The sequence below is a fragment of the Ranitomeya variabilis genome, chromosome 6 (genome assembly GCF_051348905.1).
Source record: "Ranitomeya variabilis isolate aRanVar5 chromosome 6, aRanVar5.hap1, whole genome shotgun sequence".
NCBI classification, from domain to species: domain Eukaryota; kingdom Metazoa; phylum Chordata; class Amphibia; order Anura; family Dendrobatidae; genus Ranitomeya; species Ranitomeya variabilis.
In genome coordinates, this window is record NC_135237.1 from 517,862,475 (window position 1) to 517,934,563 (window position 72,089).

Genomic DNA, 72,089 nt, shown 5'->3' on the forward strand with positions numbered 1-72,089 from the left:
TGCCCTGTGATCTTGTGCTCTGGACTGCGGATACTGAAGTCTTCAGTAAACCAAGGTAAAGAGACTGCAACCTTGTGCCCTCATTCTTTACTGCAACTGCACTCCTCACCATCTTCCATCTACACACCGAGAGCCCTGGGGACACACTTCACCTGTGGGAAGTTATACCATCTAGCTGCCATAACATCACCCCAGAGGATCCCTTAAAGCAGCGTCGGTCACCCTGACCGATTACCACAGGTGGCATCACGAACACAAATTTTATTCCCTTTAAAGACCTTCCCCTTTTACATGACCGCCCAGGGCCACGGACCGGGTCGCAGCCACCGTGAAATCCCCCTGTGAACACCACCAGACCCCACGGCCCTGGCGGGCGACCCACCTACTTATTTGTTGGAATGTTTGTGGCTACAAACTCTTTATTACCTGACAATAGTTGTTGGCATTTGATGGCCTCACTTCATGCTTACATTGCAGGGCACCATTTCAATACTCCAGTTAGCAGGAGAGCTAGAATCTCACCAATATCGACAGATTTAGCTTACTTTAGTCTAATGTTTAAGGGGTCCTTAAAACTCAGTGGCAGCCACAAAAAATCTTAAGACAGAGTTAACGAGCACTGATGAAGAACAGACACATGTGGTTAACCTTTGTCAGAACTGTACCTGTCATTCATAAGAGAATATAATGCAGACTTCCAAGATGTGAGGCCCAGAATACGTAGAAATAAAAGCTTCACAGCTTCTTCTGAGACTTGGCCTTCTCGGACATTCCAGTGCGCATATACAGTTGCAGTGCTACAAGCTTTCCCCCATTTACAGAATATCTATCAGCACCACAAGGATTTCTCCTCACAACCCCCTACACTAGGTGCACCTCCAGCTGTCTAGATACAATGATGTAGAGTCATTGGGAACTATCTTCCTACACAAAAGGAGTCTAGACTCTCCCCATCACCATGTGCTCAGTGCTACAGCCGATAAATAATGTTTTACATAACAACAGCACAACAACCAATATGGTGGACATTATAATGAAACTGTACACTGATGCACCTCATAACATCAATCTGTGAAATTAGAGATTGCAGGTTCTTGTTAAGGTGTAAGCTCAAAGCCTCCATATTGGCGTGCAACCAACAAGAACTTTGCCAACTCTGTGTTGTAACCATTAAACTTGTGCCCTGACTGGAAGCTTGTAACAGCCATACTTGCATTCCTGCTTCAATTTCACAGTGCCATCTCAGAACAAGGAGCCATGTTTGGGCTGAAGGAGGCACACCTACGTTATGACCAACTTACAACCTCAAGCAAACCAAAGGGGTTTTTCCACACTAGTAAAGTCCAGCTCACTTACCACCAAGCGCACTGATAACACGAAAAATGAAGAAATATCCAGCTCCCACAATCCCCCCCCCCCAAAATGGATTGCATTATTGAATTAATCACAAAAAATATGAACAAGACACAGAGTGTAGATATGTAACGCGTTTCAGATCAATTATGGTCCTTCTTCATGGCAATAGGTCTCTGTTAGGAGTCGAGTTTCCTCTGCTTCACAGGGGGAATCTTGATCCGTGTCTGCTGCGGTCTCCCATTCTCCATCGGCCGCAGTGGAGCCTGCTCAGTGGAGACGTCGGTCCCAGCGTCTCACTGAGCCTGATTCTGTGCAAAGGGTTACTGCTGCCTCTCCAGGCTCTGCTATTGTATCCTGCACTGATCTACGGCGAACAGGCTTTTCTGGGACTAAGTCCTGCTTTGCTCACACTGAGCATGCCCAGGGTAAGATCTCTCAGTGGAGATCAAGGGTCACATGCTCAGGTACTGCAGCCAAATCTATTGGTCCTTCTAGGAAGATCCTGTAGGTACGCAGGCTCTGTAGCAGTCTCTCATTGGTCCTTTTTAGGAAGGTCCTGTACGTGCTGCAGCTATTTAAGGCTCGCATGGCCGCACGGCCATGCGCTAGTATCTTCCAAAGTCATGTGCTTTGCGCCACTGTGGTCATGTGCTTGAATGTGTTCAGGGACCCGGCTGAAATAAGCCCCTAGAATGCTGGCACCTCCGACGAGGAGTGTTGTGTGCATGCATGACCACTGACTGCTCTCATCTGGGTAGTTAGCCTGTGCCTCTGTGAGTCTAACAGGGCACAGAGCTTTGCTTTCTCGGCCGCTCTGTGAAGTTAACAGAGCTGGTTCATACCGCCATATTGTGCCGCCATTCACTTAGCAGCAGGATCTTTCCTGCACGTTGGATCCCGGGTTGCGAACGCACCAATCCCATCAATAAATATATTCGGTGCGTTCCGCAAACCCTAACAGTCTCTCCACATCTTACTGTTGAACTCTCTGATAGTCACATTCTACTGAGGTTCTATCTACCCAGTACTATGAATGGGAAAACTCCGTAATAAAGTTCGTGAGATAACTCACTCTTGTACTACTTATATGTAGAAGCATACCTTCACTTGTTAGGGAGCACGCTGACTCTGTTAATTGAGGCAATCAGAAAATTATGAATTGGCTTATCAAAAAAAAAAAAAGTTTTGTAGCTGTATACCTCATCTAAAACACATTATTTGGGGCATATGGCTAAATGGGAACTCACGTTTTCCATTACATTCTTGGCATCACCTGCCTTCCATCTTCACTATTCCACTCTATCGGAGTATCAAAAGTTGTGCAATGCCCTCTTTGGTGGTATGGTTATAAGTTGTGCAGTCAGTGTTGTACTTTTCAAAAAGAATGACGTACTTGCACAAAAGCATTAAAATAACATCCAGTACATGACGGTGACCTTAGATATAGAACAGCATTGAATGGAGAATTACATCTTCCTTGCAGAATAATGGAAGCTGAACTTTACATTCACAATGGAAAACACACACTAAACAAAAGTAACAGAATTCAATTTATGAGACTGAATTTGTAAACTTTAATAGGCAAAAATAAATACAGTCGGTGAAATAAATATTGAACATGTCACCAATTTTCTAAGTAAATATATTTCTAAAGGTGCTATTGAAATGAAATTCTGACCAGTTGTCGGTAACAACCCACCCAATCCACAGAGGCAAATAAATCAAACCATATACAGCTCTGGCAAAAATTGAGACCACCACATCAAAACCCTGTCATGGGCAGCCCAATCTCCAGACCTGAACCCCATTGAAAACCTCTGGAATGTAATCAAGAGGATGATGGATAGTCACAAGCCATCAAAGAAGAACTGCTTACATTTTTGTGCCAGAAGCAGTGTGAAAGACTGGTGGAAAGCATGCCAAGATGCATGAAAGCTGTGATTAAAAATCATGGTTATTCCACAAAATATTGATTTCTGAACTCTTCCTGAGTTAAAACATTAGTATTGTTGTTCCTAAATGATTATGAACTTGTTTTCTTTGCATTATTTGAGGTCTGAAAGCACTGTTGTTGTTTTTTTAATTTTGACCATTTCTCCTTTTCAGAAAAAAAATACAAAATTTATTGCTTGGAAATTCGGAGACATGTTGTCAGAAGTTTATAGAATAAATGAACAATTTACATTTTACTCAAAAATATACATATAAAGAGAAAAATCAGACAAACTGAACATTTTATGAAACAACTAATCCCATATAGGTCTATATAGGAAGACAAAAAGATCCCAAAAGTAAAAGCAATTTTTATTGTAACATAGTTAAAATATATCAAAAAAAGTACATAAAATGCCTAAAAAAGCCGTGGGGGACACCTCAAGACACCAAATGGACTATATATAAGGGAATGAATTGCTAACAAAAATCCACAAAGAAAAATAATTTAGCTCACATGGCATACAGCAGGGGTGTCAAACTGCATTCCTCCAGGGCCGCAACCAGGTCAAGTTTTCAGGATTTCCTTGTATTGCACAGGTGATAATTTAACCACCTGCACAGATAATGATTCCTGCACCTTGTGCAATGCTAAGGAAATCTTGAAAACATGCATGGTTTGAGGCCTTCGAGGAATGCAGTTTGACACCCCTGGCATACAGTGCCTAGCATGTACAGTACAGACCAAAAGTTTGGACACACCTTCTCATTTAAAGATTTTTCTGTATTTTCATGACTATGAAAATTGTAAATTCACACTGAAGGCATCAAAACTATGAATTAAAACGTGGAATTATATACTTAACAAAATAGTGTGAAACAACTGAAAATATGTCTTATAGTCTAGGTTCTTCAAAGTAGCCACCTTTTGCTTAGATGACTGCTTTGCACACACACTCTTGGCATTCTCTTGATGAGCTTCAAGAGGTAGTCACTGGAAATGGTCTTCCAACAATCTTGAAGAAGTTCCCAGAGATGCTTAGCACTTGTTGGCCCTTTGCCTTCACTCTACAGTTCAGCTCACCCCAAACCATCTTGATTGGGTTCAGGTCTGGTGACTGTGGAGGCCAGGTCATCTGGTGTAGCACCCCATCACTCTCCTTCTTGGTCAAATAGCCCTTACACAGACTGGAGGTGTGTTTATGTTCATTGTCCTGTTGAAAAATAAATGATGGTCCAACTAAACGCAAACCGGATGGAATATCATGCCGCTGCAAGATGCTGTGGTAGCCATGCTGGTTCAGTATGCCTTCAATTTTGATTAAATCCCCAACAGTGTCACCAGCAAAGCACCCCAACATCATCACACCACCTCCTCCTCCATGCTTCACGGTGGGAACCAGGCATGTAGAGTCCATCTGTTCACCTTTTCTGCGTCGCTCAAAGACACGGTGGTTGGAACCAAAGATCTCAAATTTGGACTCAACAGACCAAAGCACAGATTTCCACTGGTCTAATGTCCATTCCTTTTGTTCTTTAGCCCAAACAAGTCTCTTCTGCTTGTTGCCTGTCCTTAGCAGTGGTTTCCTAGCAGCTATTTTACCATGAAGGCCTGCTGCACAAAGTCTCCTCTTAACAGTTGTTGTAGAGATGTGTCTGCTGCTAGAACTTTGTGTGGCATTGACCTGGTCTCTAATCTGAGCTGCTGTTAACCTGTGACTTCTGAGGCTGGTGACTCGGATAAACTTATCCACAGAAGCAGATGTGACTCTTGGTCTTCCTTCCTGGGGCGGTCCTCATGTGAGCCAGTTTCTTTGTAGGGTTTGATAGATTTTGCAACTGCACTTAGGGACACTTTCAAAGTTTTCCCATTTTTTCGGACTGACTTACCTTAATTTCTTAAAGTAATGATGGCCACTCGTTTTTCTTTACTTAGCTGCTTTTTTCTTGCCATAATACAAATTCTAACAGTCTATTCAGTAGGACTATCAGCTGTGTATCCACCAGACTTCTGCACAACACAACTGATGGTCCCAACCCCATTTACAAGGCAAGAAATTCCACTTATTAAACCTGACAGGGCACACCTGTGAAGTGAAAACCTTTTCCGGTGACTACCTCTTGAAGCTCATCAAGAGAATGCCAAGAGTGTGCAAAGCAGTCATCAAAGCAAAAGGTGGCTACTTTGAAGAACCTAGAATATAAGACATATTTTCAGTTGTTTCACACTTTTTTGTTAAGTATATAATTCCACATGTGTTAATTCATAGTTTTGATGCCTTCAGTGTGAATTTACCATTTTCATAGGCATGAAAATACAGAAAAATATTTAAATGAGAAGGTGTGTCCAAACTTTTGGTCTGTACTATATGTGGGGGTAAACCACTGTTTGGGCACATGGTTGAGCTCGGAAGGGAAGGAGCACCGTTTGACTTTTTCAACGCAGAATTGGCTGGAATTGAGATCAGACGCCATGTCGAGTTTGGAGAGAGCCTGATGTGCCAAAACAGTGTAAACCCCCCACAAGTGACTCCATTTTGGAAAATAGACCACCTAAGGAACTTATCTAGATGTGTTGTGAGAACTTTGAGCCACCAAGTGATTCACTAGGGGCTCATTTCCACATGCGAGGCACACGTCCGTATCTCGCATGTGGAAACCAAGCTGTGGAGCCGGCACTCCAGAGCGGAGCGTGTGGCCGCATAGGAACACATGGAGCTGCACAGCTCCGCTCCAAAGTGCCGGCGCCAGAGCTTGGTTTCCACATGTGAGATACGGACGTGTGCCTCGCATGTGGAAGTGAGCCCTAAAGTTTATAATGCAGAGCCATAAAATAAAAAATCTTTTTTTTTCCACAAAAATGATTTTTTAGCCCCCAGTTTTGTATTTTCCCAAGGTAATAGAAGCAATTGGACCCCAAAAGTTGTTGTCCAATTTTTCCTGAGTACGCTGATACCCCATATGTGGGAGAAAACTACTGTTTGGGCACACGTCAGGGCTCGGAAGGGAAGAAGTGGCGTTTTGGAATGCAGACTTTGATGGAATGGTCTGCGGGCGTCATGTTGCATTTGCAGAGGCACTGCTGTGCCTAAACAGTGGAAACCACAAGTTACCCCATTTTGGAAACTAGACCCCAAGGAACTTATCTAGATGTGTTGTGAGAACTTTGAAACCCCAAGTGTTTCACTAAAGTTTATAACCCAGAGTCGTGAAAATAAAAAATCATATTTTTCCCTCAAAAATTATTTTTTAGCCCCCAAATTTTTATTTTCCAAAGGGTAAAATGAGAAATTGGACCACAAAAGTTGTTGTCCAATTTGTCCCAAGTACGCTGATACTCCATATGTGGGGGTAAGCCACTGTTTGGGCGCATGGCAGAGCTCAGAAGGGAAGGAACGCCGTTTTACTTTTTCAATGCAGAATTGGCTGAAATTGAGATCGGACGTCATGTTGCGTTTGCAGAGCCCCTGATGTGCCTAAACAGTGGAAACCACCCAATTCTAACTCCAACCCTAACCACACCCCTAACCCCAACACACCCCTAACCCTAATCCCAACCCTAATGATAACCCTAACCACACCCCTAACCCGAACACACCACTAACCCTAATCCCAACCCCAACACACCCCTAACCCCAACACAACCCTAATCCCAACCCTTACCATAACCCTAACCACACCCCTAACCCTGACACACCAATAAATCCACCGTAAACATAATCCAAACCCCAACTCTAGCCCCAACCTTAACCCAAACTTTAGCCCCAACCCTAACTTTAGCCCCAACCCTAACTTCAACCCCAACCCTAACCCTAACTTTAGCCCCAACCTTAACCCTAAAGGGAAAATGGAAATAAATACTTTTTTTTATTTTATTATTTTTCGCTAACTAAGGGGGTGATAAAGGGGGGTTTGATTTACTATTTATAGCGGGTTTTTATAGCAGATTTTTGTTTGGCAGCTGTCACACACTAAAAGACGCTTTTTATTGCAAAAAATAGTTTTTGCGTCACCACATTTTGAGAGCTATAACTTTTCCATATTTTGGTCCACAGAGTCATGTGAGGTCTTATTTTTTGCGGGACGAGTTTTTGTTTTTATTGGTACTGGTATTTTTGATCACTTTTTATTCCGATTTTTGTTAGGCAGAATGAACACAATCCAGCAATTCATGAATTTCTTTTGGGGGGGGGCATTTATACCGTTCTGCATTTGGTAAAATTGATAAAACAGTTTTATTCTTTGGGTGAGTATGATTATAGCGATACCTCATTTATATTTTTTTATGTTTAGGCCCTTTTATACAATAAAAACTATTTTATATAAAAAATAATTGTTTTTGCATCGCTTTATTCTGAGAGCTATAACTTTTTATTTTTTTGCTGATGATGCTATATGGTGGCTCTTTTTTGCGGGACAAGATGACGTTTTCAGTGGTGTCATGTTTATTTATATCCGACTTTTTGATCGCGTGTTATTCCACTTTTTGTTCAGCGGTATGATGAGAATGCATTGTTTTTTGCCTTGTGTTTTATATATATTTTTTTTACGGTGTTCACTGAAGGGGTTAACTAGTGGGACAGTTTTATAGGTCAGGTCGTTATGGACGCGGCGATACTAAATATGTGTACTTTTATTGTTTGTTTTTTCTTTACATAAAGAAATGCATTTATTTTTTTTCTATATTTACATTTAAAAAAAAATATTTTTACACAGTGTATTTTTTTTTATTTTTTACTTTGTCCCAATCACATCGCGTTGTTCTGAGGGTCTCAGGGAAGCACGCAGGGAGCCCCCTCCCTGTGCAATGCTTCCCTTTGCCGCCAGAACCCTGCGATCTTGTTTGATCGCAGTGTTCTGGGGGTTAATGTGCCGGGAACAGTCCGTGACCGCTCCTGGCACATAGTGCTGGATGTCAGCTGTGATAATCAGCTGACACCCGGCTGCGATCCGGGATCCCCCCGTGAGCGCGGCTGATCGCATATGACGTACTATCCCTTCGATGGTCATACGGGTCCGTGTCACCTCGACGGGATAGTACATCCAATGGCAGAAAGGGGTTAATAGAAAGTTATGCTAGGAATTTAAATTATTGCTTGAAATAAATTTTTTAATGACAATTCCAGCTCTTCCACATTTACCAACCCAGTAATAACATCTACTCCACTTAACATATCACTACACAAAAAGTTTGTGGGTTTACAATATCTACACAATTTTATATATCCTTCATATGACTTGGTCTTTGTACATGTGGCAGATGATATTAGTTAGATTATTCTGATCCTTGCTGAAGGTTGTAATGAGAAATCTCTCAGCGGGAGATCATGGAGACCTGGGTGTGATTACATCTCTTACTGTTTAATTCATGGTGTTAGGAGATATATCATATCAGATTATGCTAATACTAAGAGTAAAACATGGTGACCTTGTAATCACTGCTTGCAAAAATAAAAAACACTGTGTCCTGCATAAATATGTAAGTACTCTGTATATTAGCATTTCTGTGTAGAAATATAATATTGTCTAGTACAGCGTTCTGCTCCCAAATGGATAGTATACCCCTTGATTCCAATGGAAGCGCTATGATGATTAATTTCAGACATTAAAAGGGAATGTAATCTTAGAAAATGTCACTACTCCAATCGGTTTTTTAATTAATATAATTTTTTGCATTACTGTGTAGACTGTGACAGATTGAGCAGAGTCATGCCGTGGTTCCCATGCTGTCAAATGATAACGTGAGCCCGCAGCTATGATTAGAGGTAAAAAGTTTATCTCCTGTCACTGCCATCAGCCTAAGCCTGTTGCCGCTAAAAACAGCAAGAGCAGGCGGTGGGTGATGGGAGTATTCATAAGCTGCCTGAGCTGTAAATAAATAATAATAAAAAAAAAACATTGTGGGTTCCCCTGTTTTTTCTATAACCAGCCAGGCAAAACTGACAGCTGGGCGCTGCAACTCTCAGCTGTCAGCGTTATCAAGGCTGGTTATCAAGAATAAAGGGGTCTCCATGCTGGTTTTTAAAATGATGTAAATAAATAATTTAAAAAACCAGTGTAAGGTCCCCCCATTTTTTACAACTAGCCAAGCTAAAGCAGACAGCTGGGAGCTGGTATTCTCAGGCTAGCATGGGGCCATGGATATTGCCTCCACAGTCTAAAAATAGCAGTCCATAGTCACCCAGAAAAGGCGCATCTATTAGATGCGTCAACTCTGGCGCTTTGCCCAGCTCTTCCCACTTGCTCTATGATGGTGGCAAGTGTGGTAATATTTGTGGGGTTGATGTCACCTTTGTATTGTCTGGTGCAGACCTGGGCAAGATGCGGCCCGCGGGCCGCATCCGGCCCGCCTGATGATTTTAAACGTCCCGCCAGCTAGCTGTCACTTCTGACAACCGCCCCCGGCACCGCTTGGCCAGCCGCCAGATGCTTCTGAGGAGGACCGCTGGCGGCTGGAGTGAAGGCCCCGAGCTCATCCACACGCTGTCGGAACTGTAGGCGCTTGCAGCGCCTACAGTTCCAGGGTCAGGATGTGATTGACACAGCATCAGGAGCCATTGGCTCCCGGCTGTGTCAATCATTCTTGTGACCGGATTCTAGCATATCAGAGTCCTGGAAATTTGGAGCTCCGCCCCTGATCATGTGACCCCTCCCCATGTGACAGATCACATGACTGTGACGTCACACAGGTCCTGTCTGCACACGGCGGGGCCGCTCTGCAGGAGGAGGTATGTGTGTGTGTTTCTGTCACTCTCTTATATGGCGCCACCATAGTCCTCAGCGCTGTACAGACATTATCACAATCTAATTCTCTGTCAGTCTCTGGAATGCGGGAGGAAACATGGGGAGAACAGACAGACTCTGCACATGTTGTCTTCTCCTATTAGTGCAGATGATTTGTTTTGTATGACATGGCCTCAGTGTGGCCCTTCAGGTCTCCCTCTGCTGCCAGGACCAGGTCTGTATTGGCCACATGTCTTCAGTGTCTCCGTCACACCGGTATTCTGATTGTGTAACAACTCACAGGGGTAAATAGGTAAAACACTAGAAACTGCAACTGACCCTGCCGATGCCTGTACAGCAGAGTTAATTCTATTAGTCCGGTCCTCTAAAACCATCGCAATTTCTCATGCGGCCCCATGGCAAAATTAATTGCCCACCCCTGGTCTGGTGATATCTATCCCATGTCTTAGTAATGGAGAGGCGTCTATATAAGACACCTATCCATTACTAATCTTATTGTTATATTGTAAATAAACACACAGCTAGTATAAAGTCCTTTATTTGAAGTTAAAACAAACACATTTTTCGATTTTTATTTAAAAATAACAAGCACAGTTATGCTCACCTAATACTCATTCCATTGAAGCTCTCATCATCTGTAAAAAAAACAAAAATAAAAAACAACCATATCCCTCACCTGACCGTTGTGATGTCCCGTGCAGCCGTGCTGTAATCCATGTCTGGGATGCCAAGATGCGACCCTCCAGGCTCAGAACCACTGGGAGAATGAGCTGCTGCGAGCACAGCATCAGTGACTAGTGGTGACATCATCAAGGCTGGCTGGCTGGATGAGAGATGGATGGTTGGATGGCAGGATAAGGAATGGATGGGTGGATTAGGGATGACTGGAGGGATGGAAGTATGGCTGGACTGATGGATAGATTGATGAGGGATGGATGGTTGAAGAGCTGAGGGATGAAGGAATGGCTGGATTAGGGATGGATGGATGGGTGGATGAGGGATGGCTGGAGGGATGGAAGTATGGCTGGATGGATGGATTGATAGATGAGGGATGGATGGTTGGAGAGCTGAGGGATGAAGGAATGGCTGGAATAGGAATGGATTGATGGATGAGCGATGGATGGATGGATGGATGGGTGGATGAGGGATGGGTGGAGGGATGGAAGTATGGCTGGCTGGACGGATGGATGGATAGATGAGGGATAGATGGTTGGAGAGCTGAGGGATGAAGGAATGGCTGGATTAGGAATGGATGGATGGATGAATGATGAATGGATGGATGGATGAGGGAGGGATGGAGGGATTGATTAATGGAGGGATGGATGGAGAGGTGGCAGGACGGAGGGATGGCTGGATGAGGGATGGATGGATGGTTGAGGGATGGATGGATGAGGGATGGCTGGATGAGGGATGGCTGGATGAGGGACGGATGAAGGATGGATGGATGAAGGATGGCTGGAGGAGTGACTGGATAGAGGGATGGCTGGAATCCATAATGTCCCACGCCGTAATCCATCTGTGTGACATGTGCTCTTCAGCATGAACGCTGGCGTTATACGACCATTCATGCTCAGAAGCAAGGAAGAATTAGCTGTAGTGAGCAAGCCCCTAAAAACTAAGGTGATCACCGCTAGCACAATGAGAAAAAGTCTCACAGTGCAGCAGTGACTTCACCGCAGTTCATGGTGAGAAATTTTTCCTGGTGAACTTCTGAGTTCACACCTATCTGCTGTGTTTTATTTAAAAAAAAAAAAAAAGTAAAAGTGTATTTTTTATTTCAAATAAAAGACTTGCTTTGTGTTTATTTACCATACAACTATAGGATTAGTAATGGATAGATAGGTGTGAACTCATGGCTGCACAGAAAGACTTTTTCTCATTGTGCTAGCGGTGATCTCACTGACATCACCACAGTTCATTGGCCTAGCTGGAAACATAGCCTCAGTGACCAACAGTAACCTCGATGACGTCACCGCTAGTCACTGAGTTACAGCAGCTCATTCTCCAGTGGTTCTCAGACTGGACAATCGCATCTTGACGCTGTCCAGGTTGAAAACTATTTGTCCCCAGACATGGATTATGGCATAGGACAAAATGATGGACAGTTGAGGGATATGGCTGTTTTTTATTTATTTATTTTTTTACAGAAGTCGAGGGCTTAAATGGAATGGGCGTTAGGTGAGTATAGCTGTGTTTTATTTATTTTTTTTTAAGTAAAAGTGTATTATTTATTTCAAATAAAAGACTTGCTGTGTGTTTATTTACCATACAACTATAGGATTAGTAATGGATAGGTGTCTTATAGACGCCTCTCCATTACTAAGCCGTGGGCTTGATGTCACCAGACAGTACAAAGGTGACATAAACTCCACAAATATTTCCCCATTTGCCACCACCAGGGGGCAAGTGGGAAAAGTCTGGCAAAGAACCAGAATTGGCACATCTAATAGATGCGTCTTTTCTGACCGTCTGTGGGCTGCTAATTTTAGGCTGTGAGGCCAATATCCATGGCCCCATACCAGCCTGAGAATGCAAGTCCCCATTTGTCTGCTTTAGCTTGGCTGGTTGTCAAAAATGGTGGGGACTCCATGCCATTTTATTAAATTATTTATTTAAATATTTGATAACCAGTCTAGCTAACGCTGACTGATGAGGGTTGCAGCCCCCAGCTGTCAGTTTTGCCTGGCTGGTTTTCAAATGTACAGGGGAACCCCTGTCATTTTTTTTTCAATTATTTATTTAGAGTGAAGGTGATGCCTGATGAATCCTCTCATCTGCCGCCGTCTGCTGTCATTGTTATTAGCAGTAGCAGGCGTAGGCTGATGGGAACAGTAGTCCCATCAGCCGACACCAGTGACCGGAAGTAATCTTTTTTCCTCCGATCACAGTTACATGCTCACGCTGTCATTTGACAGCGTGGGAACCGCGGCTGTCTGACCGGCGGTGAAATGATCAGTAGCAGCGTTTGCTGTGCTGTCATACACATGACAGCATGGCAAACACTGGATGTTCAGGCCCCCCATTTAAGTGAATGGTGTCCGAGTTTGGATTAGGGTCTGGGTATTGTTCTGGTACCTGAAACCAAACATTTTTTAACTGTTCAGCCGAACCTGTCGGACCCAAACATCCAGGGGTCTGCCCATCTCTATCTATATGTTGACCTTTGAATTTATGTGTTTCATTCTTCGGTTGGTCAAGAGTCCCAAATGTTGACTCTTCTTGTAGGTTAAATTGATATTTGTAAAATCATGAATGGTTGTTTTTTATCTCTTATCAGCAACAACAGTTAATTGCACTGTTATCTTTGCAAAGCAGAAATGCAGGGTCAGTGAGCAATGTTGCAATGTTTGCTGATATGTTGATTACACATTACACCAGGCCATTCATTCTGATTTGCAAACATTTAAGGATAAACTATAAATAATCAAACAATGTGGGTTAAGTTCATCACCCCTTCCCCTTGACCTGTGGATCATGGCTTCAAGGACAACAGTTGTGAACTATAAGAAGGGGATATGCCTCTGTAACAAGACATCCAAAGATACAGAGATCTAAAGAAACAGAGACTCTTTACAAAACCACAGCCAGGAACACTCTACAGGACAGCAGCCAGGACATCATGGCTCCATCACAAGGAACACAGATTTGACATTCTACAGGATGTCAGCTTAGGGGACCATGTTCCCCTCTGAAAGAATACAGATCTGCTCCATTGGCCATTACTGAACCCATGGATACGTTTATGGAAGTCAGGATTTGGACCCACCAGCCACCTGAGCCCAGTAGCGTAGCTACTGGAGGGGCAGAGGGTGCGGGCGCCCCAGGCCCGGTGCTCTGAGGGGGCCCACCCGTAGCTGCGCTACTGTAACTGTATACAGTTACATGCTGCAGCAGAGAAGGGAGAATCGATCTCCCTGCTCTGCCGCCGGCCGCTTTGGGCCCCTGAGCAGACGGGGGGCCTGGTGCCAGCAGTGGACCCCCCGCCGTCACCGGAAGATCAGCTGTACTGGCATTTAGCCGATACAGCTGATTGCATTGATGGGAGAAGGAGCGCAACGCTCCTCCCATCATCCCCCTGTCAGTGTCGGCGTCTGACGTCGCCGACACTGACAGCAGGCGCAATGACGTCACTGCCCGGCGCCTGCTGTCAGGAGATCAGCGGGAGCAACATAAGAACCAGGAAGAAGAGTGGTGAGTATTTATTTATTCATTTTTTATGGGTGCTGCTGCCTTATTACAGGGTCTGAATATGGGGGGCTGCCTTATTACACGGTCTGACTATGGGGGCTGCCTTATTACAGGTTCTGCCTATGGGGATCTGCCGCCTTATTACAGGGTCTGCCTATGGGGGGGGCTGCCTTATTACAGGGTCTGACTATGGGGGCTGCCTTATTACAGGGTCTGACTATGGGGGTGCTGCCTCATTACAGGGTCTGCCTATAGGGGTGCTGCCTTATTACAGGGTCTGACTATGGGGGTGCTGCCTTATTACAGGGTCTGCCTATAGGGGTGCTGCCTTATTACAGGGTCTGACTATGGGGGTGCTGCCTTATTACAGGGTCTGACTATGAGTGTGCTGCCTTATTACAGGGTCTGACTATAGGGGTGCTGCTTCATTACAGGGTCTGCCTATAGGGGTACTGCCTTATTATAGGGTCTGACTATGGGGGCTGCCTTATTACAGGGTCTGTCTATAGGGGTGCTGCCTTATTACAGGGTCTGCCTATAGGGGTGCTGCCTTATTACAGGGTCTGACTATGGGGGTACTGCCTTATTACAGGGTCTGACTATAGGGGTGCTGCCTCATTACAGGGTCTGCCTATAGGGGTACTGCCTTATTATAGGGTCTGACTATGGGGGTGCTGCCTTATTACAGGGTCTGCCTATAGGGGTGCTGCCTTATTACAGGGTCTGCCTATAGGGGTGCTGCCTTATTACAGGGTCTGACTATGGGGCTGCCTTATTACAGGTTCTGCCTATGGGGATCTGCCGCCTTATTACAGGGTCTGCCTATGGGGGGGCTGCCTTATTACAGGGTCTGACTATGGGGGGCTGCCTTATTACAGGGTCTGACTATGGGGGCTGCCTTATTACAGGGTCTGACTATAGGGGTGCTGCCTCATTACAGGGTCTGACTATGGGGGTGCTGCCTTATTACAGGGTCTGACTATGGGGGTGCTGCCTTATTGCAGGGTCTGACTATGGGGGCTGCCTTATTACAGGGTCTGACTATGGGAGTGCTGCCTTATTACAGGGTCTGACTATAGGGGTGCTGCCTTATTACAGGGTTTGACTATAGGGGTGCTGCCTTATTACAGGGTCTGACTATGGGGGCTGCCTTATTACAGGGTTTGACTATAGGGGTGCTGCCTCATTACAGGGTCTGACTATGGGTGTGCTGCCTTATTACAGGGTCTGCCTATAGGGGTGCTGCCTTATTGCAGGGTCTGACTATGGGGGTGCTGCCTTATTACAGGGTCTGACTATGGGGGTGCTGCCTTATTACAGGGTGCCTATAGGGGTGCTGCCTTATTACACGGTCTGACTATGGGGGCTGCCTTATTACAGACTCCTCAGCCCCCTGAGGAAGGTAACACTACCGAAACGTGTGTCGGGGTGGACGGGTGTCCCTGGGTGACTGCTCCATCATTTACAAGGTAGTACATGAAATTTTCACGTTATATTACCACAATATTGGGGATGAGATCTGATTACATTTGCTATTGGATATTCGATATACATATATACCTCTATCCACCTTTATTTGTGTGCACTATTGTAATTTGTATATATATATATATATTATATATATCTGTATACACCTTGTACCAGGTACACACCCAACCTTTGGGCTTTTACTTGATGCTGGTGACATCATGTTATCACCTTTTAGTCCCATTTATCCGTTTGTCTGTTAAGATATGTCGTTTTTGTTATATTTAATAAAGTTTTTACTCTGTTGGATTCTATGGCTGCTTGGTGGTCTCTTGTGTATATCTTATTACAGAGTCTGACTATGGGGGTGCTGCCTTATTACAGGGTCTGCCTATGGGGGTACTGCCTTATTACAGTGTCTGCCTGTGGGGGCTGCCTTATGCTATACAGTCTGCCTATGGGGAGTGCATTATTGTGGACTATTTGGTGCATTATGCTACTGTATATGGAGGCTTTCTAGGGAGCCATCATATAGTATGGAGATTACAGTGTGGGGGTCATTATACATTGTTGGAGCCATCAAACAGTTTGGGGGCTACTAATGGGTCAGTATACTGTGTGGGTGGTACTATACAGTGAGGGGGCATTATACTGTGTATAAGAGAGCATCATACTGTGTATAGGGGAGCTGTACAGAGGGGAGACTCGGGACATTATTAAATGTAAAGTGGGCACTTATTATTATAGGTGAACTCAGGTTACTGTGACTATCAAAGGGGCACACAGGGCATTATTACTTTCTAGGGGGCAAAATATGGGCATTGTTTTCTAGGGCACTTGCACCCTGCATTACTATATTATAGAGGGGTTCTTTAGAATTTAGAGGGCACAGAGAACCACACAGCAGGTGCAGTAATAGGGACACATACGCAGCAGCGGCTCAGTATTGGGATATCAGGTGCAGTAATAGGGACACATACGGCAGCAGCGGCTCAGTATTGGGGTATCGGGCAGGAATAGGGTCACATACGGCAGCAGCGGCTCAGTATTGGGGTATCAGGTGCAGTAATAGGGACACATTCGGCAGCAGCGGCTCAGTATTAGGGTATCAAGTGCAGTAATATGGACACATGGAGCAGCAGCGCCTCAGTATTGGGGTATCAGGGGCAGTAATAGGGACACATACGGCAGCAGCGGTCAATATTGGGGTGTCAGGTGCAGTAATTAGGGACACATACGGCAGCAGTGGCTCAGTATTGAGGTATCAGGTGCAGTAATAGGGACACATACGGCAGCAGCGGCTCAGTATTGGGGTATCAGGGGCAGTAATAGGGACACATACGGCAGCAGCGGCTCAGTATTGGGGTATCAGGGGCAGTAATAGGGACACATACGGCAGCAGCGGCTCAGTATTGGGGTATCAGGGGCAGTAATAGGGACACATACGGCAGCAGCGGCTCAGTATTGGGGTATCAGGGGCAGGAATAGGGACACATGGAGCAGCAGCGGCTCAGTATTGGGGTATCAGGTGCAGTAATAGGGACAAATACGGCAGCAGCGGCTCAGTATTGGGGTATCAGGTGCAGTAATATGGGCACATGACAGCAGCGGCTCAGTATTGGGGTATCAGAGGCAGTAATAGGGACACATACGGTAGCAGCGGCTCAGTATTGGGGTATCAAGGGCAGTAATAGGGACACATACGGCAGCAGTGACTCAGTATTGGGGTATCAGGTGGAGTAATAGGGACACATGCGGCAGCAGCGGTTCAGTATTGAGGTATCAGGGGCAGTAATAGGGACACATACGACAGCAGCGGCTCAGTATTGGGGTATCAGGGGCAGTAATAGGGACACATACGGCAGCAGCGGCTCAGTATTGGGGTATCAGGGGCAGGAATAGGGACACATGGAGCAGCAGCGGCTCAGTATTGGGGTATCAGGTGCAGTAATAGGGACAAATACGGCAGCAGCGGCTCAGTATTGGGGTATCAGGTGCAGTAATATGGGCACATGACAGCAGCGGCTCAGTATTGGGGTATCAGAGGCAGTAATAGGGACACATATGGTAGCAGCGGCTCAGTATTGGGGTATCAAGGGCAGTAATAGGGACACATACGGCAGCAGTGACTCAGTATTGGGGTATCAGGTGGAGTAATAGGGACACATGCGGCAGCAGCGGTTCAGTATTGAGGTATCAGGGGCAGTAATAGGGACACATACAGCAGCAGGGGCTCAGTATTGGGGTATCAGGGGCAGTAATAGGGACACATACGACAGCAGCGGCTCAGTATTGGGGTATCAGGGGCAGTAATAGGGACACATACGGCAGCAGCGGCTCAGTATTTGGGTATCAGAAGGATGAGGAGTTTGTGCAGGTTGGGAATAGATGGTGATGGCTGGAATATGAGAAGTTAAATGTGTCTTTCTTGTAATCTCTGCAGACGAGTTGTACTGGAAGAACTTGTCATGTCGGTCTGGGACAGATGGAAAAGACGGGAAAAATGAACGACTCCATCAGAAAGAACGTCAGCGGTAAGTCCTTAACTGTAACTGTCTTTCTACCTCAATGGAATGTCAGCTTGTCATTACCTCTTCTCTTTGCATGCCACAGATGGGGTAGTCAGCCCTTGAAGCTCTGAAATCACAGCTGCTGTTATATCGGAAGGGTGAGACTATAATTAGCACCATCTTAGGTATCTTGCTAGGACTGTTCTATGTGTCATGTGCCTGTTTTGTGGTTCACTTAAGTGTTTCCACACTGTTTTACCCTCACCTCGTATTATGCCCACGGTAAAAGGAGAGTGGGTGTTCGGTGAGATGATTCCTAGTCCATGCGGTTTCAGCTAGTGGACTAGGGCACCGGTTGACCCACCATGTCTCCACAATGAGAGATTGCTGATAGGCTATTAAGTAAAGTGATGTGTTAAATATGACCCTAACACAGTGATCGTGCTGCTTGGTAGTTGAACCACCCAAGGAAATTGCAATATCGAGTATTGGTACCATGGAAAAAACCACAAGAAGTTCAATTTTGGAGAGATCCAGTATCAGATAGAGAGAGGACCTGATGTTAGACACTGCAGATCCCTCGTATTTTGTATTAACGTAGGAGTGAAGCTGAAGTTAATGACCTATTCTTAGGATAGGTGATCAGTATCAAAAGTATGGGCTACCACTTTAGCATAGCTGAACAATTGATTCAAAAAGCAGAATACAAAATTGTAAATTCATTTAATATCTTTGCAAAATTTCCAACAAAATTTGCCTTTTTTTGTCATATATTACACATGTCGAAAAAGTGCCCTGTGTACATAGAATAAATCAAAATAAATGATATGCAAATTGCCTCTACAGAGAGAAAGAGGACTTGAACTCTATAGCGCCACCTTAGTCACTTGCATGGAAGTAAAACCTGGAGATAAAACTACAATTGTACAGTTTACAGGTGGAAGTTTAGATGTGACTGGCCGCTATTACTTTTCTATCCGCAATGTCACATTTGCAGATATCCATACATATTGTTTGGTGAGGATATTACAATTTACAGTTACTGCCTATAGCCCTGATAGAGAAAATATTTTTTCAATAGTTTTGCAAAAGCACTTTTTTTTATATTGTGCGTGTGAAAAATGACAATCTCTTTTAGCTAAGAGACTAGTTGTCTTTTGTTAGGATTTCAGTCTCAGGGGGAACCGTCGCAGGTTAAGTCACCACTCTGAGTATACAGAGCGGCTGACAGTCGCTCTGCATTGGGTCTGCTGTCAGTCAATGCCAGAGACGTGCTTACAGCTGCCGCTCTATACACAGTGGTGGCTGAACCCGCGCTGGCCTCGCCACCGTGAATGAAACAAGAATGCCGTCAGGAAGAGTAAAATTAATTTTCTCCCTACAGAGTTTGACTAAGTGCAGGCTGCGAGAAGGTTAATCACGCTATTAACTTGCAGATAAACCCCATATCTGCAGGTTAATAGCGTCACTAGTTTCCTTTAAATAGAAGATCTACATTCCTTGCTATTGTACACTGTATCCTGTATTAAAGCTGTAGCAACTCAGGTCAGTATCACTGGTTCTGTGTTCTGCTGCAATAAGGATAAAAATCTTCTTCTGGCCAGATGAAAAATAAATAGAGGGAGGCAACGCCAGCTGCCTTGTGGCATACAGCCTAAGCACTAAGCATAACAGGAGCCTGTGAATCGAGATCTCTTGAGTTTACAATGGCAGCCCACAGTATGAGTGTGCCCCACGTAAGGGCAATGGGGAATTCGGCACCGGGTCCTTTGGTTCGGGGAATGTCACGGTGGCCCGACCCCGTCCGTGGCCCTTTGAGGGACGTACAATAAAAGGGGAAAGTTTGTATAATGTTTGTGACGCCACCTGTGGTATTCGGTCGGGGTGACCGACGCTGCTTAGGGGTCCACTGGGGTGATGTTATGGCAGCTAGATAGTATACCTTCCCACAGGTGAAGTGTATCCCCAGGGCTTCCCAGAGGTGTAGAGGGTGATGGTGGTTGATGTAAGGCACAGTGAATAACGAGGACACAAGGTTGCAGTCTCTTTACCTTTACTGAAGGCTTCAGCGTCCACAGTCCAGAGCACCAGATCACAGGGCAGGCAGAGTACGGCTGGTCTGAAGGCAAGTCCAGAGTCCCCTTATCCAGGTGGAATTCAATAGCCTTCCTCTAGCGCCTGTGTGTTGTAGTACCTCCCTGCTGAGCTTCACAGTATGGTCCTCACAACTATTGGAGATATTAAGTCTCTTTCTCTCTGTCCCCCTGATGGATAGGATAGGACAAAACCCGTATGACTGGTGGCCTGAGGCTTTTTTACAGGGACCCTAGAGATGCCCCGGCCCCCACGAGTTGCCACCGTGCCTCCTGGGTAAAAGGTCGGGCAGTTAAAGTGGAATTAACTGTCCTGCCAGTCTCTGAGGTAAAGCATAGAGATCCTTACTCCCTCGGTATTCTGGCCACCGGGATTCCTGCGCTTCAGAAGGAGGCAGCCTTTCACAGGGCAGTACTCCTTCTGGTTTCGTCTCCTTTTGCTATGACTTTGTTTCTCACTCACTGCAACACTCTTCCCTTCAATGTCTCTTTCTTTGGATGCTGCTGCACGTGGGGCAGGCGCAGCTCCGTGGACCCTCGTCCTCCTCAGACCGCAGTCTGGATCTGACTGGAACTCCCTCCAGCCAGCTCGATCTGGAGACCTTTCCGTCTCGGTCCCCAGCCAGGAACTCTCTAACTTTCCCTCCAACTACCAGTTTTACCTGTGAGGAGTGGCCTAGTAGATAGAACCTTTGATCCCCCTGGTGGCCTGGAGTGTGAAGTGTGTTGTGTGTGGTTGTGATACCTGGACAGAGGATCTCCTTTATTGCCATCAGACGTAACATCACTCCCCCTGGTGGAAGAACAACACCACTGCAATGACCAGGACTCTGAGGCGCCGCATCCCCCCCGTTAAATCCAGTACTCCCGGACTGGGAAAAGAAAACAATACATTAGCAAAAAGACATACAAAATTTTTGAAATGCTATAAAACAAATTAATGTAACTAAGCTTCCCTTTATGGGAGGTGAGAACACTTGAACGTTGCAAACAATAACATATTTACATTGTGCATACGACTTTAAATTAAGTAAATAACAATTATTAGTTAACTAACTATGAACGACCATCACCCATACGGGTATACTATCTACCAAGTGCAAGTACAAAAACAGTATTTTTCTTTAATCAAGTGCAAATACCCTCTAAGGGTGTACTATAAAACTTCAAAGTGCAAATCAACATCTTCTTTATTCTCTTCCACATGCAGGACTATCTATCTACCCCCGCAGGCTTACTGCATTTTTCTTCAGTCTATTCCTATAAAACCTTAATTTTATTCAAAGTACATCATTAAACATTTCTACTCTTGGCTACATACTATCAGCTATGTAAACATTACTACTATCTAACTACTCAAGGCAACATTATCACTTTTAAGGAAAGTGCAACAAACGAACATTCCCTTTAAGGGTAACTCAAGTCTCTCAATGAGGTAGTGCAAACAATCAAGATGCAAGTCAATCATCAACTGTAAAACGGCAATAACTCTCACGATGTCATCAGGGACAGTCTCTTCAAAAAGCTCTTGTAAAACCAGTAGGAAGCACCTTTAAGAAGGTGCAAACTATTTACAGGAACAGTTTATGATCATGCACAGTCCATGATTCTGCAGTTCTTTAAAAGCAATTATAACTTGTGCAAAACAGGTTTAAACTTGGAATCCTCCTGGAACTGAGGACCCCTTTAAGGCATAAACCCTAGACAGGTTTTAGCAGGAAAGAAACAGGAAAAGTTTTTAAAAGAACTATTTACATTCCTTCAGGGTTTCGAGGTTTATTTGAACCACTCTGGGGGTAGTACCAGTGGGGGTAGTCCTTTCGGATATTGGCTACCACCGGGTACTACATAGAGTGTGTCTGCACTCCTGATGGGAGTCTGTGTGCTGACAGTCCTCCATGCTACAGATGTTTGTGTGCACTTTGAACACATGGTCAGGGCCGTATTGGCCACTAGGCACTTGAGGGCACGTGCCTAGGGCGGGGACAAAGCAGGGGGCGGCACCTGAGCAAGGTTGTTTTTTTTTTAATATGTCCTGGGTCACCTCCCGACCGACCGCCCCCCCCCCAGCCAATCGCCCACCTCCCACCCACCCTCCTTGAAGACGATACTCGCCCTACTCCAGCAATGCCTGGTCTCGGCGTCTGCAGCTCGTCCTGAATGAGCGGTCACATGACCTTAATGAGCGGTATCACATGACCGCTCACGCAGGAAGAAGGTGCTGCGACGGGAGTCAGGACAAAGCCAGAGGGATGTCGGCGCCGCCGTGCAGTGTGGGACAGGTGAGTATGAGGGACAGGGGGCAGGGGAGGGGGGATGATGGAGGATGGTAAGCGGCACCATTCAAGATGGGAGTGGGGGGTAGGGTGGAGAGATGAGCCATGCATACAGGGGGGAATATGAGCCATGCATACAGCGGGGGGAATATGAGCCATGCATACAGGGGGGGGAATATGAGCCATGCATACAGGAGGGGGGAATATGAGCCATGCATACAGGGGGGGAATATGAGCCATGCATACAGGGGGAACATGAGCCATGCATACAGCGGGGGGAATATGAGCCATGCATACAGGGGGGGGATATGAGCCATGCATACAGGGGGAATATGAGCCATGCATACGGGAGGGGGGAATGTGAGCCATGCATACGGGGGGGGGGGGAATATGAGCCATGCACACAGGGGGAATATGAGCCATGCATACAGGAGGGGGGAATATGAGCCATGCATATAGGGGGGGCAATATGAGCCATGCATACAGGAGGGGGGAATATGAGCCATGCATACTGGGGGGGGAATATGAGCCATGCATACAGGGGGAATGTGAGCCATGCATACAGGAGGGGGGAATATGAGCCATGCATACAGGAGGGGGGAATATGAGCCATGCATACAGGGGGGGCAATATGAGCCATGCATACAGGAGGGGGGAATATGAGCCATGCATACGGGGGGGGGGGAATATGAGCCATGCATACAGGGGGAATATGAGCCATGCATACAGGAGGGGGGAATATGAGCCATGCATACAGGGGGGCAATATGAGCCATGCATACAGGAGGGGGGAATATGAGCCATGCATACGGGGGGGGGGGAATATGAGCCATGCATACAGGGGGAATATGAGCCATGCATACAGGAGGGGGGGAATATGAGCCATGCATACAGGGGGAATATGAGCCATGCATACAGGAGGGGGGAATATGAGCCATGCATACAGGGGGGCAATATGAGCCATGCATACAGGAGGGGGGAATATGAGCCATGCATACGGGGGGGGGGGAATATGAGCCATGCATACAGGGGGAATATGAGCCATGCATACAGGAGGGGGGGAATATGAGCCATGCATACAGGGGGGCAATATGAGCCATGCATACAGGAGGGGGGAATATGAGCCATGCATACAGGGGGAATATGAGCCATGCATACAGGAGGGGGGAATATGAGCCATGCATACAGGGGGGCCAATATGAGCCATGCATACAGGAGGGGGAAATATGAGCCATGCATACAGGAGGGGGGAATATGAGCCATGCATACAGGGGGAATGTGAGCCATGCATACAGGAGGGGGGAATATGAGCCATGCATACAGGAGGGGGGAATATGAGCCATGCATACAGGGGGGGCAATATGAGCCATGCATACAGGAGGGGGGAATATGAGCCATGCATACGGGGGGGGGGGAATATGAGCCATGCATACAGGGGGAATATGAGCCATGCATACAGGAGGGGGGAATATGAGCCATGCATACAGGAGGGGGGGAATATGAGCCATGCATACAGGGGGGGCAATATGAGCCATGCATACAGGAGGGGGGAATATGAGCCATGCATACGGGGGGGGGAATATGAGCCATGCATACAGGAGGGGGGAATATGAGCCATGCATACGGGGGGGGGAATATGAGCCATGCATACAGGGGGAATATGAGCCATGCATACAGGAGGGGGGAATATGAGCCATGCATACAGGAGCTGAAGGAAGAGGCCTGGCAGTGGGCGGGGCTTAAAGGAGGAAGAAGGTTTTCATCCGCAGCCCTGCCGAACGCTAGTGTGAAACTAGCCTAACTTAAAAATCACTTAAACATAAAAATACTAAATACATTTGCTATAACAGGTTAAAAAAAAACAAATTTTTTGAACAGTAAACCGCCGTATTCCACCTTTCAAATATTTTCAATACATTATATGGTAAGTTATTTAATGCCATGAAAAACTGCAGCTAATCCTGCAAAATAAATGTATGAATGTAAAAGTAAAATTTTCATGGCTCTCGGAAGGCAGAGATAACAATATGAAAGCAAAAAAGATAAAAAGTAATTAGCCACATATAGCATAGGGTAAAATAATGGCATACAAGAGAGCTAGTAACTGCATTATTTGGTGGTCCCAACATAGATAAATTATCCCTTTATTATGGGACTGGCCAGTTATTTCCCCTGTAACCAAGAGTAATGTAGTATCACATGGTGACTAGTGTTGAGCGATATCTTCCGATATCGGGAAATATCGGATCGGACCGATACCCCAAAAATATCGGGTATAGCCGATATAGAGTGTGGGCGGTGCGTGGGCAGAGACTGTGCGTGTCTGTGTGTGTGGGCGGGGTCTGTACGGGCCTCTTGGGGGTCTGTGCGGGCCTGCTGGGGTCTGTACGGGCCTCTCGGGGGTCTGTGCGGGCCTGCCGGGGCCTGTACGGGCTTCTCGGGGGTCTGTGCGGGCCTGCCTGGGCCTGTACGAGCCTCTCAGGGGTCTGCGGGAGCCTGCTGGGGCCTGTACGGGCCTCTCAGGGTTCTGTGCGGACCTGCCGAGGTCTGTACGGGCCTCTCGGGGGTCTGTGGGGGTCTGCTGGGACCTGTACGGACCTCTCGGGGGTCTATGCAGGGCTGCCAGGGCCTGTACAGGCCTCTCGGGGGTCTGTGCGGGCCTGCCAGGCCTGTACGGGCCTCTCAGGGGTCTGTGCGGGCCTGCCAGGGCCTGTACAGGCCTCTCAGGGGTCTGTCCGGGCCTGCCGGGGGTCTGTACGGGCCTTTCAGGGGTCTGTGTGGGCCTGCCGGGGGCCTGTACGGGCCTCTCAGGGGTCTGTCCGGGCCTGCCGGGGGTCTGTACGGGCCTTTCAGGGGTCTGTGCGGGCCTGCCAGGGCCTGCACGGGCCTCTCGGGAGCCTGTGCGGGCCTGCCGGGCCTCTCAGAGGTCTGTGCGGGCCTGCCAGGGCCTGTACAGGCCTCTCAGGGGTCTTTGCAGGCCTGCCGGGGGTCTGTACGGGACTTTCAGGGGTCTGTGCGGGCCTGCCGGGGGTCTCTACGGGCCTCTCGGGGGTCTGTGCGGGCCTCTCGGGGGTCTTTGTGTCTGTGTGCAGGCATCGTCCGATGGGACTACAAGTCCCATCGGGCTATGCCTGCTACAATGACAGTGATTGACACATTAGCCAATGATGGGACAGTAGTAGTTCCATCATTCGGCTAATGTGTGGAATGTAAAAAATAAAAAAACACAAACATACATACTACATACATACAAAGAAAAATGCAGAGATGTTTACCTGCTGAAGCCTCCAAACAAATGCACTAGCAGGTTGTGCGTTAGTAGTAGGCTGTAAACCAGATGCTCTGCATTGCCTGTGTGAACAACGCCACATACAGACTATTATCGCTTATCTTTTAGTGCACTAATGCCAAACAGCCAACACTGGATTGAAAGTGGTTGTTTCATCGGTATTTTTTGCACCTGCGTGTTTGCCATCATTAATCGGGTCCGCTGCACCCTGCTAGTGCATTTGGTTGGAGGCTTCAGCAGGTAAACATCTCTGCATTTTTCTCTGTGACTTTTTTCAAATTTTTGGAGGGTTTCTAAGTCCTCTTTTTGTGTCGGTGAGCTTTTACATACATACAACATACACACATACAACATACATACAACATACTACATACATACATACAACATACATACAGCATACCACATACATACATACATACTTTATACATACAACATACATACTACATACATACATACTACATACATACAACATACTATATACTACATACATACAACATACATACATACTACATACTTACTACATACTACATACATACTACATACACACAAAATACTACATACATACAACATACATACAACATACCACATACATACAACATACATACAACATACATACATACTACATACACACTACATACATACTACATACATACTACATACATACTATATACATACTACATACTACATACAATACATTCATACATTACATACAATACATACATATAACATACAGTACATATAACGTAGATTACATACTCACCATCACTTGTCACTTTGTTACCCGAAGCCAGTGTCATCTGTAAAAAAAATTAAAAATAACAAACAATATACTCCCTGATACACAGAAATCCATGAATGTCTCACGACGATCTCCCGTGGAGAACAGCAGCATCAGCTAATGCGACCGCTCTCTAAGGGCTCCAGGAATACAATGATGGGAGGGAGGTATCCTTCCACACTGTATTCGTCCGCCACTGAAAAAAAATAGTCCCTAGTCTCACTTTTGGCATTGCTGTGTGAGAAAGTTCCCACGCAGCTTTTGCCATAAAGTGAGACCAGTGAACTATAGTAACCTCTCAGTGATGCACTGCAGAAGCCATTGTCTCCTGTCAGTGTGTCACTGAAGGTCCTATAGAGCAGTGACATCACCCAATGTCACTGTTCTATAGGGGAGATGGTCTTGGGACACTCATTATTAACTAAATGGTCCTGCAAATTAGGTGCTCGTCGGGCCGTAATACCTGGTTTTGTTTGAAGATATTGCTTTAAAATCGGATCATTGGTAAAAATGACCTCAGGTTGGCATCCTCAATAATCAGAACCTCCCACTCCCGTCTCCAAGACTTTACACGTGCTGCGCTGATTCTTTGGTATGCATTACCTAGGTTAATATGATTAATCCCCAATCCCCACAGTATTAAGCGTGCCTTAAAAACTAATTTGTTCAGATTGGCCTACCGCCTCAACGCATTAACCTAACTATCCCTGTGTGGCCTATTAAAAAAAAAAAATATATATATATATAATCAGGTTCCTCGCATCATGTTCTCATACACTTTATGCAGTCAATAGCACTCTGTGTTTGTACTCCTACGTACTTAGGCAGTTAACTGGTTCATGCAGCTTTACATGAACACCCGAGTCTTAGGGTACCGTTACACTAAACGATTTACCAACGATCACGACCAGCGATACGACCTGGCCGTGATCGTTGGTAAGTCGTTGTGTGGTCGCTGGGGAGCTGTCACACAGACAGCTCTCCAGCGACCAACGATGCCGAAGTCCCCGGGTAACCAGGGTAAACATCGGGTTACTAAGCGCAGGGCCGCACTTAGTAACCCGATGTTTACCCTGGTTACCATCGTAAATGTAAAAAAAAAAAAACAGTACATACTCACATTCCGGTGTCTGTCAGGTCCCCTGCCGTCTGCTTCCCGCATTGACTGTGAGCGCCGGCCGGCCGTAAAGTAAAAGCAGAGCACAGCGGTGACGTCACCGCTGTGCCCTGCTTTCCGGCCGGCGCTCACAGTCAGTGCGAGAAGCAGACGGCATGGGACCTGACGGACACCGGAATGTGAGTTTGTACTGTTTTTTTTTTTTTTACATTTACGATGGTAACCAGGGTAAACATCGGGTTACTAAGCGCGGCCCTGCGCTTAGTAACCCGATGTTTACCCTGGTTACAAGCGAACGCATCGATGGATCGGTGTCACACACACCGATCCAGCGATGACAGCGGGAGATCCAGTGACGAAATAAAGTTCCAAACGATCTGCTACGACGTACGATTCTCAGCAGGGTCCCTGATCGCTGCTGCGTGTCAGACACAGCGATATCGTATGGATATCGCTGGAACGTCACGGATCGTACCGTCGTAGCGACCAAAGTGCCACTGTGAGACGGTACCCTTACACTATGGCTAGTCCAAATAACTAAAGCAATTGTTACCATCCACCTCTCGTGTCTCCCCTTTTCCTCATAGTTTGTAAGCTTGTGAGCAGGGCCCTCATTCCTCCTGGTATCTGTTTTGAACTGTGATTTCTGTTATGCTGTAATGTCTATTGTCTGTACAAGTCACCTCTATAATTTGTAAAGCGCTGCGGAATATGTTGGCGCTATATAAATAAAAATTATTATTATTATAATTATTATTAAAATTGGCCAATGTTTAGACACAACATCCCGCACAAGCTGCCACTGCAAGTGATATTGGGTGATTAGTCTTAACTTATCATCTACCTTGGATTTCTGGGTTGAAAATATAAGAGTTTGTCGATCAATATTTAAAGCCCTGCATTTTCTGATATATATATATATATAATTATACATCTTCTATTTTTTTATGTATTATATTTTGGACTCTTCTTGTTGGGCATTTTTGCAATATTATATCTCCATATTAGGGGCTTAATGTCATATGCTTTTTTAAAAAACGTTAGCCATTACTTGATTCAGCTGATATTATCATTTATTTATTAATTATTTGAACAAAGAAATTATTTTTATAAATTTTATTAGTCTTTATTAGCACATTTCCTTTCGTGATCTTAATTCACCTAAGGTGTCTGCTAATCGATCACCGGATTGTGCAGAGCAAGCCAAGGAAGTCCCAGTACCACAGGTGAGGGCAAGCCCTCAAGCACGTAACAGTTTAAGGCCGGCGTCACACATGCGAGTTTTACGGACGTAAGAGCGCAGAAACTACGTCCGTAAAACTCGCATTACATACGGCACAATTATTCTCAATGGGGCTGCTCCTATCAGCCGTATATTACGGTTCAGTATTATACGGCTTTCTACAGCCGTACAAAATCGCAGCATGCTGCGTTTGTCAGCGTATTGCGCAAAAAAATCGCCAATGAAAGTCTATGGGGGCGAGAAAAATACGGATTCCACACGGTCCAGCAGTGTGACTTGCGAGAAATACGCAGCGGTGTTAGTGAAAAGTCGGTAATTCAATTGCCGGCTTTTCATTTCTCCTGCACAAACCCGACATGATATGAGACATGGTTTACATACAGTAAACCATCTCATATCCCCATTTTTTTTGCATATTCCACACTACTAATGTTAGTAGTGTGTATGTGCAAAATTTCAGCGCTGTAGCTGCTAAAATAAAGGGTTAAATGGCGGAAAAAATTGGCGTGGGCTCCCGCGCAATTTTCTCCGCCAGAGTGGTAAAGCCAGTGACTGAGGGCAGATATTAATAGCCAGGAGAGGGTCCATGGTTATTGGCCCCCCCCTGGCTAAAAACATCTGCCCCCAGCCACCCCAGAAAGGGCACATCTGGAAGATGCGCCTATTCTGGCACTTGGCCACTCTCTTCCCACTCCCTGTAGCGGTGGGATATGGGGTAATGAAGGGTTAATGCCACCTTGCTATTGTAAGGTGACATTAAGCCAGATTAATAATGGAGAGGCGTCAATTATGACACCTATCCATTATTAATCCAATTGTTTGAAAGGGTTAAAAAACACACACACACATGATTTTAAAGTATTTTAATGAAATAAACACAGCGGTTGTTGTAATAATTTATTGCTCTCGCAATCCATTTCCAGGCCCTCGCTTGGCAAAATAATAAACGCACAAGATACATACCTTCTGATGTCAGATCACTTCCCACGATGTAATCCATCTGAAGGGGTTAATTATTTTACAGGCACGAGCCCTGCTAATGCACTCGCTCGTGCCTGTAATTCCCCGGCGAATGAATGAAATGTAGGTCATTGACCTACATTTCCTTCAGTCGCGGTGATGCGCCCCCTGGTGGATGTCCTCATATGACCTGGAGCGTGGGAAAAAGTTCCCAGGCTGCAGTTCATGAGAACATCCAGCAGGGGCGCATCACCGCGACTCAATGTAAGTACAGATCCAGCTTTCCTTTCAGCACCCGGGGGATTACAGGCACGAGCGAGTGGTTTATCGCAGCTCGTGCCTGTAATATTAGTTAACCCCTTCAGATGGATTACCTCGTTGGACGTGATCGGACATCAGAAGGTATGTATCTTGTGCGTTTATTATTTTGCCAAGCGAGGGCCTGGAAATGGATTGCGAGAGCAATAAATTATTACAACAACCGCTGTGTTTATTTCATTAAAATACTTTTAAATCATGTGTGTGTGTGTTTTTTAACCCTTTCAAACAATTGGATTAATAATGGATAGGTGTCATAATTGACGCCTCTCCATTATTAATCTGGCTTAATGTCACCTTACAATAGCAAGGTGGCATTAACCCTTCATTACCCCATATCCCACCGCTACAGGGAGTGGGAAGAGAGTGGCCAAGTGCCAGAATAGGTGCATCTTCCAGATGTGCCTTTTCTGGGGTGGCTGGGGGCAGATGTTTGTAGCCACGGGGGGGGGGGGGGCAATAACCATGGACCCTCTCCTGGCTATTAATATCTGCCGTCAGTCACTGGCTTTACCATTCTGGCGGAGAAAATTGCGCGGGAGCCCACGCCAATTTTTTCCGCCATTTAACCCTTTATTTTAGCAGCTACAGCGCCCAAATTTTGCACATACACACTACTAACATTAGTAGTGTGGAATCTGCAAAAAAAAAGGGGATATGAGATGGTTTACTGTATGTAAACCATGTCTCATATCCTGTCGGGTTTGTGCAGGAGAAATGAAAAGCCGGCAATTGAATTACCGGCTGTTCACAGATATCGCGCTGAATGAAATCTAAATACAGAATATATATATATGTGTCTCAATGACATATATATATATATATACTGTATATATGTTTTCCCGAACATTTGAGCACATAAATCCATTAGATGTCGGTTTTGCAAGCCTGCGCGAAAATCTCGCAGTATGGATGCCATACGGATTACATACGGAGGATGCCATGCGCAAAATACGCTGAAACACCCTGACTACAGATCAATATTTTGGGAACATTTCTCCGTATTACGGCCGTAGTACGGACGTATAATACGTGGCGTATTGTCTTACGCCAAGTGTGACTCCAGCCTAACACTTCAATGTGTATGACCCCACCTGTAGCCATAAATCATGGACCACCTGTGTAAAGTACCCTTGTTTTAGAGGAGTGGAGTCTATAGCAATAATTGGTATAGGTCTGGACAATGTATGTGGGTCTAGGCCTTTGTCCCGGATGAACCTTGTGTCGACTAAATTAAACCCTGACCCTCTGTCTAGGAAGGCTGAACCATCCACCTTATTTCCACTCACGTGTAATGTAGCCAGTAAAAAAAAAGAGTCTTACCCACCGAGGTAACAAGTATACCTGGGTTGCAAACCTCCCTGTAACCCAGGCTCACTAGTTTTTCAGCGGTTGCTTAAGCTGAAGTCGAGAAGGACATGTGCTCACAAAATGACCCTTTTCGCCACAACAGAAACACACACCTACGCTGGACAACCATCAATTTGCCAAGTTGAGACGCCACACCCACCTGCATGGGTTCCACAGTTAGCTTAGTACGGACCACTCTCAACCATGGACTTCCCACCCCCATAGGTGACTCCCTATGTCTCTGGTGAAGACGCGATCAACCCGGATCACCAAAGACATGGCTGCCTCAAATGAGTCGGGAGTCTCATAGAGATCAAAAGCATCTCTTACTCTCTCTGAGATGCCCTCACAGAACTGACTACAGAGGGCCGGGTCATTCCACCTAGTGTCCATGGCCCACCTCTGAAATTCAGAGCAATATTTCTCTGCCAGGGGGTCTCCTTGCTGGATTTGGCGCAGAGAGGACTCAGCCAGGGTGACGCGATCAGGGTCATCATACACCAACCCCAGAGCCTGAAAAAATCCCTCTACCATCAGAAGTGACTGTGAGTCAGACTGGAGAGAAAACGTCCATGCTTGTGGGTCCCCCTGGAGGAGCAAAATTACAATCCCCATCCATTGCTCCTCTGTACCTGAGGATACTGGACGCAACCTGAAAAAAAGTTTGCAGGCCTCACGGAGCACAACAAATTTGTCACACCCTCCAGAGAACCTGTCTGGTAACGTGACCTTGGGCTCCACAAAGGTTTGCCTGGAGAGCAATATCCTCACACCAGATGTAATAGGGTGCTGTAGAACCATCATGTGTAAATTCACCACCTCTAGACTGAGCTGCTGCAACTGCCCTGTCAGAGCCGCGATAGGATCAATCATGGATCAGAAAAATTGATTGCGGTCAGAGTTAATGTCACGATTCGACTGAAGAGTGACTTGGGACCAAGGAGCAGCTTTTCTGGCCCTAACACTAGGGGGCGCCCTAGCTTACCCTGTTCCACGAAATACTTCAGGTGGCGAAGATGCCGGGGCCTCTGCCCTTGCCTTATCTTGTATAACAGCCCTCCTTCTGTCTCATTTCCCCACCCAGGGAAGAGAGGAGTTACTCTGCACTGCAGTACACCAACCCAACAGTCAGGGTGACAAAGACAAGGGTAAAATGAAAACTCTACACACAAAAAATATACACTCACATATTGTCATGTCGGACGCTGTTCGGACCAGGTCGTTCGACAGACAGCGGTAGTTCCGCTTTTGACCACTATGTGCTCATTGGCGTCGGCTAGATCTAGCTGGTCCGGGGTTAATTTACCTTATGCTCGGATTGGAAGCTGGGCCATGCCCATTGCCTTTAAAAAGTTCTCCTGAACATTGGGCGTCGCCGATTATAGCTTCTGTCTTGTGCGTTTGTTATCTCGTTCTGGAGTGGTGAGCAAATAGTTGGAGTATCGTTGCTGGTGGTGTATTTCCCTTTGTCTTATTTACTCCTTCCTATATTTGTATTTATTTTGCCCTGCGCATTTATAGTGTATTCCTGAGTGACTGCGGCGTGGTGTATATTTTCCGTTATCCTTGTCTGTTCTAACTGTGGGTATTGGTGTATTATCTTTTCACTGGGTGGTGTGCGGTGTTTTCAGCCTAGGGTTGAAACAGGAGACAGGGTGAGGGTCGAGGCCTGGAGATGCACACCATCAGTGTAAACTCCAGGTAGAGGGTCAGTCAGTATTTCCCTAGTCTGAGGGAAACTGCAGGGGCCCGGGTTATTAGTTCTTGCCCACCTAGTCTTTCCGTGACACATATAACATTATTTATATAGCACCATTACTTCTATGGTGCTGTACATAAGAAGGGGTTACATACAAAATACAAATATCACTTACAGTAAACAAACTAACAATAACAGACTGATACAGAGGGAAGAGGACCCTAGCCTTACCGGCTTACGTTCTACAGGGAAAGGAGTGGCTAACCGAGTACAGCTGAATGTATTAGCTTTCCAATATTGCCGATTAACCCCTGTTCTGCTGGAAGAAACAAACACGTTTAATACACTGGAGAAGTGCTTCTTCTTAGGGTAGTAGGAGCAACCAGACGCTGCGGTCTTCTGACTCCGCTCCATTTCGGTAACCCTGTGACCAGTGGCGTAACTACAAAGTTATGGGCCCCGGTGCGAACTTCCAAATGGGGCCCCCCCCACGCCCCCCCCCCACCTTCCCCTAGATACGCCTCGGACTGTTGCAGGAATCTCCTGCACTGCAACATGGTGTTGGGTGCCAGCACAGTGGTATATCCAGCACAGCCCGCACAGTGGTATATCCAGCACAGCCCGCACAATGGTATATAGAGCACAGCCCGCACAGTGGTATATAGAGCAGAGCCCGCACAGTGGTATATAGAGCACAGCCCGCACAGTGGTATATCCAGCACAGCCCACACAGTGGTATATACAGCACAGCCCGCACAGGGGTATATAGAGCACAGCCAACACAGGGGTATATCCAGCACAGCCCGCACAGGGATATATAGAGCACAGCCCGCACAGGGGTATATAGAGCACAGCCCGCACAGGGATATATACAGCACAGCCCGCACAGGGATATATACAGCACAGCCCGCACAGGGATATATACAGCACAGCCCACACAGGGATATATACAGCACAGCCCGCACAGGGATATATACAGCACAGCCCGCACAGGGTTATATACAGCACAGCCCGCACAGGGATATATACAGCACAGCCCGCACAGGGGTATATAGAGCACAGCCCGCACAGGGGTATATAGAGCACAGCCCGCACAGGGATATATACAGCACAGCCCGCACAGGGGTATAAAGAGCACAGCCTGCACTGGGATATATACAGCACAGCCCGCACTGGGGTATATAGAGCACAGCCAGCACAGGGATATATACAGCACAGCCCGCACAGGGGTATATAGAGTACAGCCAGCACAGGGGTATATAGAGCACAGCCCGCACAGGGATATATAGAGCACAGCCCTCACAGGGATATATAGAGCACAGCCCGCACAGGGATATATACAGCACAGCCCGCACAGGGGTATATAGAGCACAGCCAGCACAGGGATATATACAGCACAGCCCGCACAGGGGTATATAGAGCACAGCCCGCACAGGGGTATATAGAGCACAGCCCACATCTCATCCCCCCTCCCCCCCCCCGATAATGGCCCCACAGTCCAGTTAAAAAGAAAAAAAAAACTCTCCTCACCTTTCCTTTTGCCCGCGCTGCTCCCGGCGGCTGCAGTCTGCCCAGGACACAGCAGGTGCGCGATGATATGACATCATCGCGCACCCGCAGTGTACTGTCAGAGGCAGAGCGGGGACTGATGGGAGAGGGAGCGTCAGGTGACGCTCTCTCCTCCATCATTGCATTGAACTGTACCAGCGTCTATGATGGTATAGTTAAATGCGGCGGCGGCGGCACTGGCGGGGGGCGGGGGGAACAGTGCAGCGGGCGGCCCACTACTGGCACCGGCTCTTCTGGCATTTGCCAGAAGTGCCCGATGGCCAGTCCGGCCCCGCAGGTCAGGGGCCGGCCCTGGGCCCCTGACCTGCGGGGCCCAGTCGCAATGGCGACCGCTGCGACCGCGGTAGTTACGCCCCTGCCTGTGACAACCGACTACACACTCTTTACACTTTTCTGGCTTTAAGAGTGTTGCCCTGCCACCCCCTGCAAAGTGGAACAGGAAGATACGTCTCATGGATGAGCGTGTTTGCTGTGTTCCTGCAGCATGCATAGTTTCACCTGGCCCACATCCTCAGCCCCTGCGTGCACCATCAGCAGCACGTAAACTTTCCTGTCCCTTACCCCACGCCTTGTGTTTTTTTAAATTAGGTATATAATATATGCTTGCAAATTTTCTGGTATTTATAGGGAAAAGAAAATATGTAGCCTTGAAAAGGGCTTTTGTTTTTAGCTTACAGCTGCAGTATATGGAGCGGCCCCCAGTCGCAGGACGGCAGGGTATTCGGTACCGAGTCTATCGGTTCTGAGGATGTCACGGTGGCCTGACCCAGTCCGTGGTCCTGCTAAGGGGCGCCCAATAAAAGGTGTAGGTGGTGGTGTAGGTCGCAGTAAATAACGAGGACACAGGGTTGCAGTCTCTTTACCTTTTACTGAAGGTTTCGGCATCCGCAATCCAGAGGACTGCTAACAGGGCTGGCTGAGACCGGCCGGTCCGAAGGCACATCCAGAGTTCCCTTTGCAGGTGGAAATCAGTGCCTACCTACTAGCGCCTGTGTGTTATAGTACTTCCCTGCTGAGCACCACGGGATAGTCCTCACAACTGTCGTGTATGTTTCTGTTCTATCTCTCCATCCCCCAGATGATATGGATTGGACGCACCCGTATGACAGGGTAGGCCTGGAGTTATTCTGGGACCCTAGAGATGCCCCTCTCCCACAATTGCCTCCGTTGTCTTCATTAGGTGATTAAGGTGAGGCAGCCAACCTAAAATTAACTGCCCTGCCGTTGGTTTGAAGTAATGCGTAGAGCCCAATACTTCCTCGGCGTTCCAGCCACCGGCTACGCGCCTCAGTAGAATGTTGCCGATCTCGGGGCACGACTCCTACTGGTTCTATCACCTTTGTGCTGTGATCTCGTTTCTCACTTCTCCACAATAAACCTCGCTTCTTGTCCTTTCTTAAGATACCGCCGCAATGAAGTGCAGGCGCGGCTCCGTAATGATCTGTCCTTTTCGCTAGGCCTCTGTCAGGATCCCACCCCTGACAGGGACCCCCCTGAATCTTCCCAAGCAACCTCTTCTCTCACTAGGTGTTGCCTGGTCAAAACCCAGTCAGCTTTCTCCCTAACTTCCTATCCAGCCCCCAGTTTTGCCAAAGTGTGAGGAGTGGCCTAATACATAGAACCCTTTTCTCCCCCTGGTGGCCGGAGTGTGAAGTGTAATGTGTGACCGTGATACCTGGTCAGGTGAACTCCTTTAGTGCCATCAGACGTACCATCACTCCCCTTAGTGGCGGAGTACTGCAACGACCAGGACTCTGGGGCGCTGCATATACTTATGGAAGGACTGTAAGGCAATAAACTCTGCCTATATGCCTCTAATCCAAAACTACTTGAGAATGGCGCTTGAGCACCCGCGATACTCGATCGAGTAATGACTGTAACCAAACACCACGATGCTTGATCGAGTATCGAGCAGTGGCAAGCACGCTTTGTCATCACTTTTAGATACACCTCTGGCTTATACTGTATATAAGGGGCTATGTGTGGTCTCATACTATATACAAAGGGCTATGTAGGGGCACATCCTATATATAGAGAGGCTATGTAGGGGCTCATACTCTATATAGAGAGGCTATGTAGATTCTTACAATATATGTAGAGGGGCTATGTGAGGACTCATACTGTATGTAGGAAGCTAGGTGTGAGCTCTTACAGTATATAGAGGTATAGAGGGGAGCTGTATAGTGGCTCATATGGTATGTAGGGGGTGTCAGCATACTTAATTCTGCTCAATATTAAGTTGTACAATTATTATTAACTAGATGGCAGCCCGATTCTAAAGAATCGGGAGTCTAGAATCCATATATACTTTATTTATTCAAATGTAAGAATAATACAATTAATAAATAATAGTAAGAAAGAACAAAAAATGGCTGCACTCACCAGCTCTTGACAATTCTTGTTATTTAAGGTACAGTTACACAGGATCCATGAACATGCTTATGAGGGGAGTGATGAAAGACATCAGACAACAACTTTGCGTGTTGTGGCAAATGCCACAACAACGGTTCTTTGCTTAAGAACAATAATGTAAATAATAAATAATATGTATCAATAACTATGTATATTGGTATGTTCTTTCTTGGCACAAATTGCAGGAAGTAGTATTCTAGGCAATTATATATTAGATGGGCATTTCCTGAAGGAAATACATGATGCTTGAACAGCGCTACCAGCTTTACAGCAGCACTTTTCACACACGGGACTGGGGGGCGCGCTTACTTTTGCACCCGGGGCCGGGGGCGCGCTTACTTTTGCACCCGGGGGCGCACTTACTTTTGCACCCGGGGGCGCACTTACTTTTGGGGCCGCACTTACTTTTGGTGGGCGGGGCTCCTCGGCCTCCGATTTGGTTGGTGGGGCCCCTCGTCCTCCGATTTGGTGGGTGGGGACCCTCGGCCTCCGATTTGGTGGGCGGGGACCGGCCTCCGATTTGGTGGGCGGGGACCCTCGGCCTCCGATTTGGTGGGCGGGGACCCTCGGCCTCCGCTTTGGTGGGCGGGGCCCCTCGGCCTCCGATTTGGTGGGCGGGGTCCCTCTGCCTCCGATTTGGTGTGCAGGGACCCTCGGCCTCCGCTTTGGTGGGCGGGGCCCCTCGGCCTTCGATTTGGTGGGCGGGGCCCCTCGGCCTCCGATTTGGTTGGTGTGGACCCTCGGCCTCCGATTTGGTGGGCGGGGACCCTCGGCCTCCGATTTGGTGGGCGGGGACCCTCGGCCTCCGATTTGGTGGGCGGGGACCCTCGGCCTCCGATTTGGTGGGCGGGGACCCTCGGCCTCCGATTTGGTGGGCGGGGCCCATCGGCCTCCGATGTGGTGGGCGGGGCCCCTCGGCCTCCGATTTGGTGGGCGGGGCCCCCCGGCCTCCGATTTGGTGGGCGGGGCCCCTCGGCCTCCGATTTGGTGGGCGGGGACCCTCGGCCTCCGATTTGGTGGGCGGGGACCCTCGGCCTCCGATTTGGTAGGCGGGGACCCTCGGCCTCCGATTTGGTAGGCGGGGCCCCTCGGCCTCCGATTTGGTGGGCGGGGCCCCTCGGCCTCCAATTTGGTGGGCGGGGACCCTCGGCCTCCGATTTGGTGGGCGGGGCCCCTCGGCCTCCGATTTGGTGGGTGGTGCCCCTCGGCCTCCGATGTGGTGGTCGGGGCCCCTCGGCCTCTGCTTTGGTGGGCGGGGCCGGGCCCCTCGGCCTCCGCTTTGGTGGGCGGGGCCGCTCGGCCTTCGATTTGTTGGGCGGGGCTCCTCGGCCTCCGATTTGGTTGGCGGGGCCCCTTATCCTCCGATTTGGTGGGCGGGGACTCTCGGCCTCCGATTTGGTGGGCGGGGACCCTCGGCCTCCGATTTGGTGGGTGGGGCCCCTCGGCCTCCGATTTGGTTGGCGGGGCCCCTCGGCCTCCGATTTGGTGGGCGGGGACCCTCGGCCTCCGATTTGGTGGGCGGGGACCCTCGGCCTCCGCTTTGGTGGGCGGGGCCCCTCGGCCTCCGATGAGGTGGTCAGGGCCCCTCGGCCTCCGCTTTGGTGGGCGGGGCCGGGCCCCTCGGCCTCCGCTTTGGTGGGCGGGGCCGCTCGGCCTTCGATTTGGTGGGCGGGGCTCCTCAGCCTCCGATTTGGTTGGCGGGGCCCCTCGGCCTCCGATTTGGTTGGCGGGGCCCCTCGGCCTCCGATTTGGTGTGTGCTCTGCCTGGGGCCACTGTGCTCTGCCTGGGGCCCCATATGCTGCCTGGGGCCCCTGTGCTCTGCCTGGGGCCCCATATGCTGCCTGGGGCCCCTGTGCTCTGCCTGGGGCCCCTGTGCTCTGCCTGGGGCCCCATGTTCTGCCTGGGGCCCCTGTGCTCTGCCTGGGGCCACTGTGCTCTGCCTGGGGCCCCATGTTCTGCCTGGGGCCACTGTGCTCTGCCTGGGGCCCCATAAGCTGCCTGGGGCCCCTGTGCTCTGCCTGGGACCACTGTGCTCTGCCTGGGGCCCCATATGCTGCCTGGGGCCCCTGTGCTCTGCCTGGGGCCACTGTGCTCTGCCTGGGGCCCCATATGCTGCCTGGGGCCACTGTGCTCTGCCTGGGGCCCCATATGCTGCCTGGGGCCCCTGTGCTCTGCCTGGGGCCCCATATGCTGCCTGGGGCCCCTGTGCTCTGCCTGGGGCCCCTGTGCTCTGCCTGGGGCCCCTGTGCTCTGCCTGGGGCCACTGTGCTCTGCCTGGGGCCTCATATGCTGCCTGGGGCCCCTGTGCTCTGCCTGGGGCCCCATATGCTGCCTGGGGCCCCTGTGCTCTGCCTGGGGCCCCATATGCTGCCTGGGGCCCCTGTGCTCTGCCTGGGGCCCCATGTTCTGCCTGGGGCCCCTGTGCTCTGCCTGGGGCCACTGTGCTCTGCCTGGGGCCCCATATGCTGCTTGGGGCCCCTGTGCTCTGCCTGGGGCCCCGTATGCTGCCTGGGGCCCCTGTGCTCTGCCTGGGGCCACTGTGCTCTGCCTGGGGCCCCATAGGCTGCCTGGGGCCCCTGTGCTCTGCCTGGGACCACTGTGCTCTGCCTGGGGCCCCATATGCTGCCTGGGGCCCCTGTGCTCTGCCTGGGGCCACTGTGCTCTGCCTGGGGCCCCTGTGCTCTGCCTGGGTGTAGGACACTGGTGACGTCACTTATCTCCGGACATTAGCTCCGGACATTAGCTCCGGACATTAGCTCCGGACATTAGCTCCGGACATTAGCTCCGGACATTAGCTCCGGACATTATCTCAGGACATTAGCTCCGGACAAAGCCACGGAAGTTGGCACAAATTGCAGGAAGTAGTATTCTAGGCAATTATATATTAGATAGGCATTTCCTGAAGGAAATACATGGTGCTTGAACAGCGCTACCAGCTTTACAGCAGCACTTTTCACACACGGGACTGGGGGGCGCGCTTACTTTTGCACCCGGGGCCGGGGGCGCGCTTACTTTTGCACCCGGGGGCGCACTTACTTTTGCACCCGGGGGCGCACTTACTTTTGCACCCGGGGGCGCACTTACTTTTGCACCCGGGGGCGCACTTACTTTTGCACCCGGGGGCGCACTTACTTTTGCACCCGGGGGCGCACTTACTTTTGCACCCGGGGGCGCACTTACTTTTGCACCCGGGGGCGCACTTACTTTTGCACCCGGGGGCGCACTTACTTTTGCACCCGGGGGCGCACTTACTTTTGCACCCGGGGGCGCACTTACTTTTGGGGCCGCACTTACTTTTGGTAGGCGGGGCTCCACGGCCTCCGATTTGGTTGGTGGGGCCCCTCGTCCTCCGATTTGGTGGGTGGGGACCCTTGGCCTCCGATTTGGTGGGCGGGGACCGGCCTCTGATTTGGTGGGCGGGGACCCTCGGCCTCTGATTTGGTGGGCGGGGACCCTCGACCTCCGATTTGGTGGGCGGGGACCCTCGGCCTCCGATTTGGTGGGCGGGGACCCTCGGCCTCCGATTTGGTGGGCGGGGACCCTCGGCCTCCGATTTGGTGGGCGGGGACCCTCGGCCTCCGATTTGGTGGGCGGGGACTCGGCCTCCAATTTGGTGGGCGGGGACCCTCGGCCTCCGACTTGGTTGGTGGGGCCTCTCGGCCTCCAATTTGGTGGGCGGGGACCCTCGGCCTCCGATTTGGTGGGCGGGGACCCTCGGCCTCCGATTTGGTGGGCGGGGACCCTCGGCCTCCGATGTGGTGGTCAGGGCCCCTCGGCCTCCGCTTTGGTGGGCGGGGCCGGGCCCCTCGGCCTCCGCTTTGGTGGGCGGGGCCGCTCGGCCTTCGATTTGGTGGGCGGGGCTCCTCGGCCTCCGATTTGGTTGGCGGGGCCCCTCGGCCTCCGATTTGGTTGGCGGGGCCCCTCGGCCTCCGATTTGGTGTGTGCTCTGCCTGGGGCCACTGTGCTCTGCCTGGGGCCCCATATGCTGCCTGGGGCCCCTGTGCTCTGCCTGGGTGTAGGACACTGGTGACGTCACTTATCTCCGGACATTATCTCAGGACATTAGCTCCGGACAAAGCCACGGAAGTTGGCACAAATTGCAGGAAGTAGTACTCTAGGCAATTATATATTAGATGGGCATTTCCTGAAGGAAATACATGGTGCTTGAACTGCGCTACCAGCTTTACAGCAGCACTTTTCACACACAGGACTGGGGGGCGCGCTTACTTTTGCACCCGGGGCCGGGGGCGCGCTTACTTTTGCGCCCGGGGGCGCACTTACTTTTGCACCCGGAGGCGCACTTACTTTTGCACCCGGAGGCGCACTTACTTTTGCACCCGGGGGCGCACTTACTTTTGCACCCGGGGGCGCACTTACTTTTGCACCCGGGGGCGCACTTACTTTTGCACCCGGGGGCGCACTTACTTTTGCACCCGGGGCGCACTTACTTTTGCACCCGGGGGCGCACTTACTTTTGCACCCGGGGGCGCACTTACTTTTGCACCCGGGGGCGCACTTACTTTTGCACCCGGGTTGCACTTACTTTTGCACCCGGGGGCGCACTTACTTTTGCACCCGGGGGCGCACTTACTTTTGCACCGGGGGGCGCACTTACTTTTGGGGCCGCACTTACTTTTGGTGGGCGGGGCTCCTCGGCCTCCGATTTGGTTGGTGGGGCCCCTCGTCCTCCGATTTGGTGGGTGGGGACCCTCGGCCTCCGATTTGGTGGGCGGGGACCCTCGGCCTCCGATTTGGTGGGCGGGGACCCTCGGCCTCCGATTTGGTGAGCAGGGACCCTCGGCCTCCGATTTGGTGGTCGGGGACCCTCGGCCTCCGCTTTGGTGGGCGGGGCCCCTCGGCCTCCGATTTGGTGGGCGGGGTCCCTCTGCCTCCGATTTGGTGTGCGGGGACCCTCGCTCGGCCTCCGCTTTTGTGGGCGGGGCCCCTCGACCTTCGATTTGGTGGGCGGGGCTCCTCGGCCTCCGATTTGGTTGGTGGGGCCCGTCGGCCTCCAATTTGGTGGGCGGGGACCCTCGGCCTCCGATTTGGTGGGCGGGGACCCTCGGCCTCCGATTTGGTGGGCGGGGACCCTCGGCCTCCGCTTTGGTGGGTGGGGCCCGTCGGCCTCCGATTTGGTGGGTGGGGCCCCTCGGCCTCCGATTTGGATGGTGTGGACCCTCGGCCTTAGATTTGGTGGTCGGGGACCCTCGGCCTCCGATTTGGTTGGCGAAGCCCCTCGGCCTCCGATTTGGTTGGCGGGGCCCCTCGGCCTCCGATTTGGTGGGCGGGGACTCTCGGCCTCCGATTTGGTGGGCGGGGACCCTCGGCCTCCGATTTGGTGGGCGGGGACCCTCGGCCTCCGATTTGGTGAGCAGGGACCCTCGGCCTCCGATTTGGTGGTCGGGGACCCTCGGCCTCCGCTTTGGTGGGCGGGGCCCCTCGGCCTCCGATTTGGTGGGCGGGGTCCCTCTGCCTCCGATTTGGTGTGCGGGGACCCTCGCTCGGCCTCCGCTTTCGTGGGCGGGGCCCCTCGACCTTCGATTTGGTGGGCGGGGCTCCTCGGCCTCCGATTTGGTTAGTGGGGCCCGTCGGCCTCCGATTTGGTGGGCGGGGACCCTCGGCCTCCGATTTGGTGGGCGGGGACCCTCGGCCTCCGATTTGGTGGGTGGGGCCCGTCGGCCTCCGATTTGGTGGGTGGGGCCCGTCGGCCTCCGATTTGGTGGGTGGGGCCCCTCGGCCTCCGATTTGGATGGTGTGGACCCTCGGCCTCCGATTTGGTGGGCGGGGACCCTCGGCCTCCGATTTGGTGGGCGGGGACCCTCGGCCTCCGATTTGGTGGTCGGGGACCTTCGGCCTCCGCTTTGGTGGGCGTGGCCCCTCGGCCTTCGATTTGGTGGGCGGGGTCCCTCTGCCTCCGATTTGGTGTGCAGGGACCCTCGGCCTCCGCTTTGGTGGGCGGGGCCCCTCGGCCTTCGATTTGGTGGGCGGGGCCCCTCGGCCTCCGATTTGGTTGGTGTGGACCCTCGGCCTCCGATTTGGTGGGCGGGGACCCTCGGCCTCTGATTTGGTGGGCGGGGACCCTTGGCCTCCGATTTGGTGGGCGGGGCCCATCGGCCTCCGATGTGGTGGGCGGGGCCCCTCGGCCTCCGATTTGATGGGCGGGGACCCTCGGCCTCCGATTTGGTGGGCGGGGACCCTCGGCCTCTGATTTGGTGGGCGGGGACCCTCGACCTCCGATTTGGTAGGCGGGGCCCCTCGGCCTCCGATTTGGTGGGCGGGTGCTCTGCCTGGGGCCCCATATGCTGCCTGGGGCCCCATGTTCTGCCTGGGGCCCCTGTGCTCTGCCTGGGGCCACTGTGCTCTGCCTGGGGCCCCATATGCTGCCTGGGGCCCCTGTGCTCTGCCTGGGGCCCCTGTGCTCTGCCTGGGGCCCCATGTTCTGCCTGGGGCCCCTGTGCTCTGCCTGGGGCCCCTGTGCTCTGCCTGGGGCCCCATGTTCTGCCTGGGGCCCCTGTGCTCTGCCTGGGGCCACTGTGCTCTGCCTGGGGCCCCATATGCTGCCTGGAGCCCCTGTGCTCTGCCTGGGGCCCCATATGCTGCCTGGGGCCCCTGTGCTCTGCCTGGGGCCACTGTGCTCTGCCTGGGGCCCCATAGGCTGCCTGGGGCCCCTGTGCTCTGCCTGGGACCACTTTGCTCTGCCTGGGGCCCCATAGGCTGCCTGGGGCCCCTGTGCTCTGCCTGGGGCCACTGTGCTCTGCCTGGGGCCCCATATGCTGCCTGGGGCCCCTGTGCACTGCCTGGGTGTAGGACACTGGTGACGTCACTTATCTCCGGACATTAGCTCCGGACATTATCTCCGGACATTAGCTCCGGACAAAGCCACGGAAGTTGGCACAAATTGCAGGAAGTAGTATTCTAGGCAATGATATATTAGATATAAAATAATAATTGTAATTAATATGTTACGGTCTCTCATGTAGCCCCTTGGGAAAATTAATAGCCCAACCCTGCTATATAGCAGCATTGGCAATAGTGTCCTCTTCTATTTACTGGCCATCTATCCTACTGTAGCATGTCCACCTCTTCATCCAATCATTCATATAATCTAATCTTCTGTAATGCTGGGATATATAGGTTATTATTGTTGATTTATCACTGTTCAAATCAGTACATTGTATGGTAATAATGACATTGTGGTATTTTATAAAAGTTTTAAGAGGTCAAGGTGGATAGAGTCCATTTCATTTATATGGCAATGAATTGGTTGCATGGCCTGCTCTGGTCTCTTTAAATAACAACTGCTGATCCTGCTGATGATGTCACGGAATGTTGTGGTTTCTGGCTCCGCCCCCTGCATTATGACATCACACACATTGTGTAAGGAGCTGCAGAGCCAACATTCCATTTGACAGTTGCAGACGGTGGAGAGAGAGGTAAGTTGGCTCTATGTAGTCTCTTGTTACGTCCTTCATTCTCTTCTATCACCTATTTCTCATTTATTTTTTATTCATTAACGAGTCTTTATTCTATCTATATATATAACTAGCTGTACTACCCGGCTTCGCCCGGGTTAATGACTGCTGTTAGCAAAATAGAATGTGTTAACAAAAATTTATTCTGCACACAAAAACCACAAAACAAATAGATAGAAATGTAATTATTAAAAGGCAAAAACTAAGCAAATAGAAGCATTTCACAACATATATTAGCTTTGTTATACTGAGAATGTCTTTGTTGCCTATATTAACCAATCAGAGCTCAGGTTAATTAACTGTAGCAAAATAGAAGCTGAGCTGTGATTGGTTGCTATTGGCAGCCTGATAAATCCCCAGCCAACAGGAAGCCCTCCCCCCTGGCAGTATATATTAGCTCACACATACACATAATAGACAGGTCATGTGACTGACAGCTGCCGTATTTCCTATATGGTACATTTGTTGCTCTTGTAGTTTGCTTATTAATCAGATTTTTATTTTTGAAGGACAATACCAGACTTGTGTGTGTTTTAGGGCGAGTTTTATGTGTCAAGTTGTGTGTGTTGAGTTGCGTGTGGCGACATGCATGTAGCGACTTTTGTGAGATGAGTTTTGTGTGGCGACATGCGTGTAGCAACATTTTGTGTGTTGAGTTGCATGTGACAGGTTAGTGTAGCAAGTTGTGTGCAGCAAGATTTGTGCATGGCGAGTTTTGCGCGTGGCGAGTTTTATGTGTGGTGCATTTTGAGTATGTGCAAGTTTTGTGTGAGGCAACTTTTGCATGTGGTGCAACTTTTGTACATGTGGCAATTTTTCTGTGTGTGCAAGTTTTGCATGAGGTGAGTTTTCCATGAGGTGAGTTTTGCACGTGTGGCGAGTTTTGCGTGAGCCTAGTTTTGCATATGGCGAGTTTTGCATGTAGCGAGTTTTGAGTGGTGACTTTTGTGTTTCGACTTTTATGTGGCGAGGTTGGTGTGTGTGTGTGGTGAAATGTGTGCTGAGGGTGGTATATGTGTTCAAGCACGTGGTAGTGTGTGGCGCATTTTGTGTTTGTGTTCATATCCCCGTGTGTGGTGAGTATCCCATGTCGGGGCCCCACCTTAGCAACTGTACGGTATATACTCTTTGTCGCCATCGCTCTCATTCTTTAAGTCCTCATTGTTCACATCTGGCAGCTGTCAATTTTCCTCCAACACTTTTCCCTTCACTTTTTCCCCATTATGTAGATAGGAGCAAAATTGTTTGGTGAATTGGAACGCGCGGGGTTAAAATTTCACCTCACAACATAGCCTATGACGCTCTCGGGGTCCAGACGTGTGACTGTGCAAAATTTTGTGGCTGTAGCTGCGACGGTACAGATGCCAATCCCGGACATACACACATACATACATACACACATTCAGCTTTATATATTAGATATACCTGTATGTAATCTCCTGTATATAGTATATACCTGTGTGTCATCTCACCTATATATAGTATATATCTGTGTGTCATCTCCTGTATATAGTATATACCTGTATGTCATCTCCTCCTATACATAGCATATACCTGTGTCATCTCCTCCTGTATATACTATATACCTGTAGGTAATCTGCTCCTGTATATAGTATATACCTGTGTGTCATCTCCTCCTGTATATAGTATATACCTGTATGTCATCTCCTCCTGTATGTAGTATGTACCTGTATGTCATCTCCTCCTCTATATAGTATATACCTGTGTGTCATCTCTCCTGTATATAGTATATATCTGTGTGTCATCTCCTCCTGTATATAGTATATACCTGTGTGTCATCTCCCCTGTAAATAGTATATACCTGTGTGTCATCTCCTGTATATAGTATATAGCTGTATGTCATCTCCTCCTGTATTAGCCCTCGTTCACACGTTATTTGGTCAGTATTTTTACCTCAGTATTTGTAAGCTAAAATGGCAGCCTGATAAATCCCCAGCCAACAGTAAGCCCACCCCCTGGCAGTATATATTAGCTCACACATACACATAATAGACTGGTCATGTGACTGACAGCTGCCGGATTCCTATATGGTACATTTGTTGCTCTTGTAGTTTGTCTGCTTATTAATCAGATTTTTATTTTTGAAGGATACCAGACTTGTGTGTGTTTTAGGGCGAGTTTCGTCTGTCAAGTTGTGTGTGTTGAGTTGCGTGTGGCGACATGCATGTAGGGACTTTTGTGAGATGAGTTTTGTGTGGCGACATGCGTGTAGCAACTTTTTGTGTGTCGAGTTGCATGTGACAGGTTAGTGTAGCAAGTTGTGTGCAGCAAGTTTTGCGCATGGCGAGTTTTGCGCGTGGCGAGTTTTATGTGTGGTGCCTTTTGAGTATGTGCAAGTTTTGTGTGAGGCAACTTTTGCATGTGTTGCAACTTTTGTGCATGTGGCAATTTTTCTGCGTGTGGCAATTTTTCTGCGTGTGCAAGTTTTGCGTGTGGCGAGTTTTGCACGTGTGGCGAGTTTTGCATGTGGAGAGTTTTGCGCGTGGCGAGTTTTGAGCGGCGACTTTTGTGTTTCTACTTTTATGTGGCGAGGTTGGTGTATGTGTGGTGAAATGTGCACTGAGGGTGGTATATGTGTTCGAGCACGTGGTAGTGTGTGGCGCATTTTGTGTGTGTGTTCATATCCCCGTGGTGGTGTGATTATCCCATGTTGGGGCCCCACCTTAGCAACTGTACAGTATATACTCTTTGGTGCCATCGCTGTCATTCTTTAAGTCCCCCTTGTTCACATCTGGCAGCTGTTAATTTGCCTCCAACACTTTTCCTTTCATTTTTTCCCCATTATGTAGATAGGGGCAAAATTGTTTGGTGAATTGGAAAGCGCGGGGTTAAAATTTCACCTCACAATATAGCTTTGACGCTCTCAGGGTCCAGACGTGTGACTGTGCAAAATTTTGTGCCTGTAGCTGCGACGCCTCCAACACTTTTCCTTTCACTTTTTCCCCATTATGTAGATAGGGGCAAAATTGTTTGGTGAATTGGAAAGCGCGGGGTTAAAATTTCACCTCACAACATAGCCTATGACGCTCTCGGGGTCCAGACGTGTGACTGTGCAAAATTTTGTGGCTGTAGCTGCTACGGTTCAGATGCCAATCCCGGACATACATACATACATACATACATACACACACACACACATTCAGCTTTATATATTAGATTGTCTAAGGGTTTTTCTGTCTGTCTGTCCTGGAAATCCCGCGTCTCTGATTGGTCGAGGCAGCCTGAGCCTCGACCAATCAGCGACGGGCACAGTATCGACGTAGATGTCATAATGGAAATCCCGCACCTCTGATTGGTCGAGGCCGCCAGGCCTCGACCAATCAGCGACAGGCACAGCATGGCGACGATGATGTCATAAAGGTTGCCTTGACCAATCAGCGACAGGCACAGTCTGCCGCGAATTCGCCTCGACCAATCAGCGACGGGCACAGTATCGACGTAGATGTCATAATGGTTGCCATGGCGACGATGATGTCATAAAGGTTGCCTCGACCAATCAGCGACGGGCACAGTCTGCCGCGTATTCTGGAATCATCATTGTCCTTATACTACGGGGACATGCATATTCTAGAATACCCGATGCATTAGAATCGGGCCACAGTCTAGTATAATATAAGCAGGCTTAAAATAAATAGTGAACCCAGCGTCGGACTGGAGCACCTTTGGCCCACCAGAGAAAATCATTCTTGGGGCCCACTATGCAGCTACCTAGAAATACAAGACCACCAATTGTGTGGTAAAACATGATAATATCAGGGTATAATATAAGGTAGTTCACATCTTAATTATGTAGCAGGCGTTGGGGTAGAATCATAGAGGGGTAGCCCCCTCATAGAATATAATGTCACCCCCTGAGAGAATAATGCAGCCCCTCATAGCGCACATTGTAGACCCCTCATATAGTAATATGGAGCCCCCCAGAATATAATGTAGTCCCCTGAGAGAATAATGCAGCCCCACCACAGAATATAATGCAGCCCCCATAAAGTATACTGTAGCCCCCTCATATAGTATGATGTAGGCCCTCAGAATATAATGTAGTCCCCTGAGAATAATGCAGTCCCCCCACAGAATATAATGTAGCCCCCCTCACAAAGTATAATTCAGCCCCTCTCTACCCTCATCATTGTCCTCATCACCACCGCCATCATTGCCTTCTTCTCCCCCACCACTGCCCATTCCATCTCCATCATTGCCTCCTCCCCCACCATCATTGCCCATTTCATCACCTCCATCATTGCCTCCCCCCACCACCATCATTGCCCATCACCTCCATCATTGCCCATCACCTCCATCATTGCCTCTCCCACCATCATTGCTTATCACCACCATCATTGCCTATTGCCACCATCATTGCCTCCCCCTACCATCATTGCCTCCCCACCACCATCATTGCCCATCACCTCCATCGTTGCCTGCCCTGTTGTGAATTCTGTTCTCGAACTCCCTCCTGTGGTCAGGAATGGTACTTCTGCGAGTTCTGTCCATGGACTCCCTCTGGTGGCTGTGAGTGGAGCTGCTGGTTCTGAGGTTCTTTCTTCAGCTGACCTCGCTTAGTTCTTGCTGACTGCTCTATTTAACTCCACTCAGATCGTTAATTGATGCCAGCTGTCAATGTCCTAGTACTGGTTCAGTTTTCTCTTGGATCTTTCAGATGACCTGTCTACTCCAGCAAAAGCTAAGTCCCTGCTAGCTGATTTGTTCACCACTGTTTTCTTTTCCATCTTGCTATCATGATTTTGTCTTGTTAGCTGGAAGCTCTGAGATGCAGAGTGGCACCTCCGCACTGTGAGTCAGTGCGGGGGTCTCTTTTGCACACTCTGCGTGTTTTTTTGTAGATTTTTGTGCTGACCGCAAAGATACCTTTTCTATCCTCAATCTGTTTAGTAAAGTCTGGCCTCCTTTGCTGAAACCTGTTTCATTCCTATGTTTGTGACTTCCATCTTAACTCACAGTCAATATGTGTCGGGGGCTGCCTATTTCTTTGGGGAATTTCTCTGAGGTTAGGCTTAATTTTCTATCTTTAGGGGTAGTTAGCTCTTAGGCTGTGAAGAGGCGTCTAGGCAGAGTCAGGTACGCTCCACGGCTATTTCTAGTGTGTTGTGATAGGATTAGTGGTTGCGGTCAGCAGAGCTCCCACTTCCCAGAACTAGTCCTGTATTACTAGTTTGCTCATCAGGTCATTCCGGGTGCTTCTAACCACCAGGTCAATCATAACAGTACAGCTGGCCCGTAAAGTGTTAATGCATCTCAATAGAGGGATAAGAGAAGTTCTGAGACCATTTTTTTTTCCTCTGCAGCGTGTTTTGTTTTTCCTTTCCCCTAAATCTCTGGGTGGTTCAGGACACAGGTGTAGATATGGACATTCAAGGTCTGTGCTCTTGTGTTGATCAACTCACTGCAAGGGTACAAGGCATTCAAGATTATGTAGTTCAGAATCCGATGTTAGAACCCAGAATTCCAATTCCTGATTTGTTTTCTGGGGATAGATCTAAGTTCCTGAATTTCAAAAATAATTGTAAACTGTTTTTTGCTTTGAAACCCCGCTCCTCTGGTGACCCCATTCAGCAAGTAAAAATCATAATTTCTTTGCTACGTGGCGACCCTCAAGACTGGGCATTTTCCCTTGCACCAGGAGATCCTGCATTGCGTAATGTAGATGCGTTTTTTCTGGCGCTTGGATTGCTTTATGATGAACCAGATTCAGTGGATCAGGCAGAAAAAATTTTGCTGGCTTTGTGTCAGGGTCAGGATGAAGCGGAGGTATATTGTCAGAAGTTCAGAAAGTGGTCTGTGCTTACTCAGTGAAATGAGTGTGCCCTGGCGGCAATTTTCAGAAAGGGTCTTTCTGAAGCCCTTAAGGATGTTATGGTGGGATTTCCCACACCTGCTGGTCTGAATGAGTCTATGTCCTTGGCCATTCAGATCGATCGACGCTTACGTGAGCGCAAAACTGTGCACCATTTGGTGGTGTCTTCTGGGCAGAGGCCTGAGCCTATGCAATGCGATAAGACTTTGACCAGAGCTGAACGGCAAGAATACAGACGTCAGAATGGGCTGTGTTTTTACTGTGGTGACTCCACTCATGCTATCTCTGATTGTCCTAAGTGCACTAAGCGGTTCGCTAGGTCTGCCACCATTGGTACTGTACAGCCAAAATTTCTTTTGTCCGTTACTCTGATTTGCTCTTTGTCGTCCTATTCTGTTATGGCATTTGTGGATTCAGGCACTGCCCTTAATTTGATGGACTTGGAGTTTGCCAGGCACTGTGGTTTTTTCTTGGAGCCCTTACAGTATCCTATTCCATTGAGAGGAATTGATGCTATGCCTTTGGCCAAGAATAAGCCTCAGTACTGGACTCAATTGACCATGTGCATGGCTCCTGCACATCAGGAGGATATTTGCTTTTTGGTGTTGCATAATCTGCATGATGTGGTCGTTTTGGGTTTGCCATGGCTACAGGTCCATAATCCAGTATTGGATTGGAAATCAATGTCTGTATCCAGCTGGGGTTGTCAAGGGGTACATGGTGATGTCCCACTGTTGTCAATTTCGTCTTCCCATCCTTCTGAAGTCCCTGAGTTCTTGTCGGATTACTGGGATGTATTTGATGAGCCCAAATCCAGTGCCCTACCTCCTCATAGGGATTGCGATTGTGCTATTAATTTGATTCCTGGTAGTAAGTTTCCGAAGGGCCGACTGTTCAATTTGTCTGTGCCGGAACACGCTGCTATGCGGAGTTATATTAAGGAGTCCTTGGAGAAAGGGCATATTCGCCCGTCCTCGTCACCATTGGGAGCAGGGTTCTTTTTTGTGGCCAAGAAGGATGGTTCTCTGAGACCTTGTATAGATTACCGCCTTCTCAATAAAATCACCGTCAAATTTCAGTACCCTTTGCCGCTACTGTCTGATTTGTTTGCTCGGATTAAGGGGGCTAGTTGGTTCACCAAGATAGATCTTCGAGGGGCGTATAATCTTGTGCGTATTAAACAGGGCGATGAATGGAAAACAGCATTTAATACGCCCGAGGGCCATTTTGAGTACCTGGTGATGCCATTCGGGCTTTCTAATGCTCCATCTGTGTTTCAGTCCTTTATGCATGACATCTTCCGAAAGTACCTGGATAGATTCATGATTGTATATTTGGATGATATTTTGGTCTTTTCAGACGATTGGGAGTCTCATGTGAAGCAGGTCAGAATGGTGTTTCAGGTCCTTCGTGCTAATTCCTTGTTTGTGAAGGGGTCTAAATGTCTCTTTGGAGTTCAGAAGGTTTCATTTTTGGGCTTCATTTTTTCCCCTTCTACTATCGAGATGGACCCTGTTAAAGTTCAGGCCATTTATGATTGGACTCAGCCTACTTCTGTGAAGAGCCTACAGAAATTCCTGGGCTTTGCTAATTTTTACCGTCGCTTCATCGCTAATTTTTCTAGTGTTGTTAAACCATTGACTGATTTGACCAAGAAAAGTGCGGATGTGGTCAATTGGTCCTCCGCGGCCATTGAGGCTTTTCAGGAGTTGAAGCGTCGTTTTTCTTCTGCCCCTGTGTTGTGTCAGCCAGATGTTTCGCTCCCGTTTCAGGTCGAGGTGGATGCTTCTGAGATTGGAGCAGGGGCTGTCTTGTCTCAAAGAAGTTCTGATGGCTCGGTGATGAAACCATGTGCTTTCTTTTCTAGAAAGTTTTCGCCTGCTGAGCGCAATTATGATGTGGGCAATCGAGAGTTGTTGGCTATGAAGTGGGTGTTCGAGGAGTGGCGACATTGGCTTGAAGGAGCCAAGCATCGCGTGGTGGTCTTGATGGATCACAAGAATCTGACTTATCTCGAGTCTGCCAAGCGGTTGAATCCTAGACGGGCTCGATCGTCGCTGTTTTTCTCCCGCTTCGATTTTGTGGTTTCGTACCTTCCGGGTTCTAAGAATGTGAAGGCTGATGCCCTTTCAAGGAGTTTTGTGCCTGATTCTCCGGGAGTTCCTGAGCCGGCTGGTATTCTCAAAAGGGGGTAATTTTGTCTGCCATCTCCCCTGATTTGCGGCGGTTGCTGCAGGAGTTTCAGGCTGATAGACCTGACCGTTGCCCAGCAGAGAAACTGTTTGTTCCTGATAGATGGACTAGTAGAGTTATCTCTGAGGTTCATTGTTTGGTGTTGGCTGGTCATCCTGGAATCTTTGGTACCAGAGATTTGGTGGCTAGATCCTTTTGGTGGTCTTCCTTGTCACGGGATGTGCGTTCTTTTGTGCAGTCCTGTGGGACTTGTGCTCGGGCTAAGCCCTGCTGTTCTCGTGCCAGTGGGTTGCTTTTGCCCTTGCCGGTCCCGAAAAGGCCCTGGACGCATATTTCCATGGATTTTATTTCAGATCTCCCTGTCTCTCAAAGGATGTCGGTTATCTGGGTGGTTTGTGATCGCTTCTCTAAGATGGTCCATTTGGTACCTTTGCCTAAATTGCCTTCCTCCTCCGATTTGGTTCCATTGTTTTTCCAGCACGTGGTTCGTTTGCATGGCATTCCGGAAAACATCGTGTCGGATAGAGGTTCCCAGTTTGTTTCAAGGTTTTGGCGGTCCTTTTGTGCTAAGATGGGCATTGATTTGTCTTTTTCTTCGGCTTTCCATCCTCAGACAAATGGCCAAACCGAACAAACCAATCAGACTTTGGAAACATATCTGACATGCTTTGTTTCTGCTGATCAGGATGATTGGGTGTCTTTCTTGCCTTTGGCTGAGTTCGCCCTTAATAATCGGGCCAGCTCGGCCACTTTGGTTTCGCCTTTTTTCTATAATTCTGGTTTCCATCCTTGTTTTTCTTCCGGGCAGGTTGAGTCTTCGGATTGTCCTGGTGTGGATTCTGTGGTGGACAGTTTGCAGCAAATTTGGACTCACGTGGTGGACAATTTGACATTGTCCCAGGAGAAGGCTCAACGTTTCGCTAACCGCCGTCGCTGTGTTGGTCCCCGACTTCGTGTTGGGGATTTGGTTTGGTTGTCGTCTCGTTATGTTCCTATGAAGGTTTCGTCTCCTAAGTTTAGGCCTCGTTTCATTGGTCCTTATAAGATTTCTGAAATTATTAATCCTGTGTCATTTCGTTTGGACCTTCCAGCTTCTTTCGCCATCCATAATGTGTTCCATAGGTCGTTGTTGCGGAGATATGTGGCTCCTATGGTTCCCTCCGTTGACCCTCCTGCCCCGGTGTTGGTTGAGGGGGAGTTGGAGTATGTGGTGGAGAAGATTTTGGATTCTCGTATTTCGAGACGGAAACTTCAGTACCTGGTCAAGTGGAAAGGTTATGGTCAGGAGGATAATTCCTGGGTTGTTGCCTCTGATGTTCATGCTGCCGATCTGGTTCGTGCCTTTCATTTGGCTCGTCCTGATCGTCCTGGGGGCTCTGGTGAGGGTTCGGTGACCCCTCCTCAAGGGGGGGTACTGTTGTGAATTCTGTTCTCGAACTCCCTCCTGTGGTCAGGAATGGTACTTCGGCGAGTTCTGTCCATGGACTCCCTCTGGTGGCTGTGAGTGGAGCTGCTGGTTCTGAGGTTCTTTCTTCAGCTGACCTCGCTTAGTTCTTGCTGGCTGCTCTATTTAACTCCACTCAGATCGTTACTTGATGCCAGCTGTCAATGTCCTAGTACTGGTTCAGTTTTCTCTTGGATCTTTCAGATGACCTGTCTACTCCAGCAAAAGCTAAGTCCCTGCTAGCTGATTTGTTCACCACTGTTTTCTTTTCCATCTTGCTATCATGATTTTGTCTTGTTAGCTGGAAGCTCTGGGATGCAGAGTGGCACCTCCGCACTGTGAGTCAGTGCGGGGGTCTCTTTTGCACACTCTGCGTGGTTTTTTGTAGATTTTTGTGCTGACCGCAAAGATACCTTTTCTATCCTCAATCTGTTTAGTAAAGTCTGGCCTCCTTTGCTGAAACCTGTTTCATTCCTATGTTTGTGACTTCCATCTTAACTCACAGTCAATATGTGTCGGAGGCTGCCTATTTCTTTGGGGAATTTCTCTGAGGCAAGTTAGGCTTAATTTTCTATCTTTAGGGGTAGTTAGCTCTTAGGCTGTGAAGAGGCGTCTAGGCAGAGTCAGGTACGCTCCACGGCTATTTCTAGTGTGTTGTGATAGGATTAGTGGTTGCGGTCAGCAGAGCTCCCACTTCCCAGAGCTAGTCCTGTATTACTAGTTTGCTCATCAGGTCATTCCGGGTGCTTCTAACCACTAGGTCAATCATAACACTGCCCCCACTGCCATCATTGCCCATCAGCTCCATCATTGCCTCCCCACCATCGTTGCTTATTGCCACCATCATTTCCTCCCCCCACCATCATTGCCTCCCCCACCACCATCATTGCCCATCACCTCCATCATTGCCTAATCACCTCCATCATTGCCCATCACCTCCATCATTGTCTCCCCCACCATCATTGCCCAATCGCCTCCATCATTGCCTCCTCTCACCTTCATTGCCCATCACCTCCAACATTGCCCATCACTTCCATCGTTGCCTCCCCTCACCATCATTGCCCCCCACCATCATTGCCCATCACCTCCATCATTGTCTCCCCCCACCGCCATCATTGCCCATCACCTCCATCACTGTCTCCCCCACCACCATCATTGCCCATCTCCTGCACTATTGCATCCCCCACCAATATCATTGTGCTTCCCCACCAACACACAGACACAGGCACACTCCCGCATGCACACACATGCAGGCACACTCACACACAGGCACACACATACAGACACGCAGGCACACTCACACGCAGGCACACTCACAGGCAGGCACACTCACACGCAGGCACACTTGCACACAGACACGGGCACACTCACACACAGACACGCAGGCACACTCACACACAGACACACACACACAGACACGCAGGCACACACAGACACGCCTGCACACACAGACACACACACACACAGACACACTCTCACACACAGACACACTCTCACACACAGACATACTCTCACACACAGACACACTCTCACACACACAGACACACACTCACACACAGACAGGCACACACAGACACAGGCACACTCACACACAGACACGCAGGCACGCTCACACAGCACAGCTCACCTCCCTGCAGCCTCTTCTTTGCCGGCAGCTTTCTGTGTGAGACAGCGTGCTGGATGATGACGTCATCCAGCTGGGCTGTCTCAGACAGGAAGGACGCCGGGATGTGCTGCTGCTGCCAGGAGGTGAACTGCGCTGTGTGTCTTATTCTGTGTGCCTGTGTGTATGTGGTGCCACTGCCGACGGTGCGTGTGTGTGGTGCGGTGCGGTGGTGGGACTTTTCATGCGGGCAGCGTTAGCCTCACCCTGCGGCTAACGCTGCCCGCTATTAAGGAGAAATGGTATTCACGCCTCTCCACGCCCATAGGGGCGTGGAGAAGCGTGAGTATTCATTTTGCTTTAGCAGCGGGGACAGGATCCTGTCTCCAGCTGCTGCTAGGCTGACACAGGGTGGGCCCCCTTGACTCAGGGGCTCCATAGCCACTGGCTTGGGGCCCCTGGAGCAGTGGGGGCCCTTGAAGCAGTGGGGGCCCTAGGCAGCTGCTGGCAAGTATGCCAGCAGGTGTCAGTGCCTGGGCCCACCAGAGAATCCTCCGGTTCTCCGGTGGGCCAGTCCAAGCCTAAGTGAACCCCTCATATTAGGAGATGCCCAAATTTTACAGCATTTCTTCCAATACTACAGAGATATATAGGATGTGACGGGATTTATCTTCAAGTACAGAAATGACAATGATTTACTGATTATCCATCACATTTTATTGGTTTCTGACTTTCTTGCTCATCAGGTCCATAGATTAGTTATAATTGAGAGAATCCCCTCAGCCATAACTGGAACATGACGACTTTTCGATTTTTAGGCCATAAATTATTATAGAATCATCCAAATCTGGGAGATTAAAGTTATATCCTGTAAAGGGAACACATGTAACATGAAGAAAATTCTGTAATTGTCGGATGTTATTGAGACATATAGCAATATACAGTCCAGATCAAAAATATATATCCAACCAATATTGGGAAATCCTTGTACAACACTGATGTATATACATATTAGCTCCATATGTAGTAAAGCTATTCAAATGTTCCCCACATTAGTAGGATTCCTATTGTTTGATCTCTAGTATATTACTGGGCAATGTACTTCAATGGAAGTGAGTTGTTGGCTCCGCACCCATTAGCTGCTACTTGTGATGTCACGGAATGTGGTGGTTGTTGGCTCCGCCCACATTAGCTGCTCCTTGTTATGTCTTAGAGTGATGGGATTGTTGATTCCACCCCCATTAGATGCGTCATATGATGTCGCGGAATGTTATGGTTGTTGGCTCCGCCCACATTAGCTCTTATTTGTCATTTCATGGAATGTTTGGGGTGTTAGTTTTGTCCCCATAAGCTACTACTTCTTATGTCACCAAAGTTTTGGTTGTTGGTTTCACCCCATTAGCTTCTACTTGTGATGTCAATGAATGAGGATGGTAGCCCTTCAGAAGAGAATGGCTCTTGACTGCTTGTTAGCAATTGAAGGGGCACTTGTGCTGTTATAGGTGAGGAATGCTGCTCCTAGATTGAAGATGCACATGATTCAATAGAGAAACATGGATAAAGTAAAGGAGCTCCAGCAAAAAGCTAGAGATATATCCAAAGAGGGATGGAATCCATTTTTCTGTATTGGGTTTATCGGAGTTGGGTTAAACAATTTACTCTCAACTTTTCAAAACCCCATAGTGGTAGTGATAGGGCTGATTGTATTGAGCTTGATTGCCTGGAAATTATTAATGTGATGTGATTCTCATTGCAGGAAATTAATTATACATTGGAGCCACTGGAAGACACAGACAGAAGAGGGACACTGTGCATGAACAATATATGGACCCTTTGCAGCCCAATAACTCATCATAATGCACAATTTCATCTGCTTTGGAGGTGGAAATGGATCCCCTTACATCTTGGCCTGTATGCAGTTGCACAAGTTGCACCCATAACATGCCTGCCCCTGTCCACCCCTGAATGGAATCATAGGAAAGATGACACCACAGCTACAGAGGTGACCGTCTGATAGCCTAGCTCGACTACCCACCTTTCCTGAAGACCCTTTCAGCTTTTTGAGACTTGGGTGGAGGACATCATCTCTGAAAATAGGTTCCCACAGCTGCACCCCAACAGTTTGAGCAGCACTGTTACATGAGTAAATAGACTAAGAGCAGAAGGGGGTGTGTAGCCCCTCACTGTGTCACTGAGGATGATAGCTGTTATGATCCGGTGACCTTGGAGCCGCATGAGACTTTCTCAGGAGTAGGTGGATCCTGTACTGACCGCAAACCCTAAACTGTCACCGCAACTAGAAGTAGCCGTGGGGTGTACCTAACACATCCTAGACACCTCGACACAGCCGGAGGACTAAATACCCCTATAGATGGAAATGGGAATTCTATCTTGCCTCAGAGCAGAACCCCAAAGGATAGGCAGCCCCCCACAAATATTGACTGTGAGTAATAGAGGAAAGACACACGCAGGCAGAAATCAGGATTTAGCAAAAGAGGCCACACTGGCTAAATAGGAAAGGATAGGACAGAATACTAAGCGGTCAGTATTAAAACCCTAAAAATATCCACAGCAGATAATACAAAAATTCCACCATCTAACTAAAGACATGGAATGTATATCTGCATCTCCTGAGAATCCAACTTGACTGAAATATCCAAACACAGTCTAAGCTGGACAAGAAAAAACATTGAATAGTACTGAATTGTAAAGCACACAGCATGTGTGCTGCAGAAACAAAACCAGACACTTATCTTTGCTGATTTGGCAGCAGGGCAGGAGGAACCAGACAGAGATGCAAAACCTCCAAGAACAATGGACAACTGGCAAGGGCTAATGAATCCTGCACACCTAAATATCCCAGTCAGAGCTGCAATCAGCAGGGACACCTGCCCAGGATTGCAACCCAGGGACAACTGCATTACTACCAACAACCACCGGAGGGAACCCAAGAGCAGAATTCACAACAGATAGCATTCTCCAGGGATTACTCCGGAGTGTTTCTTGTGGTGGGATGTAGGTCTGGACAGAATTAATATATGTGTGTTTATGCTTTATAGGGAATCTGTCACCTCCCGAGACGTATATGATCTATTAATATGGGCATACATGTAATAGAAATGTTAAGCTAGTCCTACCTATATATAATAGGTACTAGTCCTACCTGTATGCCTCATATTAATGGTCTTGTTGTAGAGAAATGTTATTTTCTGTCTTTATTAATATGCCTAATTTGTACGTGTCCGTGTGTCTGTGCACAATGAGTCATCCACAGCTGAACAGTAACTTAGGTAACTTAGGTATCCATAGTTACTACCACTATCAAATAACTGTGTGGGCGTAACCATGGATACCTAAGGAGAGGAGCTCTCCCTTGTGGCGAGTTAAGGCATAAGCCTTTTTTGAACGTTAGCCTGTGAGGCAACACTGTGAGGCAACATTGTGAGGCAACATTGTGAGGCAACACTTAGGCAACTGTGTGAGGCAATATTGCAAAGATGGATCAAATTGAGCACGTTGCTGCATGTAGAGAAGCGAATCGCATACGGATGCGTAACCTGCATCTTAATGAAACAGAAGACAAACGAAATTGTCGAAGAACTGCTGATGCAGCCCGACAGAGGGCGGCCAGAGCAAGAGAAACGAATGAACTAACTGAATCACGTGGAGCATCTAATGCTGCACGACATCGAGCAACACGCAATGCACAAAGTGATACACATATTTCACTTAAAAGAAAACAAGATAGAATACGTGTCCAAAATGCAAGAGCCACTCGACGATGGCAAGTTACATTTGCTGCTAGAGGACTTCTCAATCAAATTGATAAGCACTATGCTGGTGAACTAACATTTCGATGTCAGTTCTGCCAATCTAAACATTTCAAAGACGAATATGGCGCAGGACAAAACATTCTCTTACTGCTGCAAGAGAGGGCGCTTCTAATTATATCCCATTCGTATGGATGATCAATTAGTCAAGTTGATGAAAGGAGAACATCAGCACTCCAATAACTTTATGGCTAATATAAGGCACTGGCATCAATGGAAGCACAAGTAGCGCCACCTCCTACTGGGCATGGTCCATACTGTTTTCAAATTCATGGACAAATTTACCAAATGACTGCCCCATTGCATCCCGCTGTGGGTAGTACTCCCAAGTTTGCCCAGATTTATATCTTGGACAGTGAAGAAGCAATAAGTACAAAACGTCAAGCAAATAAAAAGTGCCTCCCAGCACTACCATCATCTCTTGGAGAGAAAATGAAAGCAATTAACCCACTTGCAAGCGCCTTCACAATTATGAGGGAATTTGAAATAGAGGAAGAGAGGATTGCTGAATTAGAAAATCGCGATCCACTCGAAATAACAATGCCAATTATAAATGACTACAATGATGACCAGAGGAGCTACAATGCACCAAGGTGCAATGAAGTAGCTATAATTTATCAAAATGCAATGGGTGAACCCCTATTTAATAGGGACATCTGAGTTCACCTCAAAAGTGAAAACCAAACTGTTCAAATCAGCTTTCTCTACAGAAAGCGTGATGCAATGACATATCCACTTCTATTCCCATATAGGGACAATGGATGGACAATATATTTGACAACTCCAATTGCCCTAAGTGTGCAACATCAAGGAATTGGTGACATTCATCTACCATCCATACCAGTGGATCAAGATCGACAAGAAAAAAATCACCCTGTTGTAGTACTATGCATACAGGCTTGCCATTCGTGATGAGTTCAATCCCCTTTTAAATGCTGGGAAGTTGACACAACAGTTTATCATTGACAGTTACGTCAAAATGGAATCCGACAGGATCGACTATATAAAACAAAATCAAAAGGCATTATGCTTCAACAGTTATGCCGGCGTTATGGATCACATCCATAATGCTGCATTACACCAAGGGCTAAAAGCTGGGACATCAGTAATTTTACCGTCCACTTTCATTGGAAGCCCAAGAGCTATGCAACAAAATTACCAAGACGTCATGACAATTGTTCGAAAATTCGGAAAGCCAGATCTTTTTGTTACGATGACCTGTAACCCAAAGTGGAAAGAAATTACTGAAATCATAGAACCATCGCAAAGGCCAGAGTTCAGACCAGATTTGGTTGCATGGGTATTTAAAATCAAACTCCAAGCAGTGCTTAACGAGATTTTGAAAAAACACATTTTTAGCCGTGTAGTTGCCCATGTGCATATAATAGAATTTCAAAAGCGTGAACTACCACACGCTCACATGCTCTTAATCCTCGGAGAGGAAGATAAACCGAGGGACAAAGAAATAATTGACAAATTGGGCTCTGATGAAATCTCAAATGGGACAGCAAATCCAAAGCTGCATGAGGCAGTAATGAAGCTCATGATTCATGGCCCATGTGGCGAAGATCAACCTGGTGCTATATGCATGACAGATGGTCAATGCGCCAAAAAATTCCCAAAGGAATTTAATACAGCGACAAACCCCAATGTTGATGGTTACCCACAGTACCGTCGACGCAATACTGGGAAAACCAGACGAGGAAAGCGAGAAATCGACAATAGATGGGTAGTCCCATAAAATCCCTATTTTTTACTCAAGTACAACTGCCATATCAATGTTGAGATATGTGCTTCAATAAAAAGTGTTAAATATCTTTTCAAATATGTATACAAAGGACATGACTGTACCAATATCAAGTTTGATACATTAAAACTGGAATATAAGCGGTATACACTGTAAGCACCCCTGAGGGTATGTGGAGAATCAGAAAAAATAAAATGCATGATGCTTCACATACCATTAAAAGGCTTGCTGTTCACCTTGAAAACATGCAGCAAGTGTTTATCGAAGATGGTAATGTGGATATGGTTATTTCGGACTCAATAGCCTCTACTCTGCAAGCTTATTTTGAGCTAAACAGAGTTGACGCTTCTGCCCATCAGTATTTGTACAGTGAAATCCCTAAACACTATGTCTTGGATAGAAAAGCTGTACCAGAAGGATTGAAAAAACGACGGGCTCAATTTGGGAAAACAATTGCCCGAATGTATACAGTTTCTTTAACAGATGGTGAGCTGTATTACCAAAGACACCTTTTAATTCACATAAGAGGAGCAAAGTCTTATGCTGACTTAAGGACTGTCAATGGAGTCGTACATGACACGTATAAAAATGCGTGCATTGATCTCCATGTTTTGGAAGATGATTTCCAATGGGAAGATGGTATAACAGATGCAATCGCTTTCCCAATGCCCTACCAACTTCGCAAATTATTTGCTATGCTTTGTGTATATAGTGAACCAGCTAAACCATTGGCATTATGGCAAAAATATAAAAACGAATTTATGGAAGATTACACCAGGCGGTATACTCCAGAAATTGCTGAGCAACTGGCTCTTCGTGATATTAATGAAGTGCTCTTAAGCAGTAAAAAGTCCTGTGCTGACTACGGATTGCCAACTCCAGTAAATGTTCCAGATGAAATACTGGACCAACTGAATTATGCCGTAATAAAGCAGGAGGCTGAGCTATTGAAAGCTATGCGTAATGAAGCTCAGAAATCAGCTTTCGATGCAATTATGCAAGCAGTCAATGCTGCATCACAGCCAGACGACACTAGCTCACACTGTTTTTTTCTGGATGGCCCAGGAGGCAGTGGGAAGACATTTTTGTACAACTGCTTGCACAAGACACTACAAGCAGAAAAGAAGTATATTTGCTCTGTAGCCTCCACTGGATTGGCGGCTACATTACTACAAAAGGGTAGCACCTACCATTCCAAGTTTGGCCTTGGAATTACAACAAATGAGACCACAGTGTCAAAAATTAAGCCAACCTCGCTTCAAGCAAAGGAGCTTAGGGAGTCATCTTTCGTTATTTGGGACGAAGTAACAATGACTCCCTGTTTTAATATGAACGCTGTGGATAATTTTTTCCAAGAAATATGTGGAAAAAGAAGACCATTTGGTGGAAAAGTTTTCATAAACGGTGGTGACTTTCGTCAAACCCTACCAATAGTGGAAGGTGGAAAAAGTGCCCAAATTGTACAGTCCACCATTAAATACTCAAAATCCTGGAATCAGTTTTCATGGTACCAGTTACAACAGAATATGAGAACGTCTCAGGAAGAAGTTGGATACAACTTATGGTTACTGAAACTTGGCAATGGAGAGTTGTCCAATGTATATGTTCTACCAGAAGACACAATTGAAATCCCAAATTCTTTTATTGAAGAGGGTGATTTAATTACAGCTATTTTTGGCAACTCAATTGAGATTACCGATGCAACGGTAGAAGCAATTGCCAATAAAGCAATTCTTACGCCATTGAATGATGACGTTCAGGCCTTGATCGACAAAATTCTTAGTCAAGTTCAAGGTGAACACTCAACATATCGCTCCGTCGACACAATTGCGGAAGAGAAGGGTGTGATTCTCACAGATTACCCTGTAGAGTTTCTTAACTCTTTGAATCCCACTGGGATGCCTCCTCATGAACTAAAGCTGAAACCAGGAGCTATAATTATGCTCCTGCATAATCTTAACATAAAGCATGGCCTTTGTAATAATACAAGGCTTTATGTTAAAAGCTTAAAAGCAAACGTTATTCATGCCCTTGCTTTAAATGGAAAAGCAAAGGGTCAGACAGTTCTTATACCAAAAATTGACCTGATTTCCAAATATAAAAACTTGCCAATTCAGATGCGACGGCATCAGTTTCCTGTCATGTTGGCTTTTAAAATGACCATCAATAAATCTCAGGGACAGTCCTTGGATATTGTAGGAATTTATTTGCATCTCTCAGTGTTTTCACGCGGGCAGTTATATGTGGCTTTCTCCAGGGGAAGGAAAAGCCAACAAATAAGGGTCAAAATACTTGAGACACAGAAGCAAGGTAAATTTATTCCTAATGTTGACAAATGGTTTACTGTCAACTGTGTGTACAAAGAAGTCTTTTGTTAAGCTTTTTAACAATTGTAAAAGCCAAAAAATTTTGTACACAAAAGCGGGACTAACTCCTAGCCGCGGTCTATGGACCAAACATTGGGCATGGGCAGGGCCTTGGGGGCAGTTCCCAAGTGCGCTCAAGCATGTGAAATAGCTTACGCTCAGGAACATTGAGGAATAGCGCTATCGGATAGCTCTACCCGTTCATTTCCTTTAGGAATAGGGCTATGGGATAGTATTAATTACAGAGCTTTTTCATACAAAAGGTATGATAAGGTGCAGGGCGCAGGATTACGGGGACATAACTGACACCGATGGGAGCAGGGTAGTATTGTAATGAGGACAGAGGGCAGGGATTTCTTCCAGGCAACGAACGCCCCAGAGCCTGGAAGAAATCATTAACATAAAGACAGAATATAACAATTCTCCACAACAAGACCTGTAATATGAGGCATACAAGTAGCACTAGTACCTATTACCTGTGTGCCCATATTAATAGGTCATATATGTCCCAGGGGATGACAGTTTCCCTTAAATAAAGAGTGAGTGAGGACTTAGATGAAATGTCAACTATAGGTAGCCAGGAATGGATGTCTGATATTCCATGATCTATGCAGACTATCTACATGCTTCATGAAGTCTAGGTTGTCAACAAGTGTAATTTCACAATAGGCAGGAACAGGGCCGCCATCAGGGCATTACTGCCCTTATGAGTGTATGTTCCCGGTGAGCAGAAGCAAAGAGGTGGTCGGACATGGTTCAGTTCCTTACATTGTGAACAATACTCTTTGTTGTTTTTATATTATGTTTCTCTGATCTCACAAAATGACCTTATTTTCATTGTGTTGATAGGTTTTATATACTGTCTTTGTTTTGTCTGTTTTCTTTGTTTCTTTTCTCTTTTCTTATTGGCACTGTAATTTTGCACTTTATGTAATTGACCAAAGGATTTAACTAAATGACTCTTATGAAAATAGATTTAGTTAGCAAAATATTTAGTGGGAATGTGTTATGAAGCTTTTATGTTTTGAGCATTGGCAACTCTCTGGTTACTATTAACCAATGTGTATATTATTATAATTTTTTTATTATAGCGCCATTTATTCCATGGCGCTTTACATGTGAGGAGGGGTATACATAATAAAAACAAGTAAAATTCTCTTAAACAATACAAGTCACGACAGGTACAGGAGGACAGAGGACCCTGCCCGCGAGGGCTCACAATCTACAAGTATATGAGATGATTAAAAGGCATTTAGTTCAGAAATTCAGCATAACCTATATTTATATTTACCATATTTCATATTTGGTGCTGAAATTCAAGAAATGCCATGTTAGTAAGAGCCCTATAATCTCAAACACATTCATCAACAATAACCAGAACATGGCAAATCCTTTTAATCATAGTTGAAAGTTTTGCAAGAATTTACTTTAAAGTATGTCACCCCATATATAATAAAATAATAAATAAACAGAAATGACTTTTCTAATAGACTGGCATGTCCAGAAGAGATCCCTTATTAGCAGTCACCTCATGATCATAAGAAGCAGGATTACAATGAGAGATAACAGAATCCACCATTCACAGTAGGTAGTGTCACAGCCCACCTCTTCCCCCTTCCTGCACAATGACATCTGCATGTCACTAAACATGCGAACATGAATAGAAATCTCTCCCAATGAAATAGAGTCCCCTATAATGTCTTATGATATATATACACATGTATATGTACAATGTCCAAATCCCCAAACAGCCAAGATAGCAGCTTCCATAAATGTACAGGAAACAGAATACAATAATCTGCAATCAGAAATACAGATTATACAAAAGATTATCACAATCTGATTTCAATTAGCTTAAAAAATGTATGAGACACATTCCCTTAAAGAAAAATAAAGAAAAATATACCCAAAAAGATTATTGGATATTTTAAGAAATGGTTAATATGTTAGAGTAGTGTAGGGCCCTGCCAAAAGAGTCTACCTTGTCGTGGTGGCAGGCTTAAATAATCTGTTGGTCAAAACAAAAGCTGATAGTTTTGTGATATGGTTCCATGGGAACTGTTACTATGTGATTGGTGAGGATGGGGCAGAAGAGTTTTTCCAAGAGTGGGTGGTGGGGCTGTGGAAAGTTTGAGGGGTGTAGGAGGGGCTTGGGTGGAGGCAGAACTGGGGTGAAGCCTGGAAGGAGTCTCAAGGGAGCCCGAAAATGTTGCCATTATGGGGTCCTGAAATTCCTTTTGGCAGCCCTGATCAGGAACATATTTAGCTAGCTTACATAATATTTGACAATGAAACTATCAAGGTGGTGAGATAATGGAATTATCATTTCTTTCACACTGTCTTACCCTTGACGTTAATATCTCTTGGTACATGTATCAGAGATAGAATAACTGTTATTGCTTTGCGATAGTTCCGTCCCCCGATTTCCTTTATTTTCCCTTGTCTCCCCATATTTTTCCTTTTCTTTTCCTTCATGTTGTTTAACTCCATTTTGTATAATAATTAGAACATTTTCAATAAAAACAATTTGAACAATAAATAGAATATCTGCTTTGTAAAAGAATGCTTTTGTAACTCCTTCGTGAACATCATGTACTAAAGAAGAGCCACGTCCAGCTGAACCACGGTGAAGAATGATAATGGCCTTAATCTGGTCACTTCACGGATATTCTTGATGGTGACCATCAGGAGGTGGCCAGTTGCTGTGATTTTTCTTTCTCATGCCGAATTAGTATGAGAAAAAAATTGCAGATCTGCTCTGCCCCATGGTATAATATTGGGCCCTGATAAGACACCTGATAGTTCTAGGCCATATTATAAGGTTATGTGAACAAACTCTTATTGTAATAAACTAATTTTCTTTTAACCCTTTCGCGACATGCGCCGTACATGTACTGCGCATGTCGGGTCCCCTGCTTTGATGTGCGCTCCGGCGGTGAGTCGCAACATGTCAGCTGTTTTGTACAGCTGACATGTGCGCGCAATAGCGGCGGGTGAAATCGCTATTCACCCGCCGCTATTAACCTGTTAAATGCCGCTGTCAAATGCAGACAGCGGCATTTAACTACCGCATCCGGCCGGGCGGCCGGAAATGAAGTCATCGCCGACCCCCGTCACATGATCGGGGGTCGGCGATGCATCAGGAAGGTAACCATAGAGGTCCTTGAGACCTCTATGGTTACTGATGCCGGCCTGCTGTGAGCGCCCCCCTGTGGTCGGCGCTCACAGCACACCTGCATTTCAGCTACATAACAGCGATCTGATGATCGCTGTTATGTAGCAGAGCCGATCGGGCTGTGCCTGCTTCTAGCCTCCCTTGGAAAAGTGAAAAAAAAAAGTTTTTAAAAATGTGAAAAAAATATTAAAAATATAAAAGTTTAAATCACCCCCCTTTCGCCCCATCCTAAATAAAACAATAAAAAAAAAACAAACCTACACATATTTGGTATCGCCGCGTTCAGAATCGCCCGATCTATCAATTAAAAAAAAGCATTAACCTGATCGCTAAACAGCGTAGCGAGAAAAAAATCCGAAACGCCAGAATTACGTTTTTTTGGTCGCCGCGACATTGCGTTAAAATGCAATAACGGGCGATCAAAAGAACGTATCTGCGCCGAAATGGTATCATTAAAAACATCAGCTCGGCACGCAAAAAATAAGCCCTCACCCGACCCCAGATCACGAAAATTGGAGACGCTACGGGTATCGGAAAATTTTGGAATTTTTTTTCACCACTTGGATAAAAAATAACCTAGTCACGTTAGGGGTCTATGAACTCGTAATGACCTAGAGAATCATAATGGCAGGTCAGTTTTAGCATTTAGTGAACCTAGCAAAAAAGCCAAACAAAAAACAAGTGTGGGATTGCACTTTTTTTGCAATTTCACCGCACGGAATTTTTTTCCCGTTTTCTAGTACATGACATGGTGTCCAGGCAGCCTGAAAACAATTGGGAATCCCTTTGCCAGGTCAGTTTGGGAGCCTTACACTCTGCGCTGGTTTCTAGTCCCTTGCTGCCTGTGGTTGTCTAACAAGGTTCTCTTTCTCTCCTGTCCCGGGACAGTACTTGCACGGTAGGCAACTTGAGCCGTTCCCTTGGGGTCTGCGTACAACGTGACTCCGGGCTCCAGTTCTTGCTGTACCTCAGGTGTTATGTGGGCAAGTCCCTTTTAGTTTCCTGCCCTCCAGTTCTGCAGTGGGACTTGTAGTTCCACACAGCCTCAGGCTCCCAGTGCCCGGTTTCTGTGCTCAGCTTAGAGGGGCCCAAGCGCAGCCCTCCTCTAGCTCTTAAGTTCTCCTATGCTCCTTCACTGTCTCTTGTCTGCACCAGACTAACTAACTCCTCCAGACCAGAATGTATATAGGGAAGTTCCCCTTAAACCGGGTTTAGAGCTCCCCCTTCTGGCCTGGAGTCAGAATATGTTGCATGTACAGCTTACCTGCCAAAGGGACTCTCCTTGTTTCCAGGCATGGCATCACTCTCCCCAAGAGGAAGGCAATATCACTGTGGTACCTGAACTTCTGGGGTGCCACATTCCCCTCTAAGAAATCCAGTACTCCCGGACTGGGAAAAGTAAACATAAACAGTACAGGTTAGATTGTGCAAAACATTTTGAAAAAGGCATTTAAACAGGGTAAACAGATACAAACTTTTTCTTCCCTTACGGGAGGCACTTTTGGCTTAAACTTTGCAAAACAGAATTTATATAAATACGACTGGTCTTATACCAGGGTGTCCTTGTTCATACACAACAGTACCCGTCATAAACCCGCAACGTAGGGTTGGGCGGGCTACAAGGAGTACATCCTGACCCGATGTTCAGCCACGCCAGACAGTTTGGCTTCAGGTCTGTGAAAACAAGGCCCTACCCTCGATGGCAATGTGGGTAGAACCAGGGTGCACCTTGGAGGTGCCAACTATTTACAGTGACAGTTTTTGGTCATTTCACCGTCCATTACCCTATTGTCCATCTAAAATTCCCAAAAAATATGAGCAAACATTTTTACACAGGTAATCAATTATTGACATTTCACATTTTTAGTCTCTGTAACGGGCTGGGATCTGACCTCTGGTACTATGGGTTGATCTACGTAGCACCGGCACTGAGGGTGATCTTACCAGATTCACTAGGCTTGCTATCACTGGTGTTATGTGCTCTCTTATGGCTACACTACTGGGAACTCTGGGTAGCACAGGTGTACCTGATCTTCTAGGAGTACTTTTGCTCACTGTGGGCATGACAGATTCACTGATAGCAGTGAGTGGATTCTCTGGTTCCACTGCTGGCATGATGTCTGCTGCTTGAGCCCATTGGTGTGAAGTCTCTTCTGTTTCAGGACAATTTTGAGTCACATCCTGTACCGGTATTTCCAACTGGGGAAAAGACAAAACAGGAACCACTATTGCTTGGTTTACTTGAGTCCATGACTTGGGAAAGTCTCCAAGAACGGTATGGATTCTCTTTTCTTCTTCCGTGGGTTGAGAAGTGCTTGGGTCTTTTTCTCACTCTTTCAGTTTGTAAGGGCACACTTTAAGATGATCCCTTGATACTGCAGTCGAGGTTTCTCCTCCATCTTTGCTTATGAGACACACTTTAGTGTTATCAAAGTTTGATGGTAAGATTGTATATGGTTCTGCTTCCCACTGGTCATCAAGTTTGTGCATTCTTCTTTTTCGCTTTAGCACTTGTTCACCTGGTGACAAGGGAATTGCAGGGGCACATTGATTGTAGTTTCTTTCTTGTTTTTGTCTTGCCTGGGACAAGCTTCTTTCCACACATTCTTGTACTTGGCGGTATTTCTGTTGTTGCTCAGAATCCCAATATGCATCTGGGGAGGATGCTTCTGGTGTTAGGACTCCCGTATCAAGGTGAACAGGTAATTTGCTTTCCTCTCATTAGGTAAGCTGGAGTGCAGTTGATGGAATTCACCAGGATATGGTTGTACAGATCTACCATGTCTGGCAACTTCTCTGTCCATAAGTTTCTCTCTTCCAAATACAAGGTTTTCAGTAAGTCGATTACCACCTGATTCATCTTCTCACACATACCGCTGGTCTGTGGATGGTACGGCATTGTTCTTATTGTTTTACATTCGTACAGGTTGCAGAATTCCTGGAACACTTCTGCTTCAAAGGCTGGGCCTTGGTCGGTGAGTACCTTTTCAGGGTGTCCGTGTGGTCGACAAAAATGTTGTTGGAAGGCCTTGGCTGCCGTCTTCGCTGTCTGGTCCTTGACAGGCACAACTACCAGGAATCTGGAGTAATGGTCCACAATGGTCAGAGCATAGACATAGCCTGACCGGCTTGGAGTTAGCTTCATGTGGTCTAAGGCCACCAGTTCAAGTGGCTGTTTGGTGACTATGGGCTGTAGGGGAGCCCTCTAGCTGTCACAGTCCATTTTGCGCAGGTTGCATGGGCTACATTCTCTGCACCACTTTTCAATGGCTTTTCTCATGCCAATCCAGCAGAACCTTCCACAAAGTAGGACCTCCAACTTTTTCCATCCAAAGTGTCCTGCTCCATCGTGGTATGCTTCCAAGACCATTGGCACATCTTGTCTCGGGACTTCCATCTGCCAGACCAGCTCGTGAGTGTGTGGGTCGATATTTCTCCGACACAGCTTACCGTCATAGATAAACAATTTGCTCTTCTCTTTCCACAACTGTTGAGTCTCTTGTGGGGCATCTGTTATGACCTGGTGGGTACGGAGCGGTACTGAGATGACCTGGTGGGCAAAACAAAAGTAGTACTAGCTCTGAGGAGGTGGTAACTTTACTGACCGCAATCCCTACTCCTAACACCAACACTAGAAATAGCCGTGGAGCGTACCTAACTCTGCCTAGACGCCTCTGCACAGCCTAAGCACTAGCTACCCCTGAAGAGGAAACGGAAAGCTATCTCGCCTCAGAGAAACCCCCAAAGGAAGATAGCCCCCCACAAATATTGACGGTGAGTGGAGAGGGAAATGACAAACTCAGAAATGAAACTAGTTTTTTAAGCAAAGGAGGCCAGTACTATCTAAATAGACAGAGATAGAAAAGGTTACTGTGCGGTCAGTATAAAAACTAAAAATCCACCCAGAGTTTACAAAAATAACCACCACACCGACTCACGGTGTGGAGGGGCAAATCTGCGACCCCAGAGCTTCCAACTTGCCGGAATATTTCATAATGACAAGCTGGACAAAGAGACATAAATTGAACTGAACAAAAGGTCATAAGCAGGGAAACACCCAAAAACTAGCAGACTTATCTTAAGCTGGAAATGGACTGGCCAACAGAGAACTTCCAAGAAAGGACAGAATCCACAGGAAATACATTGACAGCTGGCATCCACTACAGCCAAAAGCCCAGTTAAATAACAAGGCCAGGAAACCGATTAGTGAACGCAGCTGCTAAGTTCCACTTGAAACCACCAGAGGGAGCCCAAGAGCAGAACTCCCAAAAATACCATTAGCAACCACAGGATGGAGCCCAAGAACGGAATTCACAACAGTACCCCCCCCTTGAGGAGGGGTCACCGAACCCTCACCAGAGCCCCCAGGCCGATCGGGACGAGCCAAATGAAAAGCACGTACCAAATCGGCAGCATGGACATCGGAGGCAAAAACCCAAGAGTTATCCTCCTCCAATATGAATGGAAAACGAAGCTGGAAGGGCCAAACGAAAAGACACCGGATTGATAATTTCCGAAATCCTATAAGGACCAATAAAACGAGGTTTGAACTTAGGGGAAGAGACCTTCATAGGAACATGACGAGAAGACAACCAGACCAAATCCCCAACCCGAAGCCGGGGACCAACGCACCGACGGCGGTTAGCAAAACGTTGAGCCTTTTCCTGAGGCAATGTTAAATTGTCCACCACATGAGTCCAAATCCACTGCAACCTGTCCACCACAGAATCCACCCCAGGACAGTCCGAAGGCTCAACCTGCCCTGAAGAAAAACGAGGATGAAAACCGAAATTGCAAAAAAAAAGGCGAAACCAAAGTAGCCGAAATAGCCTGATTATTAAGGGCAAACTCGGCCAACGGCAAGAAGGTAACCCAATCATAATAATCTTTTTTATTTTTATATAGCGCTAACATATTACGCAGCGCTTTACAGGTTGCACACATTATCATCGCTGTCCCCGTTGGGGCTCACAATCTAAATTCCCTATCAGTATGTCTTTGGAATGTGGGAGGAAACCGGAGTGCCCGGAGGAAACCCACGCAAATACAAACTCTTTGCAGATGATGTCCAAGGTGGGATTAGAACCCAGGACTCCAGCGCTGCAAGGCTGCTGTGCTAACCACTGCG